This window comes from Sardina pilchardus, chromosome 3 (assembly GCF_963854185.1).
Source record: "Sardina pilchardus chromosome 3, fSarPil1.1, whole genome shotgun sequence".
Taxonomy (NCBI): Eukaryota; Metazoa; Chordata; class Actinopteri; order Clupeiformes; family Clupeidae; genus Sardina; species Sardina pilchardus.
In genome coordinates this window covers 10,641,374-10,710,582 of record NC_084996.1, presented here as the reverse complement: position 1 = coordinate 10,710,582, position 69,209 = coordinate 10,641,374, and the positions used below count along the sequence as shown (strand labels likewise).

Here is a 69,209-nt window from a genome sequence, read left to right as displayed (position 1 = left end):
AGTTGACGGCAAGGTGTGGGGCAGTTGTCAAGTGGCAAAAGACAGTACGGTAATGTCGCAGGACAATTAGGCCAGTGGCACGGTAGGCAATGTGGTAAGTAGCACTAGAAAGTTTTTGTCAACAACTTTAGAACTATTGATATTTGTAACTTGAATGTATTAAATAAAACCATGCCACGATAATTATTTAGAATGCATAGTTTAAAATATCATCTTTAATATTTTTCTGATTGTCAGTTGACAGTTGCACTGACTGACATTTTGGGGGTTTCGGGTATACCAAACTGATTAGGTCTAGACATTTAAAGTCAACCAAAACAAGATTAGAAAAGACGTATAGCCCTTAATTTAGAATGTAGCAGCCCTGATCACAAACCAAATAGGCTACATCAAAAAAGAGAGAGAGAGAGGAACCAAAACATTTCCCATTAAAGCCTATGATATGGTCCTCCGTCTGTGTCATGCACACGTGGCATTGCTGAATGCGTGACGAGAATTGAGTCATCTTTGCAGAATACGTACGGTATCTTGTGTCCTAAGAAATGTGTGACCATGCGTCAAGAGGACCTCCAAGAGCTTGTAGACTGCGCATGTGTGAAACTGAACTGCTGTAAACACGCTCTTCCAGTATAGGAGGAGCACATAGATGAACAACGCTTAAAACGCCACAAACCCAGATGGAAGAAGACTTGTTTGGTTACCATAACTATGATGAATGCAGCAAAGGACGAGAGGCTGGCAGAGGACGCGAGGAGATACCCTCACCTCTTCCACCACGTTTCACCACTTCCCTGCAAGGAGTACAAGGACACTTTTCGGTGTCAGAACTCCTGGATTGAAATAGCACAGATGTTGAGGGAAGGACAGGCTTTTCACCAGCGTTGAAAGGTTTTGCATGACAAGAGAGCAAAGAAAAAGGAAAAGGGTGTGTGCTGCTGGTATCAGCAAAGCCCCCATCCTCGCACAGCTTGGCTGGCTAAGAAATGCTTGCATCCCATATCCAATTTTCCAAAACCATCATGACAGAGCAACACGCTGAGAAAAGCTGATATTTGTTGCAAAAACATTGCCATCTGGTGGGGCTGTGGGGCACCACCCCAATAGCCCAATGCAGAGGCCCAATGCCCTGTAATGATATCCAAGCCTAACTCACTTTGGGTGCTAATTTTGAATGACGACAAAGTGCAAAGTCTTAAGTCTTATTAACTAGACAAAACAAGCAATTTGCTCATTTAAACACTATAGGCAATACTTTAAGGACTCAAGGACCACCAAACATTGATGAGTCAGCACAATAGGCCTATATCCCAAATGACATGATGATAGTTCATGCCAGAACTTTGCATTTGGACAGACTTTTCATTTTGCCCGACTTTTAAATTAGGGACCTTTGCATGCCTACATTCCCCAACTCATATAGTGACTGGGTATTCATTATTCCGCCAAATGTAATTTCTTTCGCCTTGTGCTCCATCGGGTCAGGTTAGCTTCATTGGGATAACCCGGTAGAAGAGGATGAGGCTAACTTGGAAGAAAATTAAAAATGCCATGAGGAGGTCAAATGGCAGGATTGTACTTGCTTCCCGTGAGATATATTTGAGACGGACTGGCTATTCTCTAGGCTGAGTGAACCCTGCCTAAAACTCCGGCGAATTTGGATTTCGCAAGGCAGCTCAGGCTGGAAACCTGCATCTATCTCCTCTGTTCCCTGCCAGAACCTTTAGCTCCAATCAGAAACTAGCTTATCCAAAAGACTCACAGGATCGTCCGCCTGATTGGTTGAAGGACTATTAAGCGTATGGAGTCATTTGAACGATGCCTGTTGATCACGCCTCTTGTGCAGTAGGCTAAAACAGTGTAGCCTCCCCACAATGTTCAGTTGCAGTTCTGTTAGGGCCAATCACGAGTTAAGTGCAATAATGGGGGTCTATGGAGCTAGACAGCTAAATGTATTGTAGTGTTTCCCCTACAATGTATTCAGCAGTGGCGCAGCACCACGGCTGGATTTTCAGCACCACTGCAACACCTTCACATGATCAGTAGGCTACCACAACCATCACAATTAAGCCTACTTCCACATTCTAAAAGCACAGTCAACATCAATTGGGGTACTTGACAGACCCTAGCACCACTGCTGGAAAAAATTCTAGGGGAAACACTGCTATGTGTATTTTTAAGGGTAGGCTACAGCTTCATACACCGCCATTCATTCTGCACTTACTCGTGAGCATCCTCAGGGATCTGCAACCAGTTCAGAAACTGTGGAGGTTCCCCTTATTAGAGTGTGGAATAAGATGAATAGAAGCCTGGTCATAAGTAAAACCACTGGTTTGTAGCCTACTTTACAGCCAACATGAATAGAAGTTTAACTTTAATCTGGCGGTATTAAAGTGTTAGGCCTCAGCTAGTTCTAAAGAAGTTAGCCTAATTCAGCTTGTTTGAAGAAATAGCCTGAAACTAATCATTACATTATTGCGTTTTCATAAAGCCTACAAAATGTAAAATGACCATTCAAGTCATCAACTCAGAGACATTAGTCAACTGGATCAACTAACACCTAAGTTACCATACTGCTCTGCTACCATATAGTGCCCTATATATATAGGGCACTACTACCATAGACTCTACAGCTCCGACTGGTGGTCGTTTTAATGTTTGCCTACGTCACTCATACGTACACACGCACATTTGTAGTTTTATGTTCTCAACAGTAGTTTTTGTACTTGTGCTTCACTTCTTCCTGCATTACGCTAAACAAAATGGCTTCGTCCAGACCAACATACATTTCGCTGTCGATTCTGTCAACATGTATATTGCTGTTGTGGACAGAATTCGCAAGCTGCAATCTCGGTAGAAGAGTAAGTAATATAAATTCAGTTCCTTGATCGTGTAGAGGTTTGTCTCGCAACCGGTGCTCATGTAGCAACATTATTGTACCGAGTCCTAGCTAACGTTAGCAACAGCAGCAACATAGCTAACAGCATAAGCCGATATATTTAACAACGTTAATCATAAGGCGTTCTGTGGCATTTTTTAAATTAACTGTTTTTAACGTCACACGTATGACAGTGTCTTAATGTCTAAGATATGAAACGAAAAAAACATGGTGTATATCAAACAAGGCAAATATCCTGCGGTCGCTCATGTAGTGTACCTCTTGTAGCTTGTAGCTTGTAGCTTGTATCTCTTGTAGCTTGCACGTCTGGTGAAACATTCTTGAATGATCCCTAAATGTAGGCCAATGTGTATTTTCCTATAGCCAAGTGATGCTTTGGACACGGACTACTCTGTACTCCTCGAGCATTCATTTGAAATAGGTGAGTGTGACGAAGGCACTGTCAACAGAAGCACATGCCGAAACGAACATAAATGTTGGCTACGATTGTCATTGTATTACATTGATGTGAGTCTGGTGGTTTTCCCATTCAGATGATTTGCCAAGGTTTCGGCGGAGAGGCTCACTGGAGTTGCGATCAGGGAGAGAGCCTGGCGTCACCATCTCTCAGAGTCAGCTGTCAGAGGAGGACAGGAACATGCTGAAGGTGAGAGAAGGATGGATTGAGTGAAAGGTCACCTTGCGTCTTCATGTTTTGCTTTAAGTGCTTTATGCATTTGTTCAGCCACTTACAGGACCTTATAATGCATTTGAAAAACTCTTGAAACAGAGAATGCAGGGTGTAAGAAATTCTTCAGTTTTAAGGGTGAAGTGGGGGAAAACAACATACACTCACTGAAGCCTTTCTTTCTGTGGAGTAGGAAGTCGCTGCTGTGGATGGCCTCTACCGAATCCGTGTCCCCCGAGTGTCTTTAGACAGGCAAACAGAGAAGCAGACAGATGGCTATCTCACAGCTTTTGTGAGAGCGGTATGTTTTCTTTCTGACAACAGCAAAAATAGCCTTCGTGTTGAAGACCACCGTCTTTATTGTGTTACAGTGTATTTTTCATGATAGTATATGGTATCTATCTATATTTTCTTTTCTTTTTTTCTTTCAGTGTGCTATGGTGGAGTCACACCTGAGTGATGTCATCACTCTCCACACTGATGTCACTGGCTATCTTATTGGCGTTTCCATAGTGACCTTGCCTGGGGCTTGTCGAGGAGTTGAGGTGGAGGACGAGGTTGATCTGGAGTCTTTTAACACCACACTGAGTGTCATGGGTCCTGTCAATGCTCCCCAGTAAGTCAGTCCCATTTCTTGACACCTCTACTGTAGACTGTGTACACCAGCGGTTCCCAAACTCCCCCCCCCCCCCCCCCCCCCCCACGGACCACCTTCTAAGTCCTGACTCAGCTCGAGTACCCCCACCATTCGACACATTAAAAAGTAACGCATTCCAGACATCATGTTTAATTAGCCGCCTTTTTTTTTAATTAAAATGTAGCCTACTATAGAGTTTTACAAATGATTTCCTTTCATTTCATGTTTCCATTTCATTATAACCTGATTCAAAGTTATTGTTTACTCATGAATCAATTACAGAACATTTGAAAAGTTAATTTTTAACACCGTTCTGCCATAGTCCTTTTCATCTCGCTTACCCCCTAGAAGCAGCTCGCATAATATCACCTGTGTTGTGCATACCACAGTTTGGGAATCCCTGGTATAGACAAATTATGCAAGACAAAGCCTACAATGTGTATAATATCTGTAATATACATTTAGTTGTTTGATAAGCTTATGCTTTAATTCAAACCACTGTAGCTGCGTTGACACTTTCACAGAACGGAGAATGTAAGGTCTAGCTTTAACATTTTCTGTGCAAGAAATAGAGACTTCACCACATGTTATTCCTCCCAGCCTCGTCTGTGTAGTACTATGATTGATTACTTGCACTAATTAGTGCATATCGTTCGGTATGTGATCGGCTGGCTCTAACCCCTTCCTCACCCTTTCAGGCCAGAGACTGCTCTGTTTATTGAGAGGCTGGAGCTGGAAATGGAGAAGAAAGTCAAAAATCCACAGGAGCAGAAGTCCTTCTTTGCCAAATATGTAAGTGTGCATACAATTCCGTTGCATCTGGAATAACACAGTTGTAATAACATCATTTTTTACAACATGCATTATTAGATTCAGCACCTAGACGAGATTCACCGAAGGCCCCATCATTTCCTACACAAGTTGTGTGTGTGGTTTTTTCATGCAATTGAGCTCGGATTATGGCAACCATAGGATCTTACTTACTGAATGAATGGAAATCAAATCTATTCATCCTTCTAAACACTTTGTAATTATTTTCTTTCCATAATTTTAGATGAACCATTAGCACAATTCCTCTCAATTGGTTAATAGATAGACTGATGTACTTACTGTAGCAAGTATCTCTTCCATCACTCATGAGGAATGTGTTGGCTTGTGTTGAGTGTTCTTGTTGATTATGTTGTCCTCCAGTTTTTCTCCCTGTGTGGTCATCATTCTGTACCTGTCCGTTCCCTCTGTGTCTGTCTGTGTGGTCTTTGATGTGGCCTATTCAACCACTTTCTTTCAATTTGTTTGCTCCACCCTTTTCAGTCCGCAACTTCAGTCCACCTAAGTTTGTCACCCATCTCCTGTTAGAAGCGCATTTTGTCCCTTCTGTGCACCTTTGAACGCTGTAGATTGTGTAGGCCTACCCCATATACAGATTTTGTGTAAACTCTGCAGTGCTGTGTCTTGACTGTGTTTTCCCCCCTTGCATCTATGGATTATAGTGTGTGTGTGTGTGTGTGTGTGTGTGTGTTGTGTCTGTGCTAGACTGTGTTTGCTTGACTGAGAGCTCTGACTGTGCTGTGCTGTGCTTCGTGTTGACTCTGTGCCGGTCTGTGCTGTGTTCCAGTGGTATTTGATTCTGGGCGGCGCAGTGTTCCTCATGGCCACCAGTTCAGCACAGCCCCCAGCAGGGGGCGACAGAGAGCAGAGCTGATTCCCATTCATTTCAAGTACTGGTCTCACCTTGGCTCACTCCAGTTTCTCCTCACTCTCTCTGTGTCCATCACACTCACGCTCACATATGTCCACGTGTCACCATACTCACCCAGTCACTGCGTGTTTGTGTGTGTGTATGATTGTGGGCTTCAGTGAATGAGTGGCTGAATAAGTGTCAAAACTGATTTTGTTGTCTGCTCTGCTTTGCTTGTCTGATTGTTGTCTGTTAGAGTTCCTGTTTTCCTGGGTCATACTGTCATGCAGGACATTTTGGGGCAAACCATGCATATAGCGACACAAGAATGTCATGTGATTGCAAACTTGCCATAATACTCTTAATACTCTCTTGTCAAGAGAGACTAAGACATACTACTCTTGACAGTTTGACCTGGCGCCTGTTCTGTCTCTGTCTTTCACTCTTTCCCCCTCAGTCTCTCTCTCTCTAGCTCTCTCTCTCCCTCTCCCACTCGCTTCCTCTCTGTCTGGAGGGGCTGTGAGAGGGACTTGGGGGGGATGTCATTCTGTTTGTTGTGGGAATCACCAATCAGTTAATGGTGCCATTAGCAACCTTGCTGCATCTAATCCCCAATCAGTGACACCCGGCGTAGCCATCATCCCACTAAACCCCCTCTCAGACAGGCCACGTGTGCCACTGCTTGGGGAGGTACCCACGTGCCATCCCAGGTGCCAGCCTGAAGCCACCGAGAGGAAGCATGCCAGCGAGGCCTATTGTTGACTCTCGTAATGAGAAAATATTTCTAGACAGTAGTGCCAACTGTTGACATTTTGTTGTCCATCCATTTCAAAGAAGAGATGTTTACGTTGTTTTTCTTGCAATCAGTGCACATGAGCGTGCAAATCCAAACATACCACTATGTCTGGTACAGCTTTATTTAGATGGCAAGATTATTGTCTTGGTAAAAATACAGCATATTTGACATTTTGACAACGTAACTTTGGTGTGGAACAGTGTCACCAATGTGGGGGAAACATTTCGGCCTCATCACTTCAGAGCGGTTGATTGGGGGCCTGCTGGACTTGCTTCCTCGGGCGGTGGTCTGTACAAGAGAGCCCCAGCACTGCAGTTGGTGTTTGTTCCCCTCCAGTGATGTGAGTCTCTTCGTACACCTCAGGTTTGACACGCAGGCTAGTAGATCAGGCTGGCTGATTAGACGATCTAAAGGGGGCTTTTGGAATTTGATTGGTCGCGTCACCAAGTCGGAGGTGCCTGGAGGACGCTGGGATCACCTATGATTGGATGACTTATCCAGAAATGACCAGCTATTGCAGCAGCAGTCTCTAGGGCCATCTCCCTCTGTCTCTCTCTCTCTTGGTGCAACCTGATCTAACCAGGACCACACTAAGGCATTGTACTGAAGGACACCTGATGACAAACTAGCTAATCTCATCCTTACTTTTCCTCCCCTCACCTTTTTTCCGATCTCTTTTTTTTTTTTTACTCACTCAACCAAACTTATTCTTCATCTCTGTTCCTCTGACACTGTTTCTGTCTGTCCACATCTCTCTCTATCTCTCTATCTCTCTATCTCTATCTCTCTAGTGGATGTACATTGTTCCCCTCGTCCTCTTCCTCATGATGTCCGGCGCACAAGACCAATCCGGGGGCGGGGCTGGCGGTGGAGCTGCCAATGGCGGCGGCCGATGATCGCCATGCCGATGTGACACGCATAAGTGGATAACTTCCTGTTGTGTATATAATGCTGAATGAATGGTAACTGATAACTAAATTATGTTCAATTAAATGTGCACTCACACAAACACATGACCATGAACTCCTGCTGAGATGTGAATTGTACTGCGTTTTTATTACTGAAGTAACTGAAGAAAGAAAATAAAACTCTTAGAGAATATGACCACTAATATTGTGTATAAGACGTCTTTACCACAGCCTCTGTATTTAGTCTATCTGGTTCATTCTCTCTCTCCTCTGTATGTCTCCTGTGTGTTACCCTTCCCTCTCTCAATGTCAAACCACCATTTTGTCACATGTATTTGGACTGCCATGTGTAAAACTGAAAACTAAAGTGATGGCAGTTAACAAACCCAGACTGATAATGGCTGGGTTTCCCAGATTCGTTAAGAAGCTCTTAAGTGCTAAGAACTTCTTAGGAGCGCTCTAAGAACATTCTAAGAACGCTCCTAAGAAGTTCTTAGGACTTACAGTTTATGCCCGTTGCTTGAACACTATAGACCCATGCTTGGACTAAAGTAACACAACTTGAAGTTTTGTTGCCATATCTCAAACACATGTACCTTATACCTTAAACAAAAGTGCTGCTTTGCACTCTAGTTGCAATTCTACAACACACTTACTCCTTTATGCAACACACTTGGTCCTGCATACTACTCTCTATGTCTACAAAAGACACTTCGTTCAAAAATGAAATCTCAGAGTACCATTTGTTAAACACATATATCCAAAATACAAAACACATCGGGTAATTGCAACCTCTCAAATACACACCTGAACACACTTACTTGCAAAACTGAACACCAATCAGCCATCTACAAAAAGCCCTCAGTTTTGCCATTGGAAATGGTGATGTGAATGGTATATTTCCCAGTGTTGTGTCATGTTTACGTGTGTTTAGAGTTTTGGCACAATGAGCGAAGTTTTGTAAAAGGTATTCAAGCAAATATGTTTTATATAAAGTAGACTAGTGTGTTCCTCCTCATCTGAAAGTATATGAATATGATGCAAGTGTGTTTCATTTTGTCACCATCTTAAATTTTGACAAGGGATTGTTAGGTTTTGATAGCAGAGTTTAGGTACTGATAGCAGAGTTTCAGTTTGACATACAGCGCCCTCCACAATTATTGGCACCCCTGGTTAAGATGTGTTCTTTAGCTTCTAATAAATTCTTTTTTTTTCCAAATAATATAGGACCACAATGAAAAAAAGCGTAAAATCCAACCTTTAATACAAGTGCATTTATTTAGAAGGAAAAAAAAATCCCACATTAAGAAATAATTATTTTACATCAAATCATGTGTGCCACAATTATTGGCACCCCTGATGTTAATGCTTTGTACAACCCCCTTTTGCTAATAAAACAACACCTAATCTTGTCTTATAATGTTTCACAAGATTAGAGAAAACATAAAGAGGGATCTTCGACCATTCCTCTTTGCACAAAATCTCCAAATCATCCAACGACCTGTTCTCTCCTCTGCACTCTCCTCTTCAACTCACCCCACAGGTTTTCAATGGGGTTGAGGTCTGGGAACTGAGATGGCCATGGTAGGAGCTTGATACGGTGTCTGGTGAACCATTTCTGTGTAGACTTGGCCATATGTTTAGGGTCATTATCTTGCTGAAAGACCCAGTGACGATCCATCTTCAGCTTTCGGGCAGGGGCCATCAGATTTTGATTTAAAATGTCCTGGTATTTCAAAGCATTCATGATGCCATGCACCCTAACAAGGTTCCCAGGCCCTTTGGAAGAGAAACAGGCCCACAGCATCACCGATCCTCCCCCATACTTCACAGTGGGCATGAGGTGCTGTTCTGCATTGTCATCTTTTTGTTACGCCAGACCCACTTAGAGTGTTTGTTGCCAAAAAGCTCTAACTTTGTCTCATCTGACCAAAGCACACGGTCCCAGTTGAAGGCCCAGTACCGCTCCAGACGTTTGTGCTTATGATTTTGAGTGAGAAAGGTTTTTTTCCCTGCATGCCTCCCAACAACTTGTTGGCATGTAGATAGCGCCTGATGTTTTTTTTTGAGACTTTGTGACCCCAAGATGCAACCATTTGATGCAATTCTGTAACAGTGAGTTTTGGAGATTTTTTTATTTCTCTTACCATCCTCCTCACTGTGCGTGGTGGCAAAATAAACTTGCGTCCTCTTCCAGGCTTGTTTACCACTGTTCCAGTTGTTTTAAGCTTCTTAACGATTCCTCTGACCATAGATATGGGCAGGTGTGCGAGTGGCTATTTTCTTATAGCCATTGCCTTACTTGTGAAGGTCGACACACATCTGCCTTACTTGAATAGTGTGTTCCTTTGTCTTTCCCATGTTGAAGAGAAATGGCCTCTGTGTCACGTCATATTGATAACCCAGGGAAACAGGATGTTAAGAATTACAAATTAAATGTTCCTACATACTCTGATTGACTTTGTAAACTACTGTAGAAATGACAGAAATGACAGAAATACTTTAATTACATTTATTTCCTAGGAATTGTTAGGGGTGCCAATAATTGTGGAACAGGTGATTTTATGAAGAATAATTATTTCTTAATGTGGGATTTTTTTCCTTCTAAATAAATGCACTTGTATTAAAGGTTGGATTTTACGCTTTTTTTCATTGTGGTCCTATATTATTTGGAAAAAAAATGAATTTATTAGAAGCTAAAAAACACATCTTAACCAGGGGTGCCAATAATTGTGGAGGGCGCTGTAGATGTGAAAGGTATATTTCCTAGTGTTGTGTTATGTTTACTTGTGTGTAGAGTTTTGGCACAGAGATCAAAGTTTTGCAAAATGTGTTCAAGCAACGGGCAAAAACTGTAAGAGCTTCTTAACGAATCTGGGAAACCCGACCAAATAAGAGTTAACAAGATAGACACACAAATCTTAGCTATAACTTCTTAAACCGGGTTCACGTTGTCTGCAGCATATGCTGCGTTCGCCACTAGGTTGCTCTTGGTTGAGGTAATGTCCTGAACTATTTTTTTTTGTGGGTACCTAAAAGACCTATGATTTACAGTGCACTACAAAGTTCAACGTGTTTCAACTTTGACCCCGACATGCGCAAGAGCGGCTAAGCAGGAAAATGCGGCTTGTCCTGCGCTGTTCTCAGCGGCAGGCCGGTTCTTGCGCATGCAATCCATTAACAATAATGGGGCTCATAGCACAGCGCTGTGCGTGCGGGTACAATGTGAACCCCCCCTTTAGACATTTGATCTATCCTTTCATTATGACCACTGCTAGCCCCACTAGACTTTTATAGAAAACAAGCAGGTCCATGGGCCCCCACCCAACACACACACACACACACACACACATTCTCAAACAGGCACACACAAACACATGCATGAACACGTGTACACACTCACAAGTGAAGCATGCACACGCTCACTCACTCACATGCAGACAGCATGAGCAGTAGGGGATGGAGACAAATTGACAAGCGTGGTTTATTTCTGCAGAGAAAAGGTGCAGGACTGAGCAGCAGGTCACATGTTGTACTGCTAGTCGGTATATCTGGTTTATTTACAAACACAGATGAGATTTTTATATTTGACATTCTGCTGGAAGACTTGATAATGTTGATTCCTTCTCTTAAGAGAGATGTGCAACATCCTCAAGGTCTCTCTATCAGTGGTAAAACATACTGTATTACATTGGTTTAAGAGGAGGACAGTAACGTTCTCTCTATGTATTGCACACATGAAAAGAGTAGTCCACCATCCCAACTGTTTCCTTGTAGCGTATGCGTTCCATCTCAGGAGGGCACGTTGATGGTAGAGCAAGAGATTACACATCCTGTCATTGCTCAGTTCCGTCACGCGTAGAATGTTCTGGACAACCCAGTGTCCAGCATGATGCCTCGGAATGTTCTATCTTTGTAATGCCACGGGCCAGTCAATCTCTCAGCTCATCTTGTCTGTTTGTCTTTGCAAGCCCAGCGGGCAGCTTGCTCTCGCCGCGTAACCCCTGATCTTAAGAGAAGCTCAGGCCATCGCTGCCAGTGGACTGCCCCTCGCTAAACCTCGCTCACGGGGGCTGCCGCCGCTGCTTTTGTCAGGAGACCGGCGGTGGTCCTGGAGCTGAAAGGAAACACATCAGTCTTCCTCTCCACTATATCCCTGTCATTTCCCTTTCTCCTGCAAATGTCTTTTCGGCCTGTACCTTTTCTGGAAAACACGAGAAAGCCAGAGGAGAGGAGACAACAACAGCTGAAGGGGCCAACACACGAGCCTGAAAGTGGGAAGAGTGGCAGGTTCATCAGTTAGTAAACAGATACAGAAGGGCAGGGGGAGACGGGGGTCAAAGGGGTCGGCAGCACACACATGAACGTGATTGTGCAGACAGCTTTAGAAGTTTACTGTTGACCGTTAACAGTAGCAACGGTCCTTTCTGCCGTATAGGCCTATACAGGCCGGTTCAGGGCCAAGTGCTGTGCTGGGTTCCGTTGGTATGTTAGCTACTTAACCCCTGTCATGTGGTGCCGACACATCTCACTGGCTCAACTTCTCAAAAGCAGACCAAAGCCTTGCTGTCGCAGGGCTGTTTACCACTCACTGGGGGGTGGGGGGGCCCGGATTGGGCAACTTTCCCCCCGTTCTCTGCAAAAAAGGCCCTGTAAGAGCAGGCCTATCAACACTGAGCCTGACAAATGCCCTAGTACTGAGAAGCCAACAGAAACCGACACCGAAGGAGGGCCGTCTCCGACAAGAATCCTGCCTAATGCTTCCATCACACACAAGGCCACGTGTCTGGATTAGCGCGTGAGAGACAAGGAACCATCGGAGGACCATCTGAATCATTAGTATGAGAAAAGTACACATTTCTCTTAGGAGCAACATTCACTTAGCATAACTTTTGAGTGTACATATCATGTATTATACACTCACAGAGTAAGAAAGCTATAAATAATTCTGTGCTTTGGGTGTTTAGCCACAGTTTTTTTGGCCGTGCACACTTCTTATGTTCAGATCTCTCCTCCATGTTGCTGATACTTTTTAATTTCAGCTGATCACAATACAGTTTTTCTCAGTACATTCCTCATTCATCATTAATGACTGCACAACAGTAAGTGCATTTCTTGTAACAATTTGTGCAAACTGCTCCACACAGTGGATTACCTGCAAAGGCACATAACTCTCTCCAAATGCTTCGTTTACACCTCAAAAGCAAATATCTGCCAATCAACATGTCAGAATATAAAGTCCCTGTCACTGTGATGTCAATATTACAACTTACTAGGCCATGTAAACATTTTCTTATGAAATGCTCAAGGCTGCCGCTTTTTTTTTTTCTTGACATATTTAAATGTGTAAAAGAGTAAAATAATAGTATTATAGTATAATAATAAAAAATGTAAAAAGTCACACATTATACTAAGTGGGAGCCAGGATTCATACTTACTGTATACCTTTACAGTGTTTGTAGAGGTGTACTTATTTTACAAAGATTAGAGTGAGAACACAGTTTAGTGAAATGAGCGCACTATTTAGAAAAAAACGTGCACATAATTTACTAAATGGAGAGCACAATCTAGTAAAATAAGAGCATGTTCAAAATGAGCACACAAGTTAATAAAATGAGTGCACATTTTCTGGATATGCATAAAACATCTTGAAATGCCAGCTCTGGGGTTCCATATATTCAAGAGACATCTGAGTTTAAAGTAAATGCAACAAGCACATTGTACCCTGCATGGACTAATTCGATTGACATTGAAACATGTTGACTCTAGACACCAACTGTCTGGTATTCACCGAGATGGAAACAGTCTGTTCTCCTCATGACTTGTGAACCCAAGTATAGATCCCCTCCCCTTGGTCTAGTGTTCATCTTGTCATCAATGGTCAATGGATGTCTGCCAGAAAAGAAAGGACCACAGGACATCTATCGCAACAGAGAGATGAAAAGCTGCACAGAGAGTTATAGAAGGGCAGGAGAAGAAGAGGAGAGACATCAGCACATAAACAGAGCAGTGCTGAAGACCAGGAAACCGGCCGAGAGAACATACTGTAGTCACACAACAGAAAGGACAGCCAATGAGAAGAGTATAGGGGGGAAAGTGTGTGTTTGTGTGTGTGTGTGTGTGTGTGTGTGTGTGTGTGTGTGTGTGTGTGTGTGTGTGTGTGTGTGTGTGTGTGTGTGTGTGTGTGTGTGTGTGTGTGTGCTCCCATAAATCTCCACCTCTGTTACTGTCACTTGGAGACCAACAGTGTTGCCATAACAGCAATCGTATCAGGACTAGTGCCTCAGAAGCTTAGTGATTTCAGAGTATTCTGGGATGGCTATTTTACACTGCTTTCTGCTACTGGCAATTTGTGTCTCAACATTCTGCACTATAGACAGGGCTTAGTTACTGCTAAGATGATGATGCCTGATATTGACGGTGACCCCACTGGTGTTTGTGTTCATTAGCTTGTGACCCTCAAGTGTAGTGTTATTTTGAGGTTGTGCACTCTGGTCTTTATCAAATTCATGTTATTGTTTATTCAGGTATCAAGTCGATGGTGTGAAATGATCTCCATCTTAGAAGCAATCTGTGCGGTTATTATTTGATACAGTGTCTTACTCTGCCCATGTGCCAACTCTAAATATTGCTATAACATTGCAACAACAGCAACAAATGTTGGCACAATGGTATCCACTTTGATCTGTCAGGTGAAATGTGGGCCCAGAATTAATGTTGCAGTAATTCATGAATTGAACAAAGACATTATTATTTTTACATACATTGTATTTTCTGTACAGCTTATAAAGCTATTGAAAACAGGCCAGAGGGAAACATTTGAACCATAAGGTAATACAGCATGTCATACACATGTGATATATATATTCCATATGATCACTCGGATACATTTTAAAGCTGAGTGCAGAAGGCTTACAGGTTCTGGTTGGTGGCACAGTCTGCTGACAGTACTAAAGCAGAGGGCTGTGAAATTTATTAGTGGTTGACAGTGCTAAACATATCTGAGCTTCTGAAGGCCTGCGTTAAATACACAGATGCGCCCCATTAAAATTCCCACTCGGTAATAATTTAAGGTAGCACGTCTCCAAAGAATGTAGACCAGGCAGGGACAAACTCTAGGCCACTGAGGCAGCAGGTCACCATGATAATTGTCGTTCCCTTTGTCCGTCCATCAGTTTGCGTGTCTGTCTGTCTGTCTGTCACTATCATGAAACAGCTTTGATGTGTACACAGGTCAATGCAGACAAATGCCTTCCGTTAGCCTTTTATTTTAATCCATTCTTCTTATGAAGTCATAAGGATACATCATCTTATGGATACAGAAAATGTGCCCATTTAGGTCAGTGAAGTCTATAGAGAAACCAGAGAAATAAAAACGTATGTAGCCCATACACTTCACCCTGTTTGCGCAATATGGTAATACACACTCATTGCATTGCTTTTTATGGTATCGTGTGTGGCTTTACAGACTGCAGACTCCAGTAAGTATAACTCTAGCCGTTTCACATTACACGTCTACCTGGACCTCTCTCTGCACTAGACATTATAGCCTTCCCTGATATTACATAAGAGGAAACTTTCTGTCATGAAACTTTCCCACAATATGACATTTTTAAAATTTGTAACAATTTTAACATTTAAAAGTGTTAAAGGAGTATAGGCCAAAATAAAGACACAGACAACATGTAAACTAGGCATATAGATATCATACAAATAACAGCCCCAAGTTGGCTATTTATCCTAACAAATAAACTGAAATGAAACTAGGGCAAAACGCGAATGTAGGGCAAAACATAAAGCACATCAAACGGACGCTGAAGGACATGCGGCTAAGTAAAGGAACAAACAGGGACGGCATCCTCCAGGGCTGTTCCCTGTGACCGTGTCAGGGTGTGAGAGCAGCGTGATGGCATTACTGAAATGTGCTGAACCCCCCGCATCAGATGCACTCCGTGTTTTTCCTCTCTATAACCTGCCCTGATTTGCCTTATGTAACTTTGGTATACATCGGCGATATGGGCCACACTCAAACACAGCGACCCACATTAAAAGGATGACATGATTTATGTGACAAGTTTTTGATTAGATTTTGATATCACCATTTTAATGTCTTGTATCAGTATACAGTCATTAAGCCGCTATTGGCTTAATGAAACCAACAGTACTATTACACCAACCATTCAACCAAGGTTGTGTCTCATGCTCTTTAGACTAGAAAAGATATTAAATGATACCATAATAGCCTAATCTATTATAACAAATATTTTTAATTTATCATTAACATATCTCTATGTATATATATTCAATAGCCTATAGTTTCTTTATATACATATCTATATTTTATCTACATTGTTTTCTCTAAGAAGATACAGTATGTGTCAAAATGACACAGTGTGAGCTCAGAGACAATACGATTTTGTGTTAATTAGCAACAATGACAACAAAAACAAGCAAGAAAACAAACAAAAAGGTACACATTTTGTATGTTGTCTGTTTTTCACCCAGCCAACCACACAATTGCTGTGTTGAAATTGACACAAAATGTGTCGTCTTTGAGCACACACAGAAAATGTGTTAAAATGACACAAGTAACTTTAAAGATAAATTGATAGTCAATCTTGTGCAATATGCATATTTTACATTTATATTTGAAATGTATGTATGGCCAGATATTTAATTTCATCAGAATATCAATGTTAAAGGTCAATAATTACACCATTTCATAAGCTCTATCACTGAAACAGTTGTTTTCAGTGGATCAAATGTTGTGCCATTAGTCTTCTGCTTCTCATGCAAGTGTGTACAGTATGTCGTAACATAACTTAAACGCTTGCCTCCAGCCTTGTCCATCCATTTCCTTTTGAAGGAACACTTAAGTTACCAGAGTCTCAGGTGACAGGTCAACCCCATGGTCACCATAACGTCACCCCCAACCCTCAAGTCCAACACCCACCACCACCCACCCCCCATCCGCCCCCATCCGCCTCCACCCCCGACACGCACATTCTTGCCCCAAAATCTTTGCCCCCATCCTCCTCCCCCCACCTTTGTCCCAGGGCATAAGAGGGAGGCTGCAGAGAGGGCACGGCTCAGACTGTCTTCAGAGACCCACCTCTCATCATCATCATCACCATGCCCAGCAGCAACGGCACCATCAACGGCCTCATCGCCGACTCCAAGAGAATGGGTAAGCTCTCACCTGGACAGCAGCACAGCCCTACTGCTTGTGTGCTCTAAGGCCTCTTCATAAGGCTACATGTTACATTTGATTTGTGTGAAATGTGATGCTTGCTATAGACCAATACATCAAGATCATCCATACGGTATTTAAAAAAAAAAAAAGGAATCGGTACTGAGCAGCAAATTATTGAGACACAAATGTATTGATTGCTTTGTTATACTCCAAGTTCTACATTTATATTGTATCATTTCATCATATTACTAATACTATAGTTTAAAGTATACCTAATTGATTGATTGACTTGTTTAATTCATAATTCGACGAATTAAACTCCTGTTTCTGGCATCAATTACTTGATTTCGGCAACATCTATTTCATTTACAAAGTGTATGGAGTATGCTTATGCAGTAGCCCATCTCTATATTCTCCATATTATTAGATAAAATACATATTGTGTGTGCACAACACTATGTTTATCATTTAAAATGTTAAATTCAATTATTTTAAATTGATATCTTGCTTCTGAAATTAAGTAAACTATTTCATAAACAAGATAATTTGTTTGGCATTTTAATGTTAATATATATATATATATTGTATATATAATATCATTATCATATTATTAGAAAATGTAAATCAATTATTACACTCTGGGATGTTCTCTTCTCACATAGATTTATGACTGTAAAGTATTATGTGATAGTTCTGTATTACCAAAAAAGGCAATTATTTGGTTGCTAAATCGTCACACTAGATATTAATTTCTTTGTCCTGATTGCTGAAATAAGATCATGTGGAGTGTGTGAGATAGCGGGTATGTGCAAGCATGGTCAATTCCTCATATCCCTACAAAGCGGTCTCTTGAAACTTTGAGATGCAAGTTACACTATGTCGCCACCCTAGCACCACCTGAAATAGTGGTTGAGCGAATTCTACACATAGCGCTGATAGCCACTACCACGTTTGTCAAGCGGTTTCCACAAGAACTGTCATATGACAGCATGTTTCAGGGAGCGTATAGTTACCCAAGCTATGCAGGCAGCAGGAGCCGAGTGGGTCAAGCCCGCAGCAGAAGTGTGCATCTAAGCAGCAGTCTGACTGATGGTGTGGACCAAGGGCACCTTGCACATTGTCCGCATGTCTTTTTTTACCCAGCCTGTCACTCAGGGCTATCTTTTCTTCATCTAAGAGAGAGGGGAGGGGAGCCAAAGGTAGTAGGAATCCAATAATAGTTCTCAGGACTCTTGGTCTGATAAGTGTAGCAGCTGCTGTGCTCTGTCCTACAGTAGATCGTACATTATAGATAATCATTCTGTGATCACTTCCTCCCACTGCCTCTGTCATTGTCTATTTATCTCCATGCACTATTTTTATTGCAAAATGTTATTATGTAAGAACGCATGCAGACTATGTGACACAGAATCAAAACAATTTCATTCAAGACATGTCATGTTAATCAACACATTTGGACATCAAACAATTTAGACAATACATGACTTTCAGGACAATGAGAGTGAGAGTGAGGACGTTGAGTTATAGTTGGCTTGCAAAAATATTGAATTGAAAGTTGTATACTTTGATTAAATGCTTTGTAAAATTGAAGAAAATTAGCTAGTTACTGTACACATTATGCCTAGTAAGCTGATCCCTGGGTGCCTTCATTTTATCAGTCCATATTCCCCTTCATTTCCCACATCTCACAAAACATAAAGCGTAGTTCTTATCTGGGTCAAAATGTCTATTAAAGTGCCAACTTGTCCACGCGCATACACAGAGGTTCTCAGTGTGATTAACATTTCAGTGAGAGAAGAGAACTTGCGTGACAGCGTGTAATTTAGCTGGGAATCGCATTCAGCCAGTCAGTGTGGAAAAATTGGTCACATGCTTCCCTATACATACACATAGACAGCAATTCTTTCTTTAACTACTAACCAGCTGACCAACGCAACATTTACATTATGAGAACGTAATTCTGTGATGCTACAGAAATCGGTTAGATATAAAGACTTAAAGGCAGATGGCAGATGAACTGATAGGCGGATATACAAAAAAGGCAGACAAAGTGAAAAATAGATGGATTGAATGAGTGATAGCGTAATGAAACTGTGCACACTTACAGTATTAGATAGATAGATACGGTTTGATAGTCATGTATGCTGTAGTGAAAGGAGTAATATTTATGATGTGTTTAATGAGCGCTTCAGAAGCGGCTGGTATAAAGTTGCCTAGTGCTCATGTTCCTGTGGCTGTCATACGCTGTGCCAAACATCTCTCTACATGTCACCCTGTGCCAGTACTCTGCTGTTCATTAATCATCTCAACGATCCACTGCACATCCCATACCTCCCCCCCCCCACTCCCCCCGGGCACAACCTGCCCCCACCTCCCTGGGAATTAATTTGCCAATGTCTGACCTCTCTCTCTCTCTCTCTCTCTCTCTCTCTCTCTCTCTCTCTCTCTATCTCGTTCTCCTGCTATATGTCAGTTCGCTTTTCCATCTCTTAGAAAGACTATCACCATCACGATTATCTCCTCCATTCGGCTTCACTGCCGCCTCCTGTCTTATGTGTCACCATATTAGCTGGTGTCACTATGTCCCGGGGCAGTGGAGGCGAATGTGGCTCTGAGTGCTGGGTCAGTTCGTTGTTTCGTTGTTGTTCTTTTGGCAGTAGCCATAATGAGGTGCAAGAAGTTCCCCGAGTAATGTTACTCCCTGGCTGTACTGTATTATTTATGGCCTTTTGATTCATCCATTTTGATAGTGAAATCTTAAGTGACAGTTCTGGATCACCCACTGATCTCTCTCAACTGCTAACAAGGTGATACAGGTGGCAATTGGGCTACCACAGAGGAACACAGCAAGTTATTGGCAGCCATTTTGTCCCTGTTAGTCATTTCTTATGTAGGTCATCAGTTATCTGCCATCTGCCTTGAAAGGTTTCTCTGACCTCTCAGACCTATGCAAACCAACTTGGGGAGGGTGGGGAGGGTAGGGGGGGGGGGGTCATTCTGTTTATTCAACTGTCGTCCTGTGGTGAGATGCTTCTCCATCCGTCTCTGTGTCACGTATTCTCACAGCGTGAGCTTTTCCGACACTTCATTTCACAGGCCAGGCAGATGATGCTTGATCTCACCAGCCACACATATCCTGGTATCAGTCTGGTACCAAGCCCACAAACCCGATCCAGCCTGTCTCGCCTCTCTGCAGGACGTCTGCAGAGGGCAGGATGGGGCTGGGGGGAGGGGGGTGAGGAGGGCTTAGGTATACCTCTCATCCTTACCCAAAACAAACAGCTTCTTTTTCCATGGAGTCAGGCTGGAGTTGTGCAACCCAGGGCGAATGGTGAGTGCCAGAGAGTCCCTGGTGTCAACAGCACGGCTGTGATGGAGAAGGGAGATATAAAGAGGGAGACTGATGAGCAGATTGTGCGACATTGAGACATCCTGTCCCATAATTTGGGGACATGGAGTGCACCCCTGGTGGGTATAATTAGACAGTCTAGGCTTGGCCGCAGTGCAGCTGAAACTGGCCCAACTGGACCACTCTTCACTGAGCTGTCCCCTCCTTAAACGCTCGATGCAAATTTTACGTCGTGATAAATGACTCCCTTTCACTGATTGTATTGGTTTGCCCTTGCAGCATATTCCCCCTTCGTTTTCTCTCACTGTCCTGCGTTCTCTGAAGCGCATCGCGAGTCCCTCCACCACCACCCCTCCACCCCCATCTTTGTTGTTGTTCTTTATGTCTCTATTTCGCCAATACCCCATTAATCTCAACAAGTATCTGTATATCTGTGTGAGGTGGATGTGTGTGTGGGGCTTTATGTATCTGATCTAGCTGTAAGCACGGGGGATTTCAGAGGGAGAGGGAGCTTATCCGGGGATAATGTGTGTGTGCAGAGGCACACATACATACTCACACCCTCCACTCTCCTCCTGTATATCCAGGCCCATCTCTCACTCACACAGCACATAAAGACGAAGCCTCGCCATGATACCAAGGTGACTCCAAGGAGGCTGTGAATGGGCTAATAGATGATTAGACTGACTGATTGGATCTGTTGGTTTCTATTGACTTGGAGGATCATGTCACTTCAATATTTACAACGCTATACACACACAACACAAAACAATTCACATTGCCAACCTCCTCCCAATCTGATATCTGGACAATAGCATTGGTTTAATGACAGTAGTAAATTCTTGTAATGATAAGAATTAAGGATCTTTACTTAATGCCATTCTCTGTTATCAGAGGTCACTATCAAATATCTAATACTATCAAATCAAACCAGAAGTTCAATGCCATGTCGCTTTGCATAAAGACAGAGAGCTTTTCTCTTCGTATCCACCAAACCAGTCTTTCTGATTTTCATCTAGATTTTCATTCTCATTTTCAGTATTTGTGATTGTTACCTTACTTCCACTCGGGATCTAGCTCTACCACCATCACTCCCCTTTAAGTCCTTATATGGGAAAAACTGTGAGGGGTAGATTAAAAGAAGGAATGACTGATCACCTGACCTGTCAGCAATAATCCTAGCCAACTCTTCCATTTACTGTACTTAGACTGACAACCTCAATTCTCTCTCTCTCTCTCTCTCTCTCTCTCTCTCTCTCTCTCTCCCTCCCTCCCTCCATTCTCTCCTGTTCTCCATGACCTTATGCCCCTAATCATACAGTTGTCTGTGCGAATGGTAAGAGTCCAGACTCGGGGTTTAAATCTCTTGGGTAACCCGACTCCGTGCCCGCGCCAAGTCTGATAATTGTGGCACATTCTCCGTGCATTATCTAATTTACTTAGTATTAGTGAATGCTTTGTGATGGCTCAGTGGTGTAATGAACTGCAGCACTGTAATTTAGCGGGGGCGTAATGCGTGTGACTGAGCCCTGATCATTATCTTCTTGATAAGACGAGATGAGATGAGGAAATAGCGATTGTGTGCTAAACGCCGAGCAGTGGCGGTGGTGCGCTAGCTGCCTGTGGATTGTCTGCCTGATTTTGGTGGAGGGACAGCGGGGTGAGTCGAAGTTGCATCCCGTTGGGGGCGGGGGAGTGGGAGCCCTGGATCTGAAATACTGATCTCTGATGATCAGCTGATTATCCATCCCCTCTACCCCCCTAACACCACACACACACAGACACACACACACGCACACACACACACAGTTTTTGGTGTTGTCATGGCAGCACTTTTCTCTCATCACTGTTTTGTGACACAGGGGTCTAGTTACCCCCCCCCCCCCCCCCAACCCACCCACCCCTCGCCCCCCCCCCATTCCCAGTAGCCCATCAGTGCGTCCCCGGCCCCCTGCCAGCCCCCTCCGGGACAGCTGCAGGGACTCAGTGTCCCCTCGCCACAGCCGCAACGCTGAAAGAGCTGACCGCCACGTCTCTGCGGTGACATTGGCGGCAAAGCGGTGATCAATGATGGACAGACGCTCCAGTCCACACACACACACGCACACACACACACAGGCACACACACACACACAGAGCCCTCTCTCATCCACCATACCAATTCCAAAGAGGCCCCTATACATTTGTCACTGCTACTGCAACTCCCGGTGAGGTAGGGACTGTCATGAAGCAGGAGAAGAGGGAGTGTGTGATGACCGTCTCTGGTCGCCACTATGCAGTAGCCAGTGAGGCCCGATCAAGTGACAGCCTGCAGGAGCACGCACCACGGCCATCCGATCCCACGCCAAAGAACCTAAAGGAAGATGAAATATTGGGGGAGCTCACTCACTCACTCTCTCTCTCTCTCTCTCTCTCTCTCTCTCTCTCTGTTTCCTCATGCTGTACATCACTTACTCACTTACATACTGACTCCACATTGGAAGTGGGGGCCACAGGTCAGGACCATGAAAATGTCCAAAGGGGCCCCCCTTTCATTCCCCACATGCTGCAAGTCTGTGTGTCTGACTACTTCACTATGAGACTCAGGTCTTCTCAGGTAACCAGAGATTATTCTTTGATGTTTGCAGGTTAGAGGTTCAAGCCCTGTGGCCCTATGTAAGGCAAAGCATGCAACTCCTAAATTAGGACATAAGCAGGTGGCCCTGAAGCCAGGTTTAAAGCATCAGGTGCTAACGATCGTTTACAACAACACCAAAAAAAAAGAGTGGTGATGGTCTTCATGGTTCAGGTCAGAGAGCCGGTGGAGTGCAGATTTAAACAAGAACAGGGGACACAATGACAATAGAGAAAGAGAGAGAGAGAAAGAGAGAGAGAGAGAAAGGGGGAAAAGAATAGGGTTCTGTGGGGACAAACACCGCAGGAGCTGACGCTCAGGTTGACGGAACCTCACACATGCAACTGCAGGTGGTGACAGACGACTAGTGTTTTCCAAGAAGTTGTATGAGGTGCAACAGTTACACACACACAGAGAGAGAGAGAGAGAGGAGAGGGAGAGAGACACACACACACACACACACACACAGACATACGCAAAGAAAGACACAGACACAGACACAGACACAGACACACACACACACACACACACACACACACACACACACACACACACACACACACACACAGACACATACACACACACACACACACACACACACACACACACACACACACACACACACACACACACACACACAAGAACAGGGATAGGATCTAAAGCTTGGGGGCTGACAAACACAAACATGCCGCGGTCGTGGCGGATGAATAACAGTGGCAGACACCACGTGTATTCTTAGAATCCGGTGTCAGTGCCTGTGATGTGTGTGAGTGGTGAATGTAAGTTTAGGACTGGCATGTCTTTCCCTGGTAACCTTAACTGCCTGTGGCATGAGTAAACTACATGAATCAGAGCTAACAACGAGTCCGAAGCATAGCAGCCATTCTGAACTGACACACACTCCACCACTGAGAGGGAGCGATGGCAGCTGAAGGCCCGAGACCTCGACAGAGATAGAGGGCCACTGAAAGAGGAGCGGAGGAAAACAGAAATGACAAACTTACGCAGAATATTTTTCCAAGAATGAAGTTAAGACCAAAACGGAAAGGGGACAAATCACTACGCTACTATCCAAATAGCTGTGAACAGATCTGTAAACCTATCCTATATCATTTTAATGTTGTATTCTCATGCAAACATTGTAAATAAAGCAATTCTAAAATGATTTATTCCTTGTAGGAGAGGGACCACTGTATCAAGTCATGTCTTTACTGGAGCAATGCAACTGTGGATACAGTCCATTAACTCTTTTTCTATTGTTTCTCTTCTCTCTGCAGGAAGAAGGGGATCAAAGGGAGCTGTACCAGTAGGTAATGTCTATTTTTTATATATCAGAACTAATGGAAAAGTCATAACAGGCATGGATGTAAGAGACAAACCTTGGGAAAGGGTTGCTTTTTATAAGGTTGTGAAAGAAACACATCACCAGCCAGAGATCTAGGACAAATAATGTAGGACAGATTCCAAAACTGACAAGTGACAAACACAGAACTATTTGTTCCAACATAAAATATTGCACCTATTTTTTGTCTTGAAATGCCTTCACAGCTGCAGCCTCGACATTAAATGGAGCTTATTAAGTATCAAACTACAAAGATTACAACAACCATGTAATTAGAATACAAATGAACAAGCACACAAAGACAGTAAGTAAGCAAATTCATTTATAAATATAATGTTTCATATGAAAATACACTTAAAGCAATGCTGACAAATCATGACCAGCCCCTCTTCACAAAGATTTATAAATGAAATGGCATTAGGTGTCACTATGCTAACCTTCCCCGAAAAACCTGATTACTAGCTGTAAAGTAGTAGCAAGGGTATACTGTTTTATTGGTGATGACTCTCCACCTATAAACATTAGCATGCAAGTGGCCTTGGCTATTTATTCTCCAGGTCCAGGCCTGCCCTGAAACTTAAGCACATGCTACTAACATGACTATATTTAAATACCATTTTATGAGTCGTAAATATTTGGGGGTATTGTCTTAAATTTTACTTTCAAACAGAGCAGCAGAGACAACTGGCCACCCCATAGACATATATACATATACTGTATCTATGGGCCACCCACTTAGGAAAGGAAAGTGCTGGGAGTGCATGGGAATCCCAAATATGTAGCTCGGTCTGATAATACTGTATGTCTAGAGTTGTGATAATGACATGATAATCACTGCAGTGATTGGCCCCGGAAGGTTAGCTCTGGGGCAGTACATAAGCACCACCCATGTCTTTAATGTGTAGAACTAAACACCCCAAAAGGTGCCCCCCAACTATATTCCCACTCTCACCCAGTTCCTGCTGGTGCCGGCAGGGAGGATTAAAACCATTAATCACATGAAGCAGCACCCCCCTCCCGCCGGACAGGTGTTGTCATTTGAGCTGGCTTCACTGATCACTGTGTAGAGATGTGAATGACCTCTCTTTTTCACTAGCCTGGCACGCCCTCCCAGTGACGCAACGCCTTCAGGCTTTTGCTGCTGGTCTGGTCAACTGCTCATTGAGAAGGATTTCTGTGTTCCCGAAATCTGCGGAACTGCCCCCTTTGGTCGAGAACCAATCAACTTTGAGCAGCTCCAACGGCTCTGGGTAGAGGCGTGTTCAAGGCAGAGGAAAGAGTGTTGTTATTGGTTTAAACTCGGCAAACCGCTTTCTGACATCTACCAGTAGCAAATCGAGGCACTTAAAGGAGGCGGGTCAACCAGCGCTTGCAAGAAACCGTGTTAGCACAGGCTGTTGGTCAGACTAAAGTCTCGCAGAGCCTTTGAAAGTCGATGGTAATCAGGCTACTTTTTCACCCTCTTTCTGTTTCTGCTTCCTCTCTCTCTCTCTCTTTCTCTCTGTCTCTCTTTCGCTCCATCACAGAGAAGCCGCCAGCGTATGAGCCCAACATCCCTGAGCCCAAGACGAGAGCTGACTTGCTGAAATGTACGGAACACAATGTCGCTCTTTAACACTTGAGGGGCCCTGTGTTTGATGCTAAATCCCTTTCGCTGAGGCCCCATATGTGCATGACTTGGCTTTGGACGCTCTAGGCCGTAGGCCGAGCGGCAACAATATGAGCTCATGTTGCAATAGCAATACCACAGGCTGCTCGTCAAAGAGCACTGGCCTGGCCTCCACACTCTTAATCAATCCCTCTTTCCCTCTGTCTCTTTCTCTCTTTGTCACTCGCTCCAACTTCCTGCTCCTGTTCTTCACGCTCTCCAACAGACTGGGCGCCAGTGTCGCTGGACGAGAGAACGGCTCAGAAAATGCTGTGGATTTCCGAGGGAGGCCAAAAGGTGTCCCGCATGTCCGACGAGACGTGCCCTTACCTGGACAGACCAGAGAGATACGAGCACTCCCCCCAGGTGAGCTGCTGCTCTAACGTTTAACACAGAAGAAACTTGAGACAGACATTACAATCTAAAAGTTGTCATGATAGTGTACTAGTGATACAGTAGTGTCATGTGTTTATTGTATATCAATAATTGTGATGGCTAATGCCGGGATATATCCTATTCTATAATAGAGAAAAATATAGGATGTATTTTTTTTTATTGTTATTGAGGTGGAAATGTGTCTTTGGCACACCAAGAAACATCGCAACAACATACACTTGTGACAAGGTTATGTCATACTTACAAGACAGGGTTTTTCTTTGTTCTTGTGCAACCATCTGCTCCCTCACTCCCGTCTCCCGCCCCTCTTCCCCTGCCCACAGGCACTGTGCAAAGAGGGCATCCAGGGCTGGCGGGGCTACTGGGAGGTGGAGTGCGACGGCTGGGTGGTGGTGGGCGCGGCGCTGGAGAGCAGCGGGCGCAAGACCAAGGACGGCCCCTGCGGCCTGGGCGAGAACGAGGCCTCCTGGGGCGCTGGCTGGGCCGGCTCCTGCTACCACGTGTGGCACAACGGCGACAACAAGGTGATCCAGGGCAACTTCAGCAACACCATGGGCGTCTACGTGGACCAGCCGGAGGGCATCATCAAGTTCTTCATGGTGGAGACCCACGCGGAGGGCCACAAGGAGGTGCAACTGCTGCACGAGTTCAAGACCACCTTGAGCGAGAAGGTGTTCCCAGGCTTCTGGGTGGGGAGGCAGTCCTACTGCTGGATCTCCAAGAAAGACTAAGGAGCAGGATAGGGAGGAGGAAAAGGGAGGACAGGTAGAGCAAGCTAGAGGGATATGGCAATGTAGCAAAGCTTATGACAGCAACACGAGGAGAGGATGTTTTTTGGGTCAAAGATACAATAGGCAGCCTTTCCTGCTACTGGCGTTGAAGTTAAAAGCCACAATGAACTAGGTAACATTGTTTGTGAAGAAATGGTTTCCATAAATGACCTGCATAGTTTAACCAGTTCAGACGCTGAAACATGCCTGATAGAAATGGAAAGTCCTCACTTGATTTTTTCTTCTTCTTGACGCACAATCACATTGCTGCCTATTGCACCTTTAAGCATTGGCGTGGTCGTGGGTGACCGTTAGTCCAATAAAGAAAAAGGAGCAGGATCCTTTAAAGGGTAAAGTTAAATATATGGTAAGAGAGGATTACTTACTCATCTCATATGTTTCAGTCATTCATGTCCACAAAATCTGTCAGTCACTTTGCTGTCAGTCCCCTATCCATATATTTATATATTTTTTAAATGTAGGGAGTGATTGTCTGTAAAATAACTTAAAATGGCATTTATGATAGAATGTCATGTGTAGCATTTCTAGTGGCAAGTTATTGTCTATATGTTACTTGATAAGTAGTAATACATTACTAGGTCGTAATAAGTCGTAATTGTATCTATAGTAAGAGGTTTATTTGAAGTTATGAATGATTTTGAATGATTTTGTTTCTGGGGCCTATATTTCTTTTATATCCCGTGTCTGAATGTGTTGTATCAGTGAAATCTTACTGAATAAATAAATTGTGTCAAATGATTCATTTGAATGATTAATTGACTAATTAGCTGTAAACATGCAACACACACACACACACACACACACACACACACACAAACAAAGGGCTTTCGTCGTGCTGTCTCTATCTATGTGATACAATTTTAAGAGATGTGATCAATAAAAGGTAATCATTAGCAGGTAATCACAGAATGCTTTACAGGACCTTCTAGACTAGAGCAGTTCCCCAACCTTTTTCCCTTGAAGGCCCCCTTGCCTGCGTCTAAGACAAGCCAGGGCCCCCTACCCGAACTCCTACCTGCATACACACACAAGACATTGTTTTACTCAACAATCAGGGTTCGGGGATAAATTGCCTAGCCTATAGCCCGACCTGAAGGTTGCTTATGCAAGTAGTTCAGAGGTCAGAAGTAATAAATATCTGCGTCAATTTAAATGTGGAACAAAAATATGTTTACATTTGGATCATGCACAGTTTTGATTATCCAAATGGGTGTGTTATTGGGATTTTGTACATTTAATGTGAGCAAATATAATTGTGTTAATCCACAACCTCAGCCCAGGCAACACTGTGCGCGCCCCCTGCAATCTCTGGCGGCCCCTATTGGGGTCCCCGGACCCCAGGTTGGGAACCACTGGACTAGAGGGTGGGTGCTAGCCCAACTTTTTCTGTTGTTCCGGTGTATGCTAGCTCCATCTACTGCTGGGGGTGAGTAGTCATGTTAGTCTACAGTGATCTCAGGAGGCAGGGATCACTCAAATTTGGCAGCGAAGAAAGTGTGAACTGTATTTCTGTTACACACATAAAACCATTGAAAAAGCCAAAAAGCAGAGGGTTTAAAAGTGATCTGTGGGCAATGGCAGGTCTATAATGGCTTCAGTTAAAAAAAGCTCAAACCATCTGGATTCGTGTGCCCAAACCAAGCTTCACTGGGACATGCAGAAAAGCTGGCCTATCACTTATCCCTCTTTACGCAACAAAGGAGGCAGTGGTCTAAACCCAAGTTCTGTTTAGCCTACAAGGTCAACCAAAGTTAACCCTAAACTATTAATAGCGCAGGACTTTTCTTAGTAGCAGGTCAATTTCTGTACTACCACTTCTTGTTCTGTAATTAGACACCTTTTGCAACAGAATGTACACTGTGCAAAGCCCTTGCTTCTTTTGCAACCACAATGTTGCATTTTGCTTGTTTTGGAGAAAGAGATCTGTGTGTCAGCAGAACAGGACCAAAAGACCATATTCAAACCCACACAAAACACATGAAAATTCAAGAATGACTGGTTTATTTAAAACACATTGGTATAACACACCGAACAGTTTGAAATTATGCAGATGGACTGCACTTCAATTTGAAATGCACTTTTTCGTAATGTTGTAGATAATCACCAATGTCCACTGAAATCTTTTATAGTCATGGTTTTATTATAATCACAAATTATCATTGCTTTTTTTTTTTTACGTCACAGAATCATACAATTCCGTCTGCTAAGTAACTGTGCTGGTCAATCACTCCGTTAAAAAGGATGTTAACAAAGCTGCTTTGTATCCCTGGGCCAGGCCTCAGCTTTTTAAATATCAAAAAGCTCCTTTGAGGGGGAGCAGCCTACAATCACATTTTGATTTACCCTTGAACTATGTGGGTCAGCAAAGCCCTTTCTTCCTCGGTTTCCAAAATGGAGCTTAGCCACTGAAAAGAAAGCACTGATCCACAATCTGTATTGTCTGCGTCAAGTTAAAACACAAATCTTTAAACATGTGTGTGTCTGTGTGTGTGCGTGTGTGTGTGGGAGTGTGTGGATGTGTGTTCCTTGTGCGTGCTGGTGTGAGAGAATTCAAATGTGTTTTCGTGCAGCACCATACATATAAAGCCCCGCGCTTTGCATTACGTTGCTGCCTCTAGGCCTAGGCCGTGTATCATGGTGGTTAGTGTTGCATTAATGCAGCGTCGGTTTGTGTGTTTTATTTTTTTTCCTTCCTTTTTTTTTGTCACAGTGTGTAGTGTGTGAGCGGTCACATTAGTGTCATAGCCTGCATGCAGGGGCCTGCAGTGTTTAGTTAGTGGTATACTGGTGTATGTTCCTCGGTTAGTGTTTATGTGGTTAAAGTATGTCACAGCTTCCCACCTCTCCATCCAGGTGGCATCTTCCACCAGTAAGCACTAACTTCATATTTTCAGCCTGTCTTAAGCTCTTCTTCTTCCTCCTCCTCTTAAACTCCATCTTTAAACTCCTGACGTCGCTCTTTAAAAACACTCGTTCACTCTTCGCCACTCCATCAACACAAACCTGCGTGCATTGCTCTTGTCCAGTCACACTTGCTCACTTGCTCTCTCGCTCTCTCTTTCATCTATCCATCATCATCTCACACACACACACACACACACATACAAACACACACACACAAACACAAACACACTCTCAAACACACACATATACACACACACACAGAACCGCTGGGTGTCTCAGTGTTTGAGAGAGAAGTCGCCAGTGTTAAGGCGAGGACGGGGCAGTGCTCCAAACATCTCTGTGCCGTCGGTTGCCCCTGGAGCCAGCAGTGCCTTCATACTGGCAGCAATATGGTCCAGGTCAGCACAACCAGCCTGGAGAGACAGAGGGAGTGGTTACATTCTGGTGCTGGTCGTCAGATTTAGACCGTGTCTAGTTCCTGATGCATGCCAACGTAGAAGCCCTTAGGTTTCTTCATTGTATGAAGAACCTGAACATCTCTTAAAGGGATATTCCGCCATTTTTGGAAATACGCTAATTTTCCACCTCCCCTCGAGCAAAACAATCGATATTTACCTTGTTCCCGTTCATCCAGCCATTCTGTGAGTCTGGCGATACAACTTTTAGCTTCAGCCTAGCATAGATCATTGAATCGGATTAGACCATTAGCTTCTCGCCTGCTAGCTTCATGTTTAAAAGTGACTAAGATTTCTGGTAATTTTCCCATTTAAAATGTGTCTCCTCTCAAGTTAGAAAGTGCAATAAGACCAACTGAAAATGAAACCTGGCGTTTTTCTAGGCTGATTTGACATGGAACTACACTCTCATCTGGCGTAATAATCAAGGCAACTTGCAAACGTACCATAGGCGCAGTGATATTGTACGCAGCATCTGAAAATAGTCCCCATAGACAACAAGCAGTAGTAGTGCCAGTAGTTTGCGAGTTGCCTTGATTATTACACCAGATGAGAGTGTAGTTCCATGTCAAATCAGCCTCGAAAAACGCCAGGTTTCATTTTCAGTTGGTCTTATTGCACTTTCTCACTTGAGAGGAGACACATTTTAAATGGGAAAATTACCAGAAATCTTAGTCACTTTTAAACATGAAGCTAGCAGGCGAGAAGCTAATGGTCTAATCCGATTCAATGATCTATGCTAGGCTGAAGCTAAAAGTTGTATCGCCAGACTCACAGAATGGCTGGATGAACGGGAACAAGGTAAATATCGATTGTTTTGCTCGAGGGGAGGTGGAAAATGAGCGTATTTCCAAAAATGGCGGAATATCCCTTTAATGCTGAAAATCTGAGAAACGACTTGTCTGAATATATGTATTACAGTGCTCTTGGTACAATACAAATACAACATACAGCTCTGGAAAAAAATTAGAGACCTCTGCAAATCTGAATATGACCGCCAACTCATTCGAATGTCACTCAACAACTGGTCTAACTTTTTCTGCACTGTCCCATATATACGTCTTGCCTTAAAGTGTAAGTCCGGCGAAAATGTAAAAAGAAAAAAAAATTCTGAATGAACATACATCAACTAAGCCGTGGAAGAAGTATTTTTCGCTAATCACACAGTACAGAGCTAGCACGGGCAAGAGCTACAGCCCAAAATCGCAAACAGTGGGTTAGCATAGGGCATACAAGCTCACGCTTTCAAACTCGCATTTTTAAACCAGTAACATTGTTCAACAGCGCCAAACCTCGTCAGCAGCTTGCTCTAGGTGTCTACACATAAAATGAAGCACCAATCAGTCTGTAAACTTTGGAATAGTTTGTATACACTTAGAATCAGACCGCAACCCTATCTGAAGCACAGAAATGTCACGCGAGATCTCACACGGAAGCACGGGAGCTTTGCGTTCTATAATCGCGGACTTTCCTTGTGCGGAACTGGAAGGGGTAAGTGTTCATAACAGTCTTCTTTTATAAACGTCGGGTTCATGAACCAAGTTGTTGGTGCTTTGTTTTATGTGTAGACACCTAGAGCAAGCTTCTGACGAGGTTTGGTGCTGTTTTGAGCAATGTTAGTGGTCTAAAAATGCGATTTTGACTACCAGTAGTCCCTTCCGGCAATAGCTCCCGTGCTTCCGTGTGAGATCTCGCGTGACATTTCTGTGGTTCAGATTGGGTTGCGGTCTCGAACTGATTCTAAGTGTATACTTCTTCCACGGCTTAGTTGATGTATATTCATTCAGAAAAAAACATTTTTTTCTTCAATTTTCGCCGGACTTACACTTTAACCATTAAATGACACTAATGCGATTCAGTGCATGTCTGTTGAGGGAACTCACTCGTTCACCGCTGTGGTTTTCCCCTGGGGCCGCCCTGTTGCCCCTGCAGCCCCACACAGGCACGGAGACGGGGAGCGAGCGGGCCAGGGCCATGGGGTGGGGAGGGGGCCGCGCCGACATCGGGCCGTGGCCCACCGGCATGCACCGGGAGGGAGGGGGCGCCTCTTCACTCAGAGACCCTGGACCACAACAGTGGACACACAGTTAGAGAGCGGCCCAAGAATAAGAACGGACACTCGGACACTCTCTCTCTCACACACACACATAGACCTTAACAGTTCCTTTAATACCATCAGAGTACAGAGCTAGGTTTGCTGAAGGGCTGCAACAATGATCAATTAGTTGTCAACTAGTCAATTAATTGGCAACTATTTTGGTCATTGGTTTGAGTAATTTTTCCAAGGGAAATACCTGAAAAGTCTCTGATTGCAGCCTTTAAAACGTGAATATCAGCATATTTACGCTTCTATGACAGTAAACTAAATGTATTTGCAGTGTGGACAAGACAAGGCATTTGAGGACACAATATTGGGCTCTGCGAAACACTAATCCAGATTAGTCACCACATTGTATCGATCAAACAATTAATTGATTAATCCGTAAAAAAATGACAGATTAACCGACCACAAACATAACAACTACAGCCCGAGTAGGGGTTTACAATCTCAGTCTTGAGAAACGCAGAGAGAAATACTCACCATCAGTGCTTTCCTCCTCACCATCTGACTCAAAGAATGGCTCACAATCCCTAGACAGAGAGTCCTCATCCATGGAGAACACTCCTAAGGGACACAAACAGTGAGCACAAACAAGACAGCCAGTGAATAAAAGAAAAAAGGTCGAATGAGAAGAGGAGGGAGGATGTGAGGATGGGAAGTAATCTGACTGTAACTTTAATTTGGTGTATACTGTATATAAATGCTAAAATGGTCGCCGGGGACGAACCTGCCGATTCGTTTAAATTCCGTCCCCTTCCCTCCATGTCGTCTTCTTCATCCTCCTCGTCCTCCTCCCCCTCTTCCTCCAGGTCCACGATTCCGGCAATCTCTCTTTCTCTTTCTGCCTCCTCCAGTCCCACCCGCTCTCTCTCCCTCTCTCCGTTTCCGTGCTGAGGCCCAGTTTGACCAACCATGGCTCCCGAGCTGTAGATTGACGGGTAGCTCTGCGAATAGAGTCGTGTGTTGGGGCTGACTGTTCCCACGCCGCTGTCCCCAGTCTGAAAAGAATACTGGCATTTAGTGTCTGATGATGTCTCTTGATGATGATGTCTCTTCACCTGTACACTCTCTATCCACAAATAAAGACCTTTGGTCACTTCACAGGTCAGGCTATTATGAAATATGAGCTGGAAGACATTAAGCTGAAATTCAGATGAATGTGAACACTTCAAAACAATCACAGCACAATTGGTGCGTGACTCATCTAACAATGACTGAGTCCCAGTGAAGGGACCCAAGCTCTTACACGCCTTGTTGACTCACCGTTCGTGATCCTGTGTCAGAGATGTCCACTCCCAGCTTTGCCCGGCCGTCTCCGGCGGACAGGCGCGTGTGCCGCTGCGCCGTCAGCAGCGAGGTGGAGTGCAGCACGGCGATGTCGTCCACGTAGCGCCGCGAGGCCTCGGCCAGCGCGCCCTGGCCCCACACGTGGTAGGAGAAGTCCCACCTCCGGCCGGCCGGGGCCAGGCCTCCGGTGCCCAGCTTCCTGGTGCCGTCCCCCTCCGGCGCGCTCGGGTGGAACTTCTTGTAGGCGGTCAGGATGGCTAGGTCGCAGCCCGACTTCTGGCTGTAGGCCTCGGCGGCGGCCAGGAGCGCCAGCCAGCTCTCCTTGTGATTGTCGGGGATCTCGGGGTCGGAGCATTGGGTCATAGAGGCCATGGTGGACGTGAGAGGCAGCCAGTGGCTCTGAGGTGTTCGCTCGTTCTGTCAGTGAGGGCTTCAAAGGAATGTGTGGCAATGTTTAATTGGTCGGCTGGTGACTCACAGTGTATGGTGTCCTATGCAAAATGATTTTAATTTATGGGAACTTCAAAAGAATGTCTATCTGTAGGCGCCACAGACAATGTCTTGCTATGTTGGTAAGTTACTGTAAAATGAACTGCTAGGTAAGTGACGGTTTGAATTGCCTTATGCAGGTGACTATTAACTTATGGTGAGAGCTGTGAGCTTAGAGCTAAGATAATACTGCTTTGCCTTGAATGCCAAGTGGTCGGCTTACTTTAATGTAGGTTTTTCTTTGGTTATGGGAGTGACAACCTTTAAGGACACCACAACTACAGTAGGCACGGCGTGGCTGGTGGTGGATATGTTGAGTTAAGCGTGTCTACGTGCACGAGAGTACTAGGGGAGAGACGGGAGGATGTCACTTGCGGATGTTACCTGGGAACGAAAGGAAAAACACAAAATTCATAGAGAGCGAAAAGGGAACTCGTCTTCAAGCAACCAGACAAAGAAGTGTCAGTTCATCATGCCAAAAGCGGACGTTACAGCTTTGGAAGATGATTACGCACATCTGAACAGCGTTTGATGAGATGAGAGATGAGATGAGATGAGATTATGTCTCCAGTCGTCTGTTTATCATTGCAAGGAAGCAGCAGATACATTACCATGACGTGATACTCACAGCCTGTGGGCTAATGCTGTGATTTGGCTTAGCCTACTGCGTAACTGCAATCTGGCACAGTCAACCTTGCATTCTATAAACAGAGTATTTATGGATACTGGGACGACGCATATGCCTCACGTCACCTTCTCCTGCGAACGCTGTTACTTTATTACCACCGGGCCTTTCAACCTACCCCCTCCCCTCCTCCTAGCTGGCGTTTTCTGTGCACAACAACTTGCGCTGCCAACGCCGAGTACGTGACACGAAACAACTGACGTTTTGTCTGTTTGTGCTGTTTTCACAATGTCAGCATTGCTACGGTGACAGTGCCAGTTGGGTCCTGTTCATAAGAGTACACCGTTGTTTGCTTACATTACATGCATGCTTCTGGCGTTTACATGTGAGTGTGCCGTGAGAACGCCAGCTTGTTAGCCAAGCTAACCTTAGCTTAGCTGTTAACAGTGATGCCCCCCCCACCCTACCTACCAGCTCATTTTACACCAGTTATTTCACGTCGCTCAACAACACAGGAACATAGATACACGATAATGCACAGAGTATCTTTTTACTTACACATTCAGGTTCCTCCTATGACTGTCACACACTTCCTACGGTCTCCAACTTAATTTCTTTATCCCTCTTTGTCTATCTCTCCCTCTCTTCATGCAGCTCTCCCCTAGACTCCGACGTCGTTGCGTGCATGGCGCTGTTTACAGTCTGCCTCCACGCACGTAGACCGCGTGACTTAACGGGCTCGTCCACGTCTACTGAAAGCTGTGAAATGCACCAAACATTTCAGTGTAGGCTACTGCTACTTCAACAGGTTTTTCTGAAGTTTTAAAATGTCCTTCAGTGTGACCAGCAGTACTTAATATACCTGTCAGAATGATGTTGGATGGGATACTGGCCAGTGTGCTATCATGATGATTTCAGCATTTGAGCTTGAATACATGCACAAGCAGGGGACTTTGATTAAAAAACACTGTTATTAGAAGAAAAGAAAAAAACAACCTGTATGCATAGTAGGCCTAGAAATTGCATAATCAATACATGAGGTAGCCCGTGTGCGTTCCTGTAATGACTCTTTCACAGTCACCATAGAACAATCAAGATGTGTTTTTAACCAAGTCATGTAAATTGTGTCAATGGTGGAAAAATATACTTTAGATTCATTATATTGCAACATTATTCATGAAACAGTGTCCACTCTTTCGCACGTGAGTTGAGGGTTTGGCAAGGAATGCGCAGTTTGCCCAATAAGATTGGTTTGTGGAATAAATGCGTCACATAAGGCGGGGCCAACCTGAAAGTCGGAAGTGTCGTTTGACGCTGCGTTGTTTTGGAAAAGTGTTCCATCGACGGAAGAATGGAGTCAAAGCCAGGCAGTCACAAGGTAAGATCTCTTATGATATTTAAAGTCATCAAATCTATTATAATGTGAAAAATATATTGTCATATCATCATCATCAATAGGACTTATAAAGACACAAATACATAGATGGCCAATTTAATTGCGACAAGGGATATTTGTAGCTAGCTAGTTAACGTTAGCTGATAAGCTAGCGAGTTGTTATCTCAGACGAAGCACTGTTGTTGTCCGTTCCCCTTGTAATATCAACCTTATCGTGTTAATCGCAATGATTTCGGTTGACGTAATGTCACGAGTCCAGATGCAAAAGTCCCGTTATCCCGTGATGTCGACACGTCAGTGAGTTTAAACACCTGTTTAATAGTGCATGTTGCCTGAAGACACTGGAGTGACGGGAACTAGCGAACGCTAAGTTACTGGTTCGACCTGTTTCTAACAGTACCATAGGTCTGGTCCCCTTTTGAAAGGTGTGAGTCCAGACAAAGTCAAGATGAACAAACGTCAGTCGAGTCTTTCGAGACTGACGTTTGTTTTACCAGTCTTACATACAGCCTATACAGTTGTTACTGTCTCTTGTCATTGATGGGATTATAGATTGGGCACTCACCTACTGATGACGACTGCTGCTTTTGAGGGGATCTGGTCTTGCTGACATGCTCATGTCCACAATGTGGACATCTTCTTATAGAAATACAATTGCAAATATATTTGTTGTTTGGGTTGACAGGTTCTCAATATGTTAATCGTCAATATATAATTAATGCTTTCCAGCTAATATTCGAAAAGGAGGGGGTGTATCTTCACACCAACACTAAAAGGAACAACCAGGACACTACAATTCCTGGATTCATACGCATTGTGGAACGGGTAGGAGTCACACTGAAAACCATCAAAACATAAATGTCTTTTTTTACACTTAAGTTCTGTTTACCTACAATCTTACCATATATGACATAATTCAACCCAGACTTATTAAACATGTCAAGCTGTTGTCAACTGGGTTGTTGTAGGATGGAGAGACTACTCTGGAATGGAGCCCACTGGAGGACCAAGGGAGAAGCACCCCGGCAGTTATGTACACAAAAAAGGTGAGTTAGCAAGCATCCACAGTTTTAAGGCCAACGCCCACAGGTCGGACGCACGTCGACGTCAACATTTTAAAAATGGTTTTATCTCTTGAGTGTCAAATCCATAGACGCGAATGTCACCACCAGTTGCTGTTGGCCTTTAATATTCACACATTGTGTGTGTGTGGGGTTTTTTTTTTACTAATCTTTTTTCTTTTCTTTTTTTGTCAGGAGGAAAATGGAGGTGAAGAGGAAACAAACTTTGACCCCGGATATGAACCTGACTGGGCAGTTATCAGCACCGTGAAGCGAGAGCATGACCATGAACGTGCTCCAGTACGAGAGACAGGTAATTCAAATCAATGCTGACAAAAACAGCATTGTTACAGTGATGTGAACTGAGGGAACTGAAACCATCACAGAATGCTTAGAATAAGGTGGTCCTTGTTACTTTGCCAACAAATGTGTAATTCTCAGGAATTTAAATTAGTTATTAGCTGCAAGATAGTCAATGTAATGTTATTGTCGAATCCAAAGCACTCGTTCAAAGCATCGAACACAAAAGTGTTATGTCAAGCAGGCAAAGAAAATCGAATGTTCTCACACGTTCATTCCCAATGCCTTCTAAGTGTTTGTTATGGCTATAAATAGCACTGCCCTGTTTTTATCAGCAGTGATGCAAAGTCCCAGTGGTTGTTAGTAAAAGACTCCTCTGTCTTCATAGGTCACTGGGGCGCTTTCTCTCTCCCTCTGTCCGAGCTGTACTCGCTGCGGCGGGCCCGCTTTGCCCTTGGCCGGAACTTCATGGTGGTGACCAGCAGGGGGGGCCACCCACTGCCTGCGCTGCACTTTCACAGAGGGGGCACCCAGGAGCTGCTGCGAGCCCTGCGCCACCACATCAGCCTCATCCCGTGAGTTCCCGGCCAAGCCACACACACACACACACACACACACACACACACACACTCTCACTCCAGTTTCTTGGCTCTCACTCTGTTCACTCTATAGTTGCCTCTCTGTTTCTTGCCCGTGTGCTATGCAGGTCTCCCGTGGATGGGAGGCTCTATCTGGCCTACCCCAAAGACTCCAATGGTGCCTCACAGGAAGGTGATGAACAACTGTTGGATGAAAACAGTCCTGATATTGTATCGGTATGTTAGTGTGTAGTGGGATGGGTGTGTGGACATGATTTGTGTGTGTGCTTGCTTGTTTTTGTTGTATAACTCTGTGTGTCTGATGTTTGTATCTGTTTGTTTGTTCGTTTGTTTGTTTATTTACTTACCTTATGCCATCCTTACACCAGAAGACTTTGAAAAGATTTTTTAAAGACTACAGTCTCAGACCCTCTCACATCTGAAGACAAGTCATGGATATTTTAAGTCACAGACTATGATTTTGTAACAACTAAGGATCTTGCAAGGTCACTATTTATAAGACTGCAACTAGATTCCTTTAAATTATTTCCCATTGTGCACTAGATATCAACTCAAATATCACTCACTATTTACATTACCCATGACTAAAAGACTTGCGATAATGTCAAACATGTAACGTAATGCCAAGACTAGAAAAACGCCGCAACTCCAGTGAAACTCCCACAATTTCATTCCGACTTCAGAAATTTAGTTAACTGCAAAATAGCTCGAAAACCATATGGTGTAAAGCCGGCATTACTTGTTTATTTACTCACTCTCTCACTCATTCACTTATGTGTGTGCTTTCCCCTGCAGAGGTTCATGCAGGACCCCTATGCGACTACCCTGGGGGGTTTCTCCAAGGTGACCAATTTCTTCAGGGGGGCCCTGCGACCCCCAGACTCGGGCATGAGGTCCGCTCACGGTTCCCACTCCCTCCATGCCGCTGACGACGAGCCGGGATTCGAACTCATCACCCCCGTAAGTGAGGCAGGAAAGGAGGGGTGGTAGTTGGGGAGGGGGTGGAAGGGAAGTAAAGGAAAGGACCTCCTATGAGCTGTGTGGGGATGGTTGGGGGGTGGGGGGGGGGGTTTCCAGGAAAGAGGAAGAGCAAGTCTCATGATCTAGTCGTGGCTGTTTCCCATGACTCAGGTCATATCTGTGATGACGTGCTAGCTGTAGGACTTGAACTGCACTTCACTTCTCTTGTCTCCCTCCTCTCTGTGTCTGTATGTCTATTTCGGTGACTCATTCTCTCTCTCTGTTGCGCGTGCTTTCGCTCTCTTTCAAAGGGTGCCGAGCTTGGGCCCAGACCAGACGTCACGAGGGGACCGCCTCTGGACAACTGGGAGGAGTTTCTTGACCCAGAAGGGCGTGTCATAGATCCTGACCAAGTTAAACAGCTGGTTTTCAGAGGGGTATGTTCAAAATGGGACAATTTAACAGCCTTTATTATGGTAGCAGTCTGTCCAACACAAAGTAGCCTAATTATCCACCATTAAGGGATTTATTGTCAAAATACAGTTTGAAGCACGAGAGAGTAGATCTGTAATGGATATTTTTTGAAGCGTGATTTTCCCCTCATGGTTGTTTCTTGCCCTATGTAATGTGCAGCTGTTGTTGTTGCTCATGATTTGAGCCTTCACCACCACACAAATCATCATATGATGATTCTCTAACACAGGGGATCACTCCATCCCTGCGGAAGGAAGTATGGAAGTTTCTGCTGGGATTCTATCCTTGGAAAAGCACTGCCAAAGAAAGGGAAGATATCGTCAGAGCAAAAACGTGAGTCTCACTCTATTTTACATCCTATTATTATTTGTCTTGTGGTTCCTCTTCCTCTTTTTTTTGGTTTAGAAAATGTGATTGCTTGTTTTGTCTCTCTAACTGTCACTGTTCCATTTTCAGAGATGAATACTTCAGGATGAAGGTTCAGTGGAAGTCAGTCAGCGAAGAGCAAGAAATGAGGAACTCCCTGCTCAGGGGTTATCGCAGCCTCATAGGTCTGTTCTGCCGCCTGTTATGCATCCCTTTATTTTCTGTTTGTTGGTGTATGCTGGGAATTGTAGTCGATTGTGTCTGATTTTTCTTGTGTTTTTGATTTATTCAGAGCGCGATGTGAATAGGACAGACAGGCACAACACATTCTTCTCTGGGAATGACAACCCAGGCCTGGTATTGCTTCATGATGTCCTCATGACCTACTGCATGTACAACTTTGATCTGGGTATGCCTGCTGCAGTACATTCATGTCACCACTAGATGGCAGTGTTTTAGCTTTTGTAACCTCCACCACCAGATGACAGTGTTTTTAAGAGTCATCCAACACCATGAATAGGTTGAAGCAGATACACATAACATTGAGATCAGATAACATTGAGGTAACATTACAAACATAACATAAGATTGAGATAGCCTAGGTTATGTTACATGTATTATGTATCGCAAGCTGTTTGTCCATGTTAGCAGTAATAGGTGGATAGGGATTTTTCTTGAAGTTCAATGTTTTTTGGAGTGTGTGTAGAGCGTCCTCATGCCGTCTGCTCACTGTCCTCCTCCTTGTGTCTGGCCCGTCCTGTCTGCAGGCTACGTCCAGGGCATGAGTGACCTCCTGTCTCCGCTCCTCTTTGTGACTCAGAATGAGGTGGAGTCTTTCTGGTGTCTGACGGGTTTCATGGATATGGTGGTCAGTACTCCTGCAGACGTTAGCTCTATTCACCTACATTGTGTGTGCGTGCACAACATTGAAATACATACATCATAGAAATACAAAATCAAGCCACTCTCTTCTGTCCTCTGTCTTCTCTCTTCTCTCTCTCCTTCAGCACCATAACTTTGAGGAATCTCAGGAGGCGATGAAGCATCAGCTCCTGCAGCTCAGTTTGCTCCTCCGAGCGCTGGACCCTGAGCTCTGTGACTATCTAGGTAATCAATCAGTCCGTCCACTCATCAGATCAGCCAATCAGCTCGTCAGCAGCCCACTCTCTCTGTGATCAAAGGCCAACATCTACAGACAGTAGACATTGAAACTACGTGACATCTTTAAGTCTAGTGTCTCTTCGGAGGTGTTTCATGCTCACTTTTCTCCTCTGTTCTCTCTCTCTCCGTCTCCTCCTCACACAAACACACACACAGATTCCCAAGACAGCGGCTCGCTCTGTTTCTGTTTCCGATGGCTGCTCATCTGGTTCAAGAGAGAGTTCTCCTTCGAGGACATCCTGTCTCTGTGGGAGGTGAGCCACTGTCTAGACGTGAAACCATGTTGACATAAAGACTCATGGCAGTGACTCTAGAACTCGCTGGAATCTTTATAAATATGCTACCCCGTCCTCTAGGTGATGTGGACCCGTCTGCCATGCTCCAACTTCCACCTGCTGATGGCCTGTGCCATTCTGGAGTCGCAGAAGGGGGAGTTGATTGGCTCCAATCACGACTTCAACACTATCCTCAAGGTATGTGTGGGGACCTTGTGTGAGGTGATGTGAGCATGTTTTATTAGCAGTAAACTGGATTTAATTGTTTGGCGTGTGTGTGTGTGTGTGTGTGTGTGTGTGTCTTTCTTTGCGTATGTCTGGGCGTGTGTGTGTGTGTGTGTGTGTCTGCGTATGTGATTACAGCACATCAATGAGCTGTCCATGAAACTGGATCTCCACTCGGTGCTTTGTGGTACTGAGGCCATTTACCTGCAGCTGGCCAGCTGTAAGGTGAGACACGCACTGGACACGCGTCACCGCCCGACATGACTCACATCTGAAGGGTTTTGACCCCTTTGTCTATGTATCCTGCCTGGTGTCTTATTTTCTTCTCTTTTTCTACCTTGCCCCTTTTGTCTGTCTCTCTCTTCTTTCTTTCTTTCTTTCTTTCTCTCCCTTCTTTCTTTCTTTCTTTCTTTCTTTCTCTCTCTCAGGAGCTCCCAATTAAAGTGCTGGAGGTGTTGGACTTGTACGTTCCCCCCAGGGAAGTTGACAGCACTATTTGTGACTCCATGTCACAAAGCCACGAGACAGACTACCTACTCAACCAATCAGAGGGTGGAGCTGCTGCGGCAGGCAGCCAACCAGGCAGCTGCATAGTACCACCACGCCCTCCCCCCACATACCCCTAAACTCCGAGGACTGTTGGACTGAGAGCATTTTATAAGGAATTGAAGTGTTTTGGATGACGCATGAAAGACTGTACTGTTTGTGCATAAGAGCTTAAAGTATAAAAAACTTGGCTACACTTTATCCTAATGGTGTATTAATGACTCGATAGTTAGGATCATTTTTCATATTTATATGGATGTGCTTTGGCGCTGTTTATTCCTGATGAAGGCATTTTTACACTAACTGTTGTTATATGAAAAGTTCTAGAATAAGAGGGACGTGTGCAATAAACCAGCCTCTGCTTAACCAAATGCAAAGGCACCAGAAGGGATTTATAACGGAACTTATTGACATGAATATATTACTGTAGCATCAAGATATGGCCACCATTTAAATGTCAGTGATTTTTACTTCCTGGTTATTAATACACTGTGTGATTAAGTGTAGCGCGATGGTTGTTTTGGAGGATCCTCTGAAATTGGATGAACAGAGAGGGCCACTTATGTGAAGTCGGTGTAGCGCAGAAGGATGCTTGTCCTCTCTTTGTGTTTATGTTCTCTTTGTGGAAGGTATCTGTAATACTATGCTGTGCTACAAATCCATAGTAACCTTAAGGTATGTAATCAGCGTATATTGCAATAGAGTTTCTCACCTGTCATGCCTGCCTGTTTTCTCCCTTTCTGACCTTGGTCTGTTGAGTGGCAAAATGCAAAACTTTGTCTGTGTTCCAGTTCGTATTCTCTGTGTCCTCTGTGAACGGGCATTGTGGTGACATATGAAAATGGTAGTGGTGAAATTGAAGAGAGGGAGAGCAGTTTTAGTTGGAGAAGAAAAAGCTATGTTTGTTTCTCCGTCTTTGTGTAAGCTTTGTATATCATCTGTTTAAAAAAAGATTGCTAAAATGTGCTTTTTCATGTCTTCGTTAGTCTATATATTGTTTGCATACAATTCTGTCAAATGTTTTTCTGGCCTTTTTTTAATGTGCAGGATGTTTAAGTGTCTGTGTCCCTCCGATTGGGAAAGGAGATGAAAGAGGCTATTGGCTCACTGACAGCCTGATGTTGTGACCTGCGTGATGCTATCACAGCCCAGTGCAAATGCTGCATGCGTTACCATTTCTTTTCCTTTTTTAAACCACAATATCATGACATATTTACCATTTATTTAAACAATAAATAACTGCCAGTTAACTCGGATTTGGTTCCTTTTGTTTTGTTATTCTCAAGAAAGTGGCGAGCAAAACTGTCCGATAAGAACAAAGAAATGTTTTTTTTATAAAGACCGGGGACCTGTTTGCTGTATGTGTATTACACCATGAATGATCAAATTAATCAATAAAAAAAATCTCATGAATTATATGTTTAATGTCATTGGTTCATTTCATGTCCCCGTTACTGACTGCAGTCTTCATGTTAATCCTTCATAAATGGCAAATATCCACAGTGGTTTTCTGTGAAGAGTGTGCATTGTTTTTAGATCCACTCAATATTTAAGTCTTTACACTGTACAGTACTTTAACTTTTATGCCTGGACCACTGGAATCAGAAAAAGTCTGATGCATTGAAGTGCATTTTTGAAACCACTGCTGTCCCTTAATTTCTTGAAAGCACATGACTCATTTACTCACTACACGTGTATTTGACTTTTTCTTGTTAAGTGTCTGTATTAACATTCCCACATGTTCAACACTCTTCTTCGCACATAAAACTCTTTCAGCGCTGAGAGACTGAAGAGGTACTTTCTCTTTTATTTCATGAAGGGTGTCAGCCACGACTAACTCTCTGAACTCAAGAGAGCGCAGCCACTTAGTCTGGGTGTTAAGTGAGTGAACTTACGCACCCGGGTCTCCTGTCCGTCACCCGATGTAAACACCCTCCCTCCTTCCCTCTCCTCCAGTGCTGTCCATCCCTCCCTCTCTCTCTCTCTCTCTCTCTCAGCAGGTGTCTGAGGGGTGAAAAGCATGGTGAATGGGGTCACTGTTCTCCACTGTCCCGGCAAATGAGGTGGAAAATGAGGGGCGGGGATCCACGCCCCTCTCTCATGACTGGTGCTGCTCTTTCTGTTGTCTCTCTCTCTCTCTCTCTCTCCGTCCCTTTTCTCTCTCCCTCTCTCGCTGTCCTCTCTTTCACTCTCCCTCTCTCCCTACCCCTCCCTCGCCTTTCACACCGTGTTTGTTTGAATACAGCTGGGACATATGAATTTAGCATGGCACTTAAACAACCTGCCTGACAGTCTGTCACTTGTCCTCCTATAAGTGTGTGTGTGTGTGTGTGTGTGTGTGTGTCCCGCATCATTCCCCATACGTTCAGCTGACCTGACCTCAGCTGTCTCACGAAACCAAGTGAGAAAAAAAAAAGCGTAATGAATTTTTCATTCGAGCCCAATCTGTTTTCAGGGTGCCTCAAATGAGGTTTTCATGACCAAACACAGCCCGATAAGCTTTTGAGTGCCATAGTGCAGTAGGTCCATGTCTCTCAAATACCAAAGCATCTACATCTTCTCAGATCACATTCCGGTCAGCGTCACCATAGAATCACAACTTTGTGCCAAAATGTTTAACAAAATATGACTGCATGTCGAATTGCATGTTGACAAAATAAAAAAAATGACCCTTTTATCATTTGTCTTTTACTACACTCTACAGGCCATTAGGTAACTTGTCAAATCTCCTAAATCAACTCTCCTCCTAAATCTGCTCTAGTATATATCGTAGACTAATCAGCTTATAAAGGTCAACAAGGTTATTCAAAAACCAGTGGCTGTTGACAGATGTTGTTACACAGTTGATGTCATTGTTGTGATCCAGACCATGGCAGCATGACGACTGGTCAGTGACTGCAGGTGCAGATAAAATGATAAGAAGAGGAGAAAACGTAACGCTTTAAACCTGAACTTTTCGAATTCTACCTAACCCAAATACCGTAATTTCCCAACTCTTAGCTGAAGCTTTTACATTGATTTTGCCAAATTTCTTCAGCCAAGAGGTTAATAATTAAATGCCATTCATATGGTTTTGTTTCTTTTAACTTGCATAAAACACTGTCCTGCGGCTGTGACTTATACACAATGTGGCTAATACGCAGGAAATTACTGTAATAAACTAAAACAGAAAATGCCATCATTACTTAGATCATCCAGGGAAGTTCTCTTGCGGCTGTGTAAGTGTGTATCTACGTGTGCACATATTGTATGCCTATGCATCTGAGGCTGTGCTATATGAAAACATCTTCTCATGTGTTTGTGCATTTGTGCACAGAGTATGTGTTAGAGTATTCGTGCATTTTCTTTTAAATGTTTGTTGTGTTTACGTGCCCTGTCCATGTGCCTGCAACCGCACCGCACCTCACCCCTAACCCCCACCGCACCCCACCCCCACCTACTGAGCAGAAGGCAGCGCCTCTGGTGTCTGACACTGATTTGTAAAAGGGAGACAATACGGCTCATTGACCTGGCCGGCTCCACTGTCTGCTGCACATACCTCGGCCAGCCCTCCCCTCTGGTGGCACGGCCCTTTAAACAGGAGCGGCAGATTGCCACAGGCTCGGCCAGGAGGCCCCTGGGGACACCCCCTTGCCCCCCACACACACACACACCCCCCTGCTCTGCTCCCACCCCTCGCTCCCGACGGCAGGCCGCTCAGGTTGCATTGACAATGAGATTCTGCGCAGGGGAGGGGAGGGAGGGGACCTTCTCCTTGCGCGAGGGAGCCACGTGAGCTAGTGTGATTTTTTTTTTTATTTTTTTATCGGGAGTCAAAACAAAAGTTACACACTCCTGCCTCGAGGAGATGCCCAGGAGAGTGGGGGTGGGGGGTTGAGTCTGACCAGTTGTTTTTGGAGATTTTGCCCCATGAGGTTTCTTAGTGGGTCTGTTTTCAAAAGTGTTGCAACAGTTGGCATTTTACAACACTGTTTATTTTATAAAATTATCTATACAAATCTCTTATTTAAGACTGTTGGTTGTGGACAAAACAATTTTAGGATTTGTTTAACCACACATTATTACAATTGAACAGATTTTATTTGATTTAAAACAGATTAGCAAAACATAAAAAAAAACACATTGGCTTAATAGGAGATCAGATGGAGGAGTCCAAATATAACACGTTTGGGCAACTAACAAAAAAAGTGACAAATTGATGGCATATTTATTCATTTCAGAGCGATTCCCATTGTCAACAGCCCTTTACGGCCCAATTGCCATTCATTCTCATTGTCAGAGTTTGAAGATGACCTTTTTCTCTCCTCGCCCCTTTCTCTGTCCCTCTCCTCCTCTCTTTCTTTTCTCTTTCACTGTCGGAGACAAGCTGTTGCCTCGTCCCTCCGGGCTACTCCCTCTCTTGTCTGCATCCCTCTCTCTCCTCCCCTCCTTCACTCTCTGCCTCTCTCTCTCTCCTCTCTCCACCTGTTGAGCCCATTGTTGAGCAGGGGCAGCATTGTTGAGCTTTTATTATTTTACTCTGCTCACTTTACACACCCCTCTCCGTCATCTATCCATCCATCCCTCTGTCTCTTTCGTCACTACTCCACTTTTTTTTTGTCCGACTCTTGAGCCGTAGTATAAATAGTTGCAGGCTAGAGGATGAGAGCAGGATTCACAAGAGGAGAGGAGAGAGAGAGAGACACACACCCACACATGCACACACATACACATACACATAACTTGTTCACTTACTCAAACACTTACTTAACACCATACACTCTCTGGACAACAACATCCAGAACATCAACTAATTCAAGTCTCCTGTCAGGCATTTTTGGGCTTTTCTTACCTGACCAACACCAGCGAGGACCTTACCAACTCACCCACACTGAACACACTTCTTTGAACTGGGACTTATAACTTTTTTCTGACTCACCAAGCGGCGGCGGAGGCGGCAGCATGTCAGTGTCACTGTGGTGCCCCGAGGAAGAGCAGACTCCGGTGGAGCAGACTCCGGCGGAGCAGACTCCAGCCGTCCTGCGGGCCCCATGGGACCCCCACGCCTCGGGCCAGAGGGTGATCCAGAGGCTGCTGCAGGCGGAGACCAGGTACCTGCCCTCGGCCCTCTACACCGCACTCATCCAGAGAGAGCCTGAGCGCAGAGAGGAGCTCACCAAGTGGGCCATGGAGGTAAGGGCAGCTCTGTTTATTATTTTATGGAATGATATATTATCAGACACACACACACACACACACACACACACATACAAACACATACATACACACACACACACACACACACACACACACACACACACACACACACACACACACACACACACACACACACACACATATACTTATATATGACTCTCAAAAGATTTCCAGTGTTGTTCGGTGTTGATCTTTTTCTCTCTCTAACTTTGATTTGTTGACTCTTCGAGTCACTCAAAGGACTCATACTTCAGTGACATGCACTGATTTGTTGCTTAAATTGTTTTGCTTTGGACTAACCCCAGTTGTGTACAGGCAAGTTTACAGTATAGTGAAATATACACTGTAGATTCATAACTTGGATCCTCTGACCTCCATTCTCCATCTTGGATTGAAATTGACCTTTTGTCCCTCCTCATCTCTCATCCTCATGGCAGGTGTGCTGTGAGTGTGGCTGTGATGAGGCCGTGTTCCCTCTCTCCGTCTCTCTACTGGACCGCTTCCTGTCCGCCTCCTTGGCCCTGCCCGTCTCACCCTTCTGCCTGACGGCCACCTGCGTGCTGCTGGCCTCCAAGCTGACCGAGAGCGACACGGTCACAGCCGACGCACTCTGTGCCTCTGCTGAGTACGACTTCATGCCCTCGCACCTGCGGGTAAGTGGCTGCTTACTAATGGAGTGCTCTCTCTCTCTCTCTCTCTCTCTCTCTCTCTCTCTCTCTCTCTCTCTTCTCTCACTCACTCACTCACTCACTCACTCAATCACACACACACACACACACACACACACACACACATATCTAAGTATTTGTTGGGAATACTGGTGGTCATGTAAACTTCTGTTTACCACAGGAGATGGAACGCATTGTCCTGGCAACACTTCGGTGGGACGTCGCCGCGGTAACCCCTCAGGACTTCATGCCACACTTCCTCTCCTCACTTGGCGAGCAGAGAGATGGGGCCCCGGACTCTGGGGTCTTTCTGACCACACTGCGGCGCCACAGCGACACACTGGTGGCCATGTGTGTGTGTGACTCCCGCTTCCTGGGAAGCCCTCCCTCACTGGTGGCCGCGGCTGCTGTGAACTCTGCCCTCAGAGGTCTGACCACAGAGAGTCCAGAGCAGCTTGGTTACATGGCCGCCACACTAGCTGCACTTTGTCAGACTGACTTGGTAAGTATAGCTTCAAGTAGCCTAATTGTCTATTTGTCACAGATCATTAAAGGTAGTAAAAAAAAAGCATAGCTATTACATACTGCATAGCCTATCATCACTCATCTATGGGATAGATGTGTTGCATGGAGCAGGGATATCAAATTAAACATGCACACAGACAAACAAGCAACGAAATGGGTAGAACAAGCATTTGCCTTACCACTTACCTCTCCTTACGATACAGGCAGTATTGCAGTACTACAGTGATGTGATAGAGGGCGCTCTCCAAGAGCGCCTGCGAAACCGTGGCCGTCGGGGGGAGACAAAAGGTGAAGCGGAGGAAGAGGTCGAGGACGAAAGAGCAGGCACCCCGACAGACGTGCGAGAGATCGATTTTTAATCCGGGAAGACTCATCAGCAGCATAATAATATGCGTATCAATCTCTACGTCCACATCTTTAATGATCAGTGAAACTGATGTAAATTTGAATGAACGTCACATTTGAACCGCTTGCCTCAATGTTGACTTGTCCTGTTATAATTGTTATTTATGTGCTTATAATTTATTCCATTTTATTCGTTTGAGTGTTTTCTTGGTGCCATATTTATTATTTCTCTTGCACTGCCTACCTGTGTTGATTTATTTGTGTTTACATTGTAATATTTAATTGTTTATCACTCCTTATTTATTATTTAAACATGTATTTATTCGTTGTTGTTTTAAAATGCGCAAATATATTTATTTTATTCATTCATGATAACAAATTGTGTGTTTGATGTAAAGTAATCTATTTTTCCTAAATAAAATGTTTATAATTGAAGAAGTGTTCATTCCTTGAACGGCGCTATGAAGAAGATGGTAGCCTACACATAATCAAGCACATATCAGCCTGTCATCAAAGAAGGGATTAGGATAGCCCTGGCCTGTAGCTTTTTAGCTGTTCGATTTTTGGAAGGTTATACATTTAGTTAGATTTAGAAGTAAAACAATTATTTCATCATCACATCTCATCGCCCAAGTTTTTTATCCAGTGGCTTTTATTATGAAAACGTTTTTATGGCCGTCGCGCACTGAATACGTCAACAGGAGGCGCAAGTAAGTTGTGTTGTTGGAACCTCAGTGGATGGAAGGTATCGTGTGAGACAGAGGCATACGTACATTCCTAGATTTACGGACTTGTTTTATTTTGACGTTGTAATCAGTAGCCTATTCCTTTAAATATCACGGGCGACACAACAGGATCATCACACAGTAAGTAAGTAATGATGGTATGACGCATTTTCAACATGATCGCTGGGGTTCAAATTGCCACCCCCTCAAATGTCATTTTGATAGTCACGGGGAATTGCTCAGAGCCTGCCACTTGTCATCTGCTTCTCAGTTCCTGTGTGTGTCAATCGCTTTCAGAGGCAAGAGGCCGTCCCTGGTTGTAGCATCGGTTTGATATTAAATGGGTATTGGGGTTGCCAGTTAACTTGTTGACTGAAACATAACCGGTCTTTTGTTTGCTTTAAGACTCATAGAGTCACAGCCCCTAACAGGATGCTTCCGTCATTAAATAAGCTACCGTTAGGCTATTAAGGCAGATTTAAGGCAAGCAAAGATGCATCCAAGGCTTGTCAAGTGAATTTCTAACAACTAAAAACTGAGTAATAATCATTATAATTATTATGACCGTACTGACTGAAGAAAGAATAGCACATTTATAGGAGTAGGCTATTAGAATGTGGTGGAGGTCCTGTAGGATTTGGTTATGGTATGGTTATGGTAAGTAGTACACCATAAAGGCCTAATTATTAGTCTAATTATTGTTTGTTCTAATGGTAGGTTGTTTGTTTAATGTCTTCATGTTGGCACTTGTTTGTAAAGGAGGATGATGGCTCCTCACTGGCTGCTGTTGCTGTCCCTCTCGCTGGGGGTGATGGCGGTGCCCATTGACCGCAACCCTAAACAGCAGGAGGTCCATCCCCCTAAGGAGGAGATACCAGAGGAGAACGCGGTAGGTGGCTCTTGACCTCATACCACACCACGTGTACCGTCAGCACGCTGATGTGTTTGTGGTGGCACACATGTTATGAACGACTGATCTCTTCATTTGTACAGGATACGGGGCTGTATTATGACCGGTATCTGAGGGAGGTCATTGAGGTGTTGGAGACAGATCCTCACTTCAGAGAGAAACTGCAGACAGCCAACACGGAAGACATTAAAGTATGTCCTCTCCAGCCTTCCCTACCCCCATCTTGACCCATTTTATATCATTCTTCTGATTCTTATGATTCTTATGATTCTTCTCATTTTATAAACGTTGTCCTTGCTTCTTGCTTCTTGTTTCTTTGTCACACTAGAAATGCTTGTTCATTTTGTTCAGGTTTTATTCTAGCCTGTGTGTGTTACCCTTCGCTCACTCTTTGATGGTCTTTTTTGAAACTGCCAGAGTGGTCGTCTGAGCAAAGAACTGGACCTGGTGGGCCACCATGTAAGGACCAGGCTGGATGAACTGAAGAGGCAGGAAGTGTCCCGTCTAAGAATGCTGCTTAAAGCCAAAATGGACAGCACCAACACACAGAGTATGTGCCTGCTGTCTGTCTGGGTGTGGGTGTGTACAGTAGAATGAAAATCCTCATAAAGGGATTAATTGGTTTTCTGACCTTGTCTCTGTCAGGTGTGCAAATGGATCACGCATCACTTCTAAAACAGTTTGAACACTTGGACCCTCACAACCAGAATACATTTGAGGCCAAAGACCTGGAGCTTCTCATTGCTACGGTATGCAAAGCAGGTTTTAACAGCTACTCATTTCTTTGAAGAGCAAGTTGTTTTGGATGATTATGATTCCAGATTGTAGTGCCAGTGGTATCATTCAATTGCACTACTGAGCATTGTGATGAGGATCATCCCTAGCATCCTATCTCCTAACTAGTTACTGTGCTACAAATAAGTGATGGCCATCTACACATGTTTTGGAATTTAATTTAGTTGAAATGAAATGAATAACCTCTAGGTCTTTAGCAAACACATCTCTCGCTTATATTGAATTTTGTCCGTCTGGCAGGCCACCAAGGACCTGGAGAACTACGACGCAGAGCGCCACGAGGAATTCAAACGCTACGAGATGCTGAAGGAGCATGAGAGGAGGGAGTACCTGAAGGGCTTGGACCAGGAGAAGAGGGAGAAGGAGGAGAAGAGGCTGGAGGAGATGAAGGAGAAACACAGACAGCACCCCAAAGTCAACGCCCCGGTACGACTGGGACAAAAACGATTTTACATCAATGCTTATACCGAAGACGTGAACGAGAAATATGACCTCTTTACTTGTGTAAACATTGCTTTGTTTAGTTTAGTTTCTATTTGTTTTCTTTTGCCCTTCCTTTGTTCTGTTCATTTGTACTCCACCTCATGTTTGCTGACTTTCATCCCCCTCCTTCAGGGTAGCGTTGCTCAATTGCGGGAAGTATGGGAGGAAACGGACGGTCTGGATCCACAAGAGTTTAATCCCAAGACCTTCTTCAAACTGCACGGTGCGTTTCTCTCCTGTTCCACACTCATAAAGACCTCATCAGTCACATTTCCTAAACTTCCTTGTCACCTTGAGGTTGGCTGAGTATCTGTTTCTATTCCTCCCTGATCAGACACCAATGGAGATGGCCTGTTGGATGAGCAAGAGCTTGAGGCTCTCTTCACCAAAGAGGTAAGCGAGGATCTAGTCTTCAGTCCAACTGTTTTTCAGGTTCTCTTCAAGTCTCTGAACTTGTTGTAGTCATTATTACGTGCAGTATGAGTTGAGTATCCCCACTTATTTTACCTTTATTAATATACATGGTGTGCTTACACTTTGTGTGTCTTTTTCAGCTGGAGAAGGTGTATGACCCAAAGAATGAGGAGGATGACATGATGGAGATGGAGGAGGAGAGGCTGCGAATGAGAGAGCATGTGATGAAAAATGTAAAGAAAAAAGTCTCTGACACACACACGCACATAGTACACACTCATCTCTCTCTTACATCTACACACACAACCAGACACACACGTTTTGCCGGCCCTGAATCAGTCTTCTCCATCGTTTCATGCTGTGTTCCATAACAGGTGGACCTCGATCACGACCGTGTGGTCAGTCTCGAGGAGTTTCTCAAGTCGACAGAGAAGAAGGAATTTAGCAACCCAAAGGAGTGGGAGGTGAGGAAGCAGTCAGGATGGCGTCTTCATCTTTGCTAATTTTGTGGTTGATTACTTTTAAAATACTGTGTATTTAAACAAAGACTTAAACACACCAAAACAGAAATGGCCTCTACCCCCCCTTCCTTCTTCCCTGACCGCCCCTGCTTGTGTTTGTGTCCATCAGACGCTGGACGACACCAAGCCCGTGTACACCGAGGAGGAGCTCCTGCGCTTTGAGACCGAGCTCCGGGACAAGGAGGCGGAGCTGGGCAGGAAGGCCGAGAGTCTGAGGCAGGAGCAGGAGCTGCTGAAGGAGAGGGGCAAAGCGCTGGAGGCCCAGAAGAGGGAGTACCAGCAGGTAGTGTAGCCATATTAAACAGCGGGGATGAACCGTCTCCTGAACTCTACAAGAACACTATTTGCTGTATACAGACGTTGTATGTTTCCATTTTGTATTTGTGTGTGATTGATCAACTACTCTGTAAGAAGTCTGTTATATAATGATGTTTTGCAAATAGGTTTCTTCTATAGCGTAATGTGATCATAACAACACAGTGAGTGAGATCTCTTAAAGCATGGTTTCATTTGCTGTTGCCATGGAGACACGTAAGGATACAGTTGCCTCTCCTGTCCTCGTTATAGAGATTCTAATAATGGCAGCTGTGTGTGAATGCCACACTGTGCGCGACTCCCACCATGTTAAAGTGTAAGCACACATCAAACAGAGTCTGTTAAGAACTGGCTTGCAGTCTTAAAACTTTAGGATGCATGTTTGTTTATTTTTATATATATATATATATATATATATATACATTTCTGTTTACAGGCCGTTAAGGAAATGGCACAGAGACAGAAACAGCAGCAGGAAACGAAGGAGCAACCCCCGTCGGGACCTAACGGGGAGCTACAGTTTCAGCAGGGATTAAAGAACCTCCAGCAGGATGAGCCAGGTGAGGACTGACGGGGAACCAGTATAGACTAGAGTGGGTGGAGAGGTTGGTCCTGGACCTCCAGAGCAGAGCTGGGTTCCAATGGACTCCATCAACCAATCATGCTGTTGTAGACAGAGGCCTTAACAACAGTAGGGTCATGCCCAGGAAGCAGACATGCTGATAAAATGTGTCTGTCCTATAAAAATGTCCAAATATATATATACAGTGCCTATAGAAAGTCATCATACCCTTTTGAAATAGTTACTTTTTTTGTCTTACAGCCTGAAATCAAAACCCATTTTAAAAAAAATCTTTTCCAGTTTCATTTACAAATTTAGCTGTACAACATCAAAATAATGAAAAAAAAGTCAACAGTTCTGAAAATTAATAAAAAATTAAAAACTAGAATAACAGGGTTGGAAAAGTCATCATACCCCTGACTTAATACTTTGTAAAGCTTCCTTTTGCTTTCATTACAGCCATCAATCTGTTTGGATATGTCTCTATTATAGCTTTGCACACCTAGATAGGGGAATATTTGCCCAATTTTCCGTGCAGAAATGTTAAAATTTAGTCAAATTCTGTAGGGAATGGCGATGGACTGCTCTCTTCAAGTCAATCCACAGATTTTCTATAGGATTTAAGTCAGGGCTCTGACTTTGCCACTCAAGGATATTCACCATCCTATCCTTAAGCCACTGCTTTGTTCTTTTGGCAGTATGTTTAGTATTATTGTCGTGTTGGAAGGCGAATGACCTCCCCATCCTCAGCTGTCTAGGAGAGGGACGCAGGTTTTCCTTAAGAATTTGGGTGTACTTGGCAGCATCCATTTTCCCTTCTATCCTGACCAATTGCCCAGTTCCCGCTGAAAAGAAACATCCCCACAACATAATGTTGCCCCCACCATGCTTCACACTAGGTATGGTGTGTTTTGGGTGGTGTACTGTGTTGGTTTTCGCCAAACATTGCGCTTGGAGTTCAGTGCAAAAACACATCTGGAATATTCTGCTACCATGTGGAAAAAGCTTTTATGGTCAGATGAGACTAAGATCGAACTTTTTGGAGACTAAGATTGAAGTTTTTGGACTGAGCTCCAGGCGCTAACCAAACACAGTATACACACCCAAACACACCCAAAACACACCATACCTACTGTGAAGCATGGTGGGGGCAACATTATGTTTTGGGGATGTTTCTTTTCAGCGGGGACTGGGCAATTGGTCAGGATAGAAGGGAAAATGGATGCTTCCAAGTACACCTAAATTCTTGAGGAAAACCTGCGTCCCTCTCCTAGACAGCTGAGGATGGGGAGGTCATTCGCCTTCCAACACGACAATAATACTAAACATACTGCCAAAAGAACAAAGCAGTGGCTTAAGGATAGGATGGTGAATATCCTTGAGTGGCAAAGTCAGAGCCCTGACTTAAATCCTATAGAAAATCTGTGGATTGACTTGAAGAGAGCAGTCCATCGCCATTCCCTACAGAATTTGACTAAATTTTAACATTTCTGCACGGAAAACTGGGCAAATATTCCCCTATCTAGGTGTGCAAAGCTATAATAGAGACATATCCAAACAGATTGATGGCTGTAATGAAAGCAAAAGGAAGCTTTACAAAGTATTAAGTCAGGGGTATGATGACTTTTCCAACCCTGTTATTCTAGTTTTTAATTTTTTATTAATTTTCAGAACTGTTGACTTTTTTTTCATTATTTTGATGTTGTACAGCTAAATTTGTAAATGAAACTGGAAAAGATTTTTTTTAAAATGGGTTTTGATTTCAGGCTGTAAGACAAAAAAAGTAACTATTTCAAAAGGGTATGATGACTTTCTATAGGCACTGTATATACTGTGGACACCTCACATGTTTCCCATGGATCATGGCATTTCTGGAATATCATGGAATTTTGATGAAGTTTGAGGATTTTTTGAGGCGAAGTCATGGAATATCAGGAAATGTTGTTGTAGCAGTTTACAGAATTGGTGTATATCTGGTTATTAGATTTAGGCCTACTGCTTGTTTGAGTGGTGATGGTTAGCCTTTTTTCCAAAGCCCATTTATTTATATACCTCTCTGAAATCTTATCTCATCATACTGTAGGTGAAGGAAATTCCGTGTTTTTGTCAGGGAAAAGTAATGGAATTTTACACTTGACGGAGTAAGAACCCTCAAGTATTGGCTCAACATTAATGAAGTACTGTGTTTGCAGACAAAATACTGATTGATGTCATGTAGGTAAAAAAATATATTGAAAATGTGTTTATAATACACTCAGTGCCACTCTTCTTTTGCACTTTGTTCCCATACTATATAATACTATGTGTGTGTGCATATATGTAGGAAAAAAATATGAAACATTGGAAATGAGCAAAAATCTTACAGGCCTTTGTTTTGGCACCTGAACAATATGTGGACACATTTGGAGCAAATCTGAGACGGTGCAGCAGCCACTCTCCTCCTGTATTCTGTCTGATTTCACACAAAATGACCCAAATAATTTCTCTGTCGTTGACTTTTGATATGCTTGCTCCAGTCGTATCAGGAACATGCAGGCTGTGTGTATGGTATTTCTTTCTACACTGGAGGCATAAAATGTCATTATTTGTCTGTGTTTTTTTTTTCCCCAGTTGGGAAAGTACCTGTCGAGAACGAACCAGAGGTCCATAACAACCTCCAAGCCGAGCCGCCACAGAACCTTCCGCAGCACACGTCTTAACGCCGCGCCGAATCCGAGTCAGAATTCGAATCCGCTCCTTACTGCACATCCTGTCTCTCCACAAGAGGGCCCAGCACACTGTCCTAACGCCCCACCTCCTCAGCCTCCCTCTCCCCACACCAAGCCTCCTATTCGGTTCTGCTGCTTTCCACACGCGTCACATGATCTCCAACAGGTTGTTGCTGCTCATGCTTGACCCATAATGCACCTGTTACATAAAACATAGAGCTCCCTGCACACATTTTGGGTGCGGTCTTGCCTGCATTTGTTTTTGGGTGAGATATTCAGATGGCTTCTCCTTCGTCATACCTCAACACAGTGTCTTATGAGTGTCAGCATACGCATGACATAACAGCTTACAGTGTGTGTGTGCGTGTGTTGTTGGATGCCCCCCCCCCTCCCCCCACATACCATACCATCTTCTGTTCCTCTTGCTGTCGGTTAGCATAGGCTACTTTGGCCTTATGGTCTGCATGATGTAGCACTACCTGCACATTCCCCGAAAGGCTTTTGTGGGCAAACGGTGTCTCTTTACTGACTGCTGTGAGTAGAGTGGCTTGCGCTGTTTGCAGTTTAATCACAATGTCCTTGAGATTAATGTCCTTTGCTATGATTTCAAATTGTCGTGTTGAATGTACTGTAAAGGCATTTTTTTTTTTTTAAATCATAAACTGTGTGTGAGAGTGAGAGTGTGAGTGTGTGGAGGTTTAAGATTTACGTTTAGTTAAGTGACTTAAGCATGTGATTTTGTGAACATGCTTCTTTTTTAGTTGTGTGCCTGTTTTGATTTGTAGTGAACTGTGCCTGTATGCAAAGGAGTGAACTAATTTATGGAGACTTTTAAAACAATCAGGAGATGTGGCGATAGGTTTGAACTAGCCAACCAGGTGAAATTACTAAATAAAAACTGCCTTCAGCAATAAAACAAATAAATGTGTTGTCAGTCTGACCCACATATGGTCTGGTGTCATGTAAACAATTGACTGTTGAGAAATTATTCTTTAACAGGCGGGCGAGGATCAGTCAAAATCTGACGCCACGTTCAAACCCGGGTTCTGTTCGTTTTTGTATTACCCAGAAGGCTTCCTGTGGGATTTGAAATTCTTGTGAATGTGTTTGAGCTTGCAGTGCTAGATCCAAGCAGTGTTTTCCTCATGGGAAATATTCACTATCCGTTTGAAGCCCAACCAACAGGATTTGAGCCTGGTATTGTTCAGCCTATCACCCATTTGTCTTGATGATTTCATTAGGGTTTTTTCCCCCTGTACTGTTTATTTGCCAGAGTATTTTTCATTGTCATGAATCCAAGCGTACGGTAAACAGTGAAATGTCAATGGCATTAAGGTTGTGAGACAGTTGGCACAAGACAAATGCCATTTTCTTTAAGCCTGTGATTTTCGCTGTGCTAACATCCAGATGTACAGTATGACAAGTGGTAGCAGTGCTTTTTAAATCCACCTCAATGGAGAGTTCATATCCTGTGGTCTATTTGTAAAGTATAATAAAGGTCTCTGATGGGACACAATGTGGCGTGGTCTGGTGCTTATTCATTTCTAGGTGAAAGTGTGAGCAAGCACACCTGCTTGTGTTTGGCGAGTACCACACTGCCTGCCTTGACTTGCCTATATGCACGTGTGAGTCTACACGTTGTCCTGTGCACTGTGCGCATACCTCTCCTCACCACTGCAGGACGACCTTTGACCCCATCTGCTCAAAGGGTATGTACTTGGAATGTTCTGGACTATCAATCCCATGTGTGCTTTTTGAAATAATTGACTTTTCTGTCAATGCCTTGCATCCTGGGCGCAGCCGCCTTCTTTTGCGTTGTCTGTTCTCCTTTTTTTGTGGCAATGGAAGGCCATCTGTGCCGTATAGTGAGCAGTTGCTCACGCTTGTTCTCATGATGCACATTCCTCCGGCACATTCCAGTGCATTTGATTGACTCATTCTCCCTGACCCTCGAAACCCCTGTGACTCCACCTCTGAGGGTGTCAGCCCAGCTGTCACCTGTCAGTCTCTCTCTAGTGATGCTGACACTGTGTGTGTGTGTGTGTGTGTGTGTGTGTGTGTGTGTGTGTGTGTGTGTGTGTGTGTGTGTGTGTGTGTGTGTGTGTGTGTATACAGGTTTCTTCTCATCAGTTTGCTGCAATTTTGAACCACCACCACCACCACGATGATACACCAATAAAAGCTATGTGTGTGCGAGAAAAATGCGATATCATGTGATCCCCATTTTGCAAGAAACATTAGAAAGAGAGGCACGTGTATAGAATTAAACACAAGCCTGTGTCACCCCGGATGGATGGAATATATATTAAAGTGGAGATGATTCACTGTAGAAAGGCCTTGGTTTGGCAAAGAGGATGCAGTGGAGTGTGTGAAAAGGATGACTGTCTAAATCCTTCACGTGGCTGTGTGGGCTTGGTGATGAATCATCTGCTCTTTGTAGTGTGTGTGTGTGTGTGTGTGTGTGTGTGTGTGTGTGTGTTAGAGAGAGTGTGTCTGCTCTTGGATTGTAGCTGACCCTCGCAACTGCGCTTATCCTACATGCCTGCATCCGTCTGTTTGCTCCGACTCTGTCTGGCTGTTTGATGGGTCTCTGTTGCCTTTGTCTCTTGTGTGTCGTGTTGGTTCCTTCTCTGGGGGTGCTCAGCAACATATTCAGGGTTAAAATGCTGCCCATAGATCAGGGAAAACACGTCTAATCAGGCTTAAGAGAGAGAGTGTGTGTGTGTGTGTGTGTGTGTGTGTGTGTGTGTCACAATGTGCTCATGTTTGAGGGACAGCGATAGCTCCACTGAATTCCGTGAGAATATCACGCCATACATAAACCATATAACCTCTCAACGTAGCAGCAGCATTTGGCTTCAAACTGGATGAACACAACGTTATGTATTCACAGCGGCATTTCAGTTACGGATTTAATTCTGTGCCCTTTTGTCATGGGATGACACTGTACTCTTCTGTACAGTGTATGCTGTATTCATTCTTTGTATTCTCAAGAACATGTTCATCACTGCCATTTGGGTTCCCAAACGCATGCTCAGTGTGCATTGTGCCTCATCATCACTATCCCAATTAAAAGACTGAAAGGGGCTGAAATTAGGGCATGCTGCAATACGCGTGTGGGACACCAGAGTGCGCCATTGGCAGCGAAATCCAGCGTCAGCAAAATACCAGCGTGCCATCACGAGCCCACTGCTGTGTGCAGAGGTGTCTAGCACGCTCCGTCTCATGTAACTTACACAACGAACTGTCACCCAACCCCCTGCTTGGCTAATGGCTATTTGGATGTAACAAGCCAAAACATACTTTTGCAGCACACACAGGATTTAATTAATATCACCTCATGCTTCCCATTATATGTTAATAAAGGCATACATAAAACATCCATTTGCAAGCGCTGTTTGGGGTTCTGAATTGTAGGTCACCTCACAGTGATTTAAGAGGACTGTGCACATCTACTGCTGCTGAGAGTCATGTGTCCCTCTGCCATCCCTCAAATGTCATTAGTAGCCTAAATAATGTTATTCTATTTAATTCGCCATTGCATATGCTGTACAATAACTTGGAGGTGCGTGTGTGTGTGTGTGTGTGTGTGTGTGTGTGTACACTTGAATTTTGTGTCACAAATCTCACACACGTCACTTTGCTGTGGGCAGCTCCACTGATTGTGCTGAAGCCATGCCCAATCAAGGTAACGTTGTTCTCTAAAGCTGATTATAATTAGCACAGGGTTTTGGGGGGTATAGGATTTGTCCACCTGGGTTGAGATCATTAAATTGTTTGATGTTGAGCCTGATATAGTCTATGTGAATATATGCTTTCTTTTCTTTTCATCTTTCATCTGTAAAAGCCTTTGGATGGGTACACATGCCTTTTTAGTATGGTATTGTCTTTGTTGGGGTTTTTTGCATTCATTTCTATCACACATTATGTTCTCCAGTTTGTTGTTAAATCAACTCACTGAGGTTATGCTCCCTCTGTGACCTCTGGCTATGACCTCTCCCTGACCCCCATTTGAGTATAGAAATAAGTGTATGTAAGTTTTCTAAAAAACTCTTCTAAAAAGCTTCTCACTTAATTTGCCACAGAGAGCTCAATAGAGTACACTGGGAGTGTGATCCAAGTGCACTAAGAACAAGAGCAAAGGCAGACCACTTGGTGATATGTCCACATGACGCCATACCTGCCCAGGCAAAACCCCTCTGTGGTGCCTGTCTACGGACCACACACTTGTCCCCAGAATGCCCGACTGGAAATGTGTCCCTCTCCCACTCTCCAGCTGGAGCGGCTGGGTGAGTCTGGTCTGTTTGCCACTGTTGCTATGGTGAAGAGATACTGCATGTGGCTGGTCGGGGATGCCTGAATTTATGTGGCATTAGCTAACCGATTGGGCTACCTGCTGTGGAAACTATATCTGAGAGGGGGCCGCTCAAAACACCACGTTCCTATTGTAAAATTGTTCGTTTGGTCCGGTTGTCCAAATCAAGATACGGTTCTTTTTTACTCTTTCTAATGCCATTGATAAAGATCTCAGTGTAGCTACCCTGGTACTCCAAACCACCACTCTCCAGTGGTATCTGTGGATGAACTGATTTTGAAACCATAAGGGGAATTTTCTTGAACAGAATAATCCAGTGAAATGCCTTGACTGAGAGGAGGGGGTGCACCATTCTAAAAATAGAAGCTAGAGGCACACACAGGTGTTTTTTCGTCTTGGTCAGTATTTGCATGTGGATTTCCAGTTAACTCATTCAGCCACTGACTCCAGTGAGTTGGTGTTTAAAAATATGATATTTACAAAAGGTATAAGCCCTATTAAACGTTGATCAGAAACTGAACAGGATCCCCTCAAAGAAACAGATGATGATATTCTCATTTCCATAAGATCTGCAGTCAGAGGAATTCTCCATAGCTGTTTCCCCTGCAATCACTGAGCTCCACACAATCACCAAGAGCTAAGGAGAGTAATAACAGGAATATATATATATATCTTTCTTGGAATATTGAAGCACCTGACTCAGGTTTCAATCTGACCTTGTCGATGTGCAGTGTGCTATTTAATGAGACTTACATGAGCAGCCTATCACTGTTTCTTTATACGACTCTTCTTGTACATATAGATGACATCACCTTCTAAAAACAGATTACGTCATCCCTTTCGGGACACTTCGCACAGCCCCACCCGATTTTTCTCTATATCACCAGATGATTTTCATTGGCGTTCATCGGTGTGGCAACCCGCCCTCTCTGGCTTTGGATTGGTAGGAACGACACCAACGTCTGTTTTGTTATTGGCTTAATAGTTATATGTTTGCCTGTGTCCCACCTTTGAACGAGGATGTCCAAGTGAAGAGGGGTAGCGGGTAATTTGGTTTCTCCAGGCACATCAAATACGTCATTGAAACTCTCTCCCTCTCCCTCTCTCGCTCTCTGTCTGTCTCTGAGATGTAAAGTTTATTATGTAAAAACAAAACAAAGATATTTTAGCAGTATGACATGGAAACCGCCATTAAGAGACGCACATGCCACCGTGAAAAGTAGTCATATAACTATTAGATTACACCTGCCCATTTCCTGACATTGATTGGCATTACGCATGCATTACTACAATCCTGTGTATCAAATATGACCTCGTATTTTTCGGGGATGTGTGTGAACGTATCAGATGGACCTTTATATTCACTTGAAGCCTGCAGTTGCATGAACAGTGACAATCTGGAAGCATAGTCAGTGTAATAGTCTGATAGGCCTGTTTGTTAAAATGAGACACACTATCTAAACCATCATATGCGTTCCCAGAGACAGGGTAATGCCAGCGCAATGATCTTTTTCTGATGACAGAGGGGTTAGATTCAGCTATTTTTTAGATATGCAGTATGATAGTGATATGCAGTTGTCAACCCCGTATTCGCAGCTATCACTGTGTCTAGTCTTTGGAGGCTGTGTGTATGTGTGTGTGTGTGTGTGTGTGTGTGTGTGTGTGTGTGTGTGTGTGTGTGTGTGTGTGTGTGTGTGTGTGTGTGTGTGTGTGTGTGTGTGTGTGTGTGTGTGTGTGTGTGTGTGTGTGTGCAGGCATAATTTAGCCTAGTCAATGCAAGAGTGCAAGCATGTGTGCGCGGCCGCGTGCGCGCGAGAGCTGTGAGAATGTTTCTTTAAGACCCAACACCTTTTCATCCGAAAGAGGGAGGCAGAGAGAGGGAGGGAGAGAAAGAGAGAGAGAAGGAGAGAGAGACGTGGGTTGTCTATGGTGATGTGTAACGTTGCTCTCGCTCAGTGCCGTCGTTTACATGTGTGAGGGAGAGGGGAAGGGGGAGGCTGACAACCGGGATTCAACGGCTGTTCCAGCACCGAAAAATCAGGCACTCCGCCGATGGGGTCAGCAGGGATATGCTGTCGCGTTCCTTCATTCGACGATGACAAGGGTGAGAAGACAATAGCCCCGTTATAGACGTGTATTAATTGCACGAATTATTGTGAAATCACTGGGTGTGTAAGTGTGTATATGATAGCCCAGCTGTGTATGTGAAGAGGGGGATGGATGGATGGATGGGGCATAGGGAGGGGGCGAGGTGGATGGATGCATGGAAATGTAGAATAAAGCTGTTGTGATGTGTCGTGCATTAATTGGTAGGTCCGTCTACTTGGATAATGAACGGTAATTTTCGACTGTATGTCTGTGCATGTATATTTGCAGAAACACCGGGACGTATATCACGGGGGTGGGGGGTGAAGAGGGGTGGGGGTGATAGCAAACGGGAAGGGATAGCCTACGTCAACATACAGGCATTTAATTTAATATTTGTGCGATTTACTATAAGGAGCGTTTTTACTTAGCCCAATCTATCGCATCCTTTGACTATTTTCTCTCTCGGACCGATTTTCTCTTTTGCATTCAAAATGCAGACGCATCTTTCTCAATGGTAGGCTATCCTCGATTTCCACCCCCCCTAAGATGATTAAACACATCGACAGCTGCATCCGATGCTCTCCTCTTTTAAATGTCTAGGCTGCAGGATATAGCTGCTGATGGTTTTTTTTCTACATGCATGGTTCGGTTCTGGTCGGCGTTGGTCTGCCTCCTGTGTGTCTGCTACTCGATGAGGTCTCGGCGTACAGAATGTGATGGCTGGATGAGCGTAACCCTCCATAGCTCTCATTTCCGTGTATCATGCGCATCCATTATTAGCATTATGACTAATAGTCTCGATGTACACGCATCATATTGTTATATCCATCTAGCGACAAATATGGCATTATTCCGAAGCATCTGGGGGAAATGTCAGTGTGGTGCCTTTGCTAGGGGCAGATTTTCCCCCAGTGTTGGATGGTAATTGTGTCGGAACAGAATTCGAGATAGGTGTGTGCGTATATGTGTCACAGAGGGGGAAAAAAAGATTGGAGTGGGGTGTTGACTCGATACGAATGGCATTTCTTTATACAATCGTGTTGGTGGGCATATTCGGCAATACAATGGGCGCGCTTTCCACGGTATCCTTAATATTCAAGGCAGTGGGTATAATAGACGATTTGTGGCCTGCTCGGAAAACAGCTGCCTACCTCTGTCTCCGTGTTTATCGATTGTAACGAAGCGTTTACTGTCCAAATCCATTGTAAGGGTGGACTCTCTCTCTCCCTTTCTCCACACTCCCTTTGGTAATTGATCAGCGGCGCACCTAACAGTGGCTAAGATTCTATTGCAGCGTTCATACTATTTTGCCTATCGTTTAGGCTATTCAAGAATTCGTGTCTGATTAATGTCGGCCTTGACATAACGCCACACCTGGTCTGTCAAGAACTTTGACATCTGTCTTAGTCAAAATGCGTAAAGTCTCCCTGGATATTATAGGCATTAACATATTCCGCCTATTTAACGTTCGGTATTCATTGCGCTTGTATAAAGTGGCCATGGTAGCCTATGTCTTTGGTATCATTGGCAGGTGTTATGGCCCACCTTTGGGAAAATGCCATATTTATGCATTAGACCCTTGTGATCCTTATCCAGAAGCCATTCTAATACGAGTTGGTTAAGAAACACGCCACCTGAATGCACAATTTTAGTTACCATACTTGATGTAGAGGGTTGTCCACTTTACCTCCACTGGTCTGTCACCACTGACCTAAAAACAAAGTGCAGACGGCAGTGACAGCAAAGTGCAGCTCTCTGGCCAGTAGCAGAAGTGTGCTAGCCGGCCACCGTTGCTCCTTCTCGTCTCAGTGGTACCAGAGGAGAAGAAGACATAAAGGATGGCAGGGAAAGCAGGCCATGGCGACGCACTGGGATGGAACCATTGTTTGGGTTCCTGATCCTCTCTGTTGTGGCGTGGCGTGCCTTTTGTGCAGTGTCAGGTGTCTGTGAGGTGTGCTTTGCTCTGGATATTAATGGTCCGATGGGAATGCAGTCGCTGATCGGAACAGGACAGAAAAGTCATGGACATGCAATCATATGGTGTTCACTCGAGAAACCACATCAGCCTGTGGTGTTTATGTGCTGTCTGTTTTTACAAAAGGTAATATGCATACCTTGCTATGATATAATATCTATAGTATTCACTAAGTAACTAAGCCTTTACAAACCGAGGATCTTTTATAGTGTTATGTCACACAATGAGATGGAACACATTCTGGTCTGCACTGGTTTTGTCAATTTTGTCAAAGTTTATTTTTTGCTGTATGAAATATCCCCCATTTGTCCAATATCTGGCCATCAAATAGCTTGTTTTTTGCCAATAGATGTTAGCGCCTGATATAGCTACCTTACCTTATAGTAGTACCTTATAGAACCTCTTAGGATAGAGCTATCATTCTTATATGAGTTCACGCTCAATACCTGCAGAGTTTGGGAGGTTTGCAGTTGCATGAAAGCTCTCAGTTGCATGTAAGTATGTTGCTGATATGAACCTGTGATGGATTACGAGGAGGAGACCGATTAAATCATTAGTTCTTTTCAATCTCAATAGATACAAATGCAAGAATGGTTCTCTGTCATTTCTGTTGATGAGTTCAGGACATGTAATTGAAATACTAAGATGTTCTCTCTAATCCAGAACAGATACTCTTGCAATGATCAGTGTCATGCTCATGCGTGTGTTGTAACATTATCCTTCTTCTTTTGTCTCTCTTCCTCCTTGTTCTGTCTCTTCTCCAACAGTTCTGTCATAAACCCTTCGGAGGCTCAATCTGAGATGGTCCAAGGGCCTCGTTAATGCCCGCCCTCCCTTGTGTCCCTCCCCCTTTCGAACCCTTTGACACACCCTTCTCCCTTCGGCCCCACCCAGCTGTTCCCACCAGGCCACCTAGAGCTTCTCCCCCCAACCTCCCGCAGCCCTGAGGACTACCCCTCCATCGAGCATCCCCGGCCACACCAACCTCAGTCTTTTGGGCTTCTCTCTCTCGTTTTTTCCCATTCGTTCTACAGGGATAGTTCCCAGGAGAGGCAGCCAAGTTCAACTAGTGCACGCCAAATTCTGAACCAGGTCACCACCAAGAAGTTTGTGGCACAAAGAAAATGCACGCTCGACGATCCAAGACAAACAAGTAGAGAGAAGCACCCACATACACGGGTGGACCTGCTTTGGGCTCAAGCAGAAGGTAGAGAAGAAACCTTAAGGAGCCACATTCACAGACTAGAACGTAGCACCAGAGAGCCTACAGTCTCCTTTTGGAGGTTCTCTGTAAAGGAACAGCACAGGAAGTCAAGTTCTGCGCTCTCCCAGGGCCCCAGGAAGGCCCACAGAGCCACGTCTGAGGGACGGGTCACAGGCAGAGACGGAAAGACTGGGCAACGCTGGGAACAGTCATCAGGCAGCGCGCTCTTCAGAGAAAACTCGCCCACGCAAACGGGCCCAACCCACACACATAAATATACACACTTTAGCAAGCATAGACACACACACACACACACACACATACGCGCACACGAACACAAACACGAGCGAAGAGTCTGGTAAGCCTTCTGACCAGCACAGTCACGCTTTCCTACTCTCACCCCACACACACGCACGCACAAACACACACACACACACACACACACACACACACACACACACACACACACACACACACATACATACGTGAGAGCACCCACACGGCATTTACCCACACTCGCGCTCGCGTCTTTCCCGTCCACGGCTAGCCCACTCTCCACGGCCTCAAGATGATGTGCGAGGTGATGCCCACCATCTCGGAGGATGGCAGGGCCGGAGGGGGCGGTCCGTCCTCGCCCGCCGGCGGAGGCGGCGGGATGGGCGGCGGCATGGGCGGCATGGGGGGCGGCTACGGAGGCCGCGACGGGCGCAGCGACGAGGGCGGCAGCACGGGCAACCTGGAGTCGCTGATGGTCAACATGCTGGCCGAGCGCGAGCGGCTGCTGGAGAACCTGCGGGAGACCCAGGACAGCTTGGGCACGGCCCAGCTGAGGCTACGCGAACTGGGCCACGAGAAGGACTCGCTGCAGCGCCAACTCTCCATCGCTTTGCCACAGGTACAGTAAGGATTCCCCATTGCTGTCAACTTGTTGGTGTGTTTGAGTGTGTGTGTGTGTGTGTGTGTGTGTGTGTGTGTGTGTGTGTGTGTGCATGTGTGTGTGTGTGTGTGTGTGTGGTGGTGAGTTTCTGTGTTTTGCCTCTGTTTAAATGTGTTGGACGGCTTGTGTGAATGCTGTAGGCTTATTGTGTCGTGTTTATTCAGAATGTGTCCAAGTTCTTGATGGCGTTTGAGATGCGCTCCATTAAACAGTTTGCAGTGCATTGAACAGACTCTCTTTCTCCAGCTCCAAACACTGGTAATGTCTATGCCAGAGTGTGTAGTTGAGCACTCAAGAAGAGTGTATTGGACTACTATTATGGATGTGCTCTGCCATGTCGTCTTGCCTGCTTGCTTCTGTTGTGCCGTCTGTATCAACTGCAGATTGCTTCTTTTGATTTGATGATTGACATATGGATAATTGATGGTGACAGGTGGATTTTTCACACAATTTTGTCTTGTCCAGCTGGTCCCACTGTGGTCCAGCTTAACTCCTGAATGACAGCGCACAGGAAGCTATCTGTGAGCTATTGTAATGTCTAGCATCTGGTCATAGTGTAATAAGCTACTTAGTATGCCTTTGTTAACCACCACCTGAGGTTCATGTCGAGGATTTTAAGTGGGGGGAAAGAGAGAGAGAGAGAGGGAGAGAGAGAGAGAGAGAGAGAGAGAGAGGATAGATATTCAGCTTTGTTCAACTCCCAGTGGTTGGCTGATGGTTGATTTGTGAAGTGGTAGTACATGAGTTATCAAGGAAAGTTCAAGGATGCTGTGATGATGGTTGTTACGGAAGAACGTGAACAGAGGACAAAACTCATATTAAAACGATTCTGATATCCTAAACAGCAAGGGTCATTCTGAGTCATTTTGAATCCTCATTTTTATGTTCATCACGACACAGCTCTTGTAAAGCAGAAACTGCATTGCTGGGTCGGGATAATTAAATTAAATAAATATGCACTTGGGCATGTCTGTCTATTCATGATCTTGGGTAGATGTTGCCAGTTTCAATCCATGTCAGTATCCACTGTGATAGGCCTACACATCCTCAATGAGCTTGCCTGGGCTATTCCTGTGTGTTTGAATTTTCTTGTGGTAGGTTGGTTTAAATGTGTGTATGTGTAAGTAGTATGTGTACACTGACTATTTAGAACAAAGGTCCTGCTTTCTGAATCCCACACAGGCGGTCTTATTGGCAACTCAATGAGAAGTCATAAGATTCCTTTGGTGTACTCCTATCCACCTACTCACTATTGCAACGCTGGAAATGATTGTAATATGGCCACGATTTGAGGAAAACATTGTCTGGTTTTTGAAGAGTGATATTTCAGAGTAATGTTATCGGACTGAGGTAGATGACCCATAAATGTGTACACACACACACACACGCACGCGCGCGGGCACACACACACACACACAGGAAGAGACAGAGGGAGAGAGAGTGGAGCGGAAGAGAGGTGTATTACATTAAATATCATCAGAGTTCATCCAGTGCATCTTGAGCTGATGAGAGAGGGGGATAGAGGAAGGGCAGAGGAGAGAGAGAGAGAGAGAGAGGGAAGCGTAGACATAGACAGGAAAAGGGGGAGAAGAAGTGAAATCACTGCTGTAAAAACAGACACTAACGAATCGGGTCTATTTGCATATTTCTGCATGTTAATTAGTTGGCTTCTTGAATCTATTCTTAGGTGTTGTGGATTATCGCATCCATTGATGGAAAGAGAGAGAGAGAGAGTGAAGGAGAGAGAGGGAGAGTGAAGGAGAGAGAGAGGGGGGAGAGAGGGAGGGTGAAGGAGAAAGAGAGAGTGAGATGAGATGGTATAGAGGAAGATGGAGGGCAAGCTGAAAGCAGAGAGAGAATGTGATGAGAGGACACTGGGAAAGAGGGAGATGAACTGATGGAAACTGAGAGATAAGAGAAAGAGAGGGAGGGAGAGAGCGAGGGAGAGAAATTCTCTTCCACCAAGGGACCTTGAGTAGGCTATGGTACCTATAAGCGTGCTCTTAGAAAAGGATTGGGGCGCGTAGCCAGGCCGGCCAGTTTGAGGGGGGTGGGACCTTACAACAGGACAAACACACTGAATTGCGGGACAGTGGTGCCAAAAAAGGAATCCTAGCCCATTCTCAGCAAGAGACATTCCCAGAATGCCAAAGTCCTATGGGCTCACTGAGTCACCATCTGTCCATCTTTCCCTTCTTCTTCTGCTCTTTCCCTCTGCCTGTTTCTCTCTGCATTCCTCCCATCCCCCTCTTCCTCCGATACCTCAGCTTCTCCACCTCCCATCTCATCTCCCTCCACTCTCTTCTCTTCTGATTAGTTTTAGCAAGAGGTAGATTTGTCTGCCATTGTCATTTCTCCCCCCCTAGAGTGTTGCAATTGGTTCA

The 69,209-nt window shown here is 44.4% G+C and overlaps 7 protein-coding genes across 16 annotated transcripts in view; 6 read left to right on the top strand and 1 right to left on the bottom strand.

Annotated features, from left to right (window-relative positions):
* The first annotated feature begins 2,728 nt into the window (after positions 1–2,728).
* Positions 2,729–7,785, top strand: emc10 (ER membrane protein complex subunit 10). 2 transcript variants are annotated; one of them, XM_062531752.1, is made up of 8 exons: positions 2,735–2,858; positions 3,260–3,317; positions 3,430–3,542; positions 3,757–3,864; positions 3,995–4,179; positions 4,899–4,992; positions 5,816–5,918; positions 7,466–7,785. In XM_062531752.1, the coding sequence occupies exons 1-7, from the start codon at positions 2,760–2,762 to the stop codon at positions 5,900–5,902; spliced, it is 744 nt and encodes a 247-aa protein (XP_062387736.1). In that variant the 5' UTR covers positions 2,735–2,759; the 3' UTR covers positions 5,903–5,918; positions 7,466–7,785. The 2 variants fall into 2 exon arrangements, with proteins under 2 accessions (XP_062387735.1, XP_062387736.1); XM_062531751.1 differs by lacking the exon at positions 5,816–5,918 and having other exon boundaries at positions 2,729–2,858.
* An 8,915-nt stretch (positions 7,786–16,700) lies between these two features.
* Positions 16,701–27,590, top strand: zgc:195001 (uncharacterized protein LOC567531 homolog). The gene is made up of 5 exons (XM_062531086.1): positions 16,701–16,769; positions 24,016–24,048; positions 25,607–25,669; positions 25,955–26,094; positions 26,448–27,590. The coding sequence occupies exons 1-5, from the start codon at positions 16,715–16,717 to the stop codon at positions 26,853–26,855; spliced, it is 699 nt and encodes a 232-aa protein (XP_062387070.1). The 5' UTR covers positions 16,701–16,714; the 3' UTR covers positions 26,856–27,590.
* Positions 27,591–28,899: 1,309 nt separating this feature from the next.
* Positions 28,900–35,468, bottom strand: akt1s1 (AKT1 substrate 1 (proline-rich)). 3 transcript variants are annotated; one of them, XM_062531750.1, is made up of 7 exons: positions 35,335–35,468; positions 34,375–34,535; positions 33,639–34,092; positions 33,103–33,373; positions 32,856–32,939; positions 32,158–32,336; positions 28,900–30,232 (listed from the first exon to the last, which is right to left on the bottom strand). In XM_062531750.1, the coding sequence occupies exons 3-7, from the start codon at positions 34,032–34,034 to the stop codon at positions 30,095–30,097; spliced, it is 1,068 nt and encodes a 355-aa protein (XP_062387734.1). In that variant the 5' UTR covers positions 34,035–34,092; positions 34,375–34,535; positions 35,335–35,468; the 3' UTR covers positions 28,900–30,094. The 3 variants fall into 3 exon arrangements, with proteins under 3 accessions (XP_062387734.1, XP_062387732.1, XP_062387733.1); XM_062531748.1 differs by having other exon boundaries at positions 33,639–34,535; XM_062531749.1 differs by lacking the exon at positions 34,375–34,535 and having other exon boundaries at positions 35,335–35,458.
* A 596-nt stretch (positions 35,469–36,064) lies between these two features.
* Positions 36,065–43,395, top strand: tbc1d17 (TBC1 domain family, member 17). Its single transcript, XM_062531747.1, has 17 exons — positions 36,065–36,154; positions 36,902–36,997; positions 37,141–37,218; positions 37,429–37,546; positions 37,922–38,108; positions 38,240–38,348; positions 38,928–39,092; positions 39,404–39,529; positions 39,796–39,899; positions 40,023–40,117; positions 40,225–40,341; positions 40,700–40,800; positions 40,940–41,039; positions 41,250–41,347; positions 41,450–41,566; positions 41,732–41,818; positions 42,022–43,395. The coding sequence occupies exons 1-17, from the start codon at positions 36,128–36,130 to the stop codon at positions 42,217–42,219; spliced, it is 1,923 nt and encodes a 640-aa protein (XP_062387731.1). The 5' UTR covers positions 36,065–36,127; the 3' UTR covers positions 42,220–43,395.
* Positions 43,396–47,080: 3,685 nt separating this feature from the next.
* On the top strand, positions 47,081–48,887 carry ccndx (cyclin Dx). Its single transcript, XM_062531746.1, has 4 exons — positions 47,081–47,311; positions 47,773–47,988; positions 48,185–48,505; positions 48,732–48,887. Exons 1-4 carry the CDS (start codon positions 47,081–47,083, stop codon positions 48,885–48,887), a joined length of 924 nt encoding a protein of 307 aa, XP_062387730.1.
* A 706-nt stretch (positions 48,888–49,593) lies between these two features.
* nucb1 (nucleobindin 1) lies at positions 49,594–57,816 on the top strand. Of its 2 annotated transcripts, none has more exons than XM_062531744.1 (13): positions 49,594–49,739; positions 50,358–50,487; positions 50,592–50,699; positions 50,926–51,058; positions 51,154–51,257; positions 51,544–51,729; positions 51,919–52,009; positions 52,121–52,179; positions 52,341–52,433; positions 52,575–52,664; positions 52,831–53,004; positions 53,473–53,596; positions 56,209–57,816. In XM_062531744.1, exons 2-13 carry the CDS (start codon positions 50,362–50,364, stop codon positions 56,295–56,297), a joined length of 1,377 nt encoding a protein of 458 aa, XP_062387728.1. In that variant the 5' UTR covers positions 49,594–49,739; positions 50,358–50,361; the 3' UTR covers positions 56,298–57,816. The 2 variants fall into 2 exon arrangements, with proteins under 2 accessions (XP_062387728.1, XP_062387727.1); XM_062531743.1 differs by having other exon boundaries at positions 49,594–49,743.
* An 8,524-nt stretch (positions 57,817–66,340) lies between these two features.
* The window catches only part of ppfia3 (PTPRF interacting protein alpha 3), a 32,363-nt gene continuing 29,494 nt past the window's right edge, over positions 66,341–69,209 (top strand). For all 6 annotated transcript variants that reach the window (XR_009938620.1, XM_062531738.1, XM_062531742.1 and 3 more), the window contains exon 1: positions 66,341–66,783. Coding sequence is in view for 5 of the 6 variants with exons in the window: in XM_062531738.1 (XP_062387722.1) it covers positions 66,457–66,783 (327 nt within the window). In the remaining variant the exon portion in view is untranslated. The remainder of the gene's footprint in view (positions 66,784–69,209) is intronic.

Excerpts from the sequence above, each read along its gene's own strand:
- emc10 (XM_062531751.1), top strand. The coding sequence starts at position 2,760 with ATGGCTTCGTCCAGACCAACATACATTTCGCTGTCGATTCTGTCAACA. Across the intron at positions 3,543-3,756 it reads AGGACAGGAACATGCTGAAG|GAAGTCGCTGCTGTGGATGG; the intron begins GTGAGAGAAGGA and ends TCTGTGGAGTAG. Across the intron at positions 4,180-4,898 it reads GGTCCTGTCAATGCTCCCCA|GCCAGAGACTGCTCTGTTTA; the intron begins GTAAGTCAGTCC and ends TCACCCTTTCAG.
- zgc:195001 (XM_062531086.1), top strand. The coding sequence starts at position 16,715 with ATGCCCAGCAGCAACGGCACCATCAACGGCCTCATCGCCGACTCCAAG. Across the intron at positions 16,770-24,015 it reads CGCCGACTCCAAGAGAATGG|GAAGAAGGGGATCAAAGGGA; the intron begins GTAAGCTCTCAC and ends TTCTCTCTGCAG. Across the intron at positions 26,095-26,447 it reads GATACGAGCACTCCCCCCAG|GCACTGTGCAAAGAGGGCAT; the intron begins GTGAGCTGCTGC and ends CCCTGCCCACAG.
- akt1s1 (XM_062531748.1), bottom strand. The coding sequence starts at position 34,034 with ATGGCCTCTATGACCCAATGCTCCGACCCCGAGATCCCCGACAATCAC. Across the intron at positions 32,337-32,855 it reads TGAGGAGGAAAGCACTGATG|GGTCTCTGAGTGAAGAGGCG; the intron begins GTGAGTATTTCT and ends GTTGTGGTCCAG. Across the intron at positions 30,233-32,157 it reads AAAACCACAGCGGTGAACGA|GCTGGTTGTGCTGACCTGGA; the intron begins GTGAGTTCCCTC and ends CTGTCTCTCCAG.
- tbc1d17 (XM_062531747.1), top strand. The coding sequence starts at position 36,128 with ATGGAGTCAAAGCCAGGCAGTCACAAG. Across the intron at positions 36,998-37,140 it reads TCATACGCATTGTGGAACGG|GATGGAGAGACTACTCTGGA; the intron begins GTAGGAGTCACA and ends GGGTTGTTGTAG. Across the intron at positions 41,040-41,249 it reads TGAGCTCTGTGACTATCTAG|ATTCCCAAGACAGCGGCTCG; the intron begins GTAATCAATCAG and ends ACACACACACAG.
- ccndx (XM_062531746.1), top strand. The coding sequence starts at position 47,081 with ATGTCAGTGTCACTGTGGTGCCCCGAGGAAGAGCAGACTCCGGTGGAG. Across the intron at positions 47,989-48,184 it reads TCATGCCCTCGCACCTGCGG|GAGATGGAACGCATTGTCCT; the intron begins GTAAGTGGCTGC and ends TGTTTACCACAG. Across the intron at positions 48,506-48,731 it reads CACTTTGTCAGACTGACTTG|GCAGTATTGCAGTACTACAG; the intron begins GTAAGTATAGCT and ends CTTACGATACAG.
- nucb1 (XM_062531744.1), top strand. The coding sequence starts at position 50,362 with ATGATGGCTCCTCACTGGCTGCTGTTGCTGTCCCTCTCGCTGGGGGTG. Across the intron at positions 51,258-51,543 it reads TGGAGCTTCTCATTGCTACG|GCCACCAAGGACCTGGAGAA; the intron begins GTATGCAAAGCA and ends TCCGTCTGGCAG. Across the intron at positions 53,597-56,208 it reads CCTCCAGCAGGATGAGCCAG|TTGGGAAAGTACCTGTCGAG; the intron begins GTGAGGACTGAC and ends TTTTTTCCCCAG.